The sequence below is a fragment of the Sarcophilus harrisii genome, chromosome 2 (genome assembly GCF_902635505.1).
Source record: "Sarcophilus harrisii chromosome 2, mSarHar1.11, whole genome shotgun sequence".
Classification (NCBI taxonomy): Eukaryota; Metazoa; Chordata; class Mammalia; order Dasyuromorphia; family Dasyuridae; genus Sarcophilus; species Sarcophilus harrisii.
Window position 1 is genome coordinate 278,305,533 of NC_045427.1, and position 72,089 is coordinate 278,377,621.

Below are 72,089 nucleotides of genomic sequence, written 5' to 3' on the forward strand. Positions count from 1 at the left end.
TTAAGACAACTCTGGCATACCACTACCAACCTGTCAGATTGGCTAAAATGACAGGGAAAAATAATGACAAATACTGGAGGGGATGTGGGAAAACTGGGACATTGATGCATTGTTAGTGGAATTGTGAACAAATTCAACCATTCTGGAGACCAATCTGGAATTATGCCCCAAAAGTTATCAAACTGTGCATACTCTTTGATCCAGCAGTGCTACTACTGGGCTTATACCCCAAAGAGATATTAAAGAAGAGAAAGGGACCTTTTTGTGCCAAAATGTTTGTGGCAACCCTGTTTGTAGTGGCTAGAAACTGGAAAATGAATGGATGCCCATCAATTGGAGAATGGTTGGGTAAATTGTGGTATATGAACATTATGGAATATTATTATTCAATAAGAAATGACCAGCAGGATGAATACAGAGACGCTTGGAGAGACTTACATGAACTGATGCTAAGTGAAATGAGCAGAACCAGGAGATCATTATATACTTCAACAACGATACTGTATGAGGATGTATTGTGATAGAAGTGGATTTCTTTGACAAAGAGAAGATATAACTTAGTTTCAATTGATGAAAGATGGACAGAAGCTCCCAAACCCAAAGAAAGAACACCAGGAAATGAATGTAAACTGTTTGCATTCTGGTTTTTCTTCCCAAGTTATTTTTACCTTCTGAATCCAATCTTCCTGTGCAACAAGAGAACTGTTTGGTTCTGCATACATATATTGTATCTAGCATATACAGTGACATACTTAACATGTATAGGACTACTTGCCATCTGGGAGAGGGGGTGGAGGGAGGGAGGGTAAAAGTTGGTACAGAAATGAATGCAAGGGATACTGTTGTAAAAAATACTCAGGCATGGGTTCTGTCAATAAAAAGTTATAATATATATAAAAAAATTGTTGGACTTGAAAACCCTCAGGAATCATTGGATTCTCTGAAACATGATAAGACTGTTGCAGGACTTGAAAACCCTCAGGAATCCTTGGATTCTCTGAGAAATGATAAGACTGTTGCAGGACTTCAAAATCTGCAGAAATCATTGGATTCCTTAACATATAAAAAGACTGTTGCAAGACTTCAAAAATGTGCAGGGATCATTGGATTCCCTGATACATGAAGCAATGGACAATAGATTGATTTTGGACTATCTCTTGGCTGCTGAAGAAGGCATATGTGTGACTGTTATTTACATACCCTCCTTCTAGGACTTCTGGAAATCTTTTCCAACACCATGTTGATTTATATTGTTTGTTATACCAATACTTCAATGTACATTTCATGTCTGTTATACCACACTGAGCCTGCACTGGCTGTAAAGAGAGTCATCACTGATAGCCTGTGCGTTATTTCTATGTGATTGTGTAATACCTCTCATGCTGATGGGTTTGTGCATACCTGTTTCTAATAAGACCCTTCAGCCCAGAAACCCACTAGCAATCCCCACTCTTCTTTGGTGCTTTTCATCTCCCTTCCTGAGATATCAGGGAGGGCTTGGTCATCTCCTTTTTAATGTTTACACCTCCCTTCCTGAGAAATCAGGGGGTGTATGATCACCTCCTTTTTGGTGTTTTTACCTCCTTTCCTCAGAAGTCAGGAAGAGCATGATCACCTCCTTTTTTGGATTCTCACCTCCTTGAGAAGTCAGGGATGGCATGATCACCTGTGTTCTAAAACAAAAGAAAGAAGAAGATGTAAAAGGCTGAAACTCTGAGCAGATGCACTTGGACAACTGAGCACTTAAGACTAATTACTTATTGGACAATACTCTATTAGCATATGCTTGGAAAATGGCCTGCCCCACTATTCTGTGCTAGCTCGATCTGTTGGTGTATACAGAGAATTGGAGGAGGGATTATAGGGTGGAGTAAGACAAGTCAGAGTTACTTTTTGAAGGAGAAGAGAAAGAAGGTTTGTAGATTGCTGTGTCCATTCCCTTCAATTCTACCCCTAAGACCAAGAATAAAGACCAAGGACTTTTGCTTATCCTGACTCTAGCTGATTCTAAGGCATCCACGGTGCTAACTCGGTCTTCACAATTGGGTTCCCTGACACGTGAAGTAATGGACAACAGATTGGTTTTGGACTATCTCTTAGTTGCAGAAGGAAGCATATGTGTGATTGTTATTTACATACCCTCCTAGGATTTCTGGAAATCTTTTACACCACCATGTTGATTCATATTGTTTATTCTATCACTATTTGAATGTATAATTCATGTTTGTTATACCACATTAAGTCTTCACTGACTATGGGGAGAATCATCACTGCTAGTCTGTGCTTTATTGCTATGTGCTTGTGTAATACCTCCCATGCTTATGGGTTTGTGTATACCTGTTTCTAATAAGACCCTTCAGCCCAGAAACCCACTAACAATATCTGGTTTTACTCCCCACTTCTCTTTGGTGTTTTTCATCTCTCTTCCTGAGAAGCTCTGCAGATCCCAGGTGGGATGTGGTCTCCTCGGGGTAGTGCAGACTCTGAACTGCAGAGAATCTACAGGGAGGAGTCTATCATTGTGTTGACTATCCTGCCCTGGCTGCAGGCCAGTAGATCAGCAGAGAAGTTATAAAACATGCAACACAAACACAAAAGGTAAACAGTGAACCCCAAATCATGGAGTCTCATGGATTCTCATGGGACCTGGTGACATACACCCAGCACTGGGAGTGACTCAGCACAATCCCATCACAGATACTGTCACTTCCTGATGCCTGTAGAAGAAGCTTGAAAAGCCTCCCATGACCTAAAAGTAAATCCCAACTTTTAATAAAAAATGAGTAAAAAAGCAAAGTGAACTCTAACTAGCTTCTATGGTGAAAGAGAAAAACAGATTTCAAAACCTGAGGAGACTAAAAGCAGATTGTCTCCATACCAAGCCCAAAGGGTGATATAACCTAGTGCCTACCACACAAAGCTCTTCTAGAAGAAATTAAAAAGGATCTTAAAAGAGAGCTAGATAAGGGGCGGAGCCAAGATGGCAGAGAAGGCACATGTGACTTTCTAAGCTCCTCTCATTCCCCTTATAACCAACTATTTTATCCAGCCTCAGAAATAGCTCTTCACTGCTTAAATTCATGAAGATCAGAAGCATACAACTTACCAGCTGAAGTCAATCTGGAAGATCACCAGGAAAGGTTTGTCCTGAGTGGGCAGGAACAGACTAGCAAAGGCAGTGAGAGACTAGCATCCTGAGCAGACCAGGGGCGGGGGTGATCTCTGTGTCTCGAGAAGTTATAGAGATGACTCGGCTATAGGCTAACTGCTCTGCCTTGATTACAAAGCAGTAAACTGGCAGAGAAATTAAAGCCTAAATCAGAGGGTACTCTAAAAAAGGCCAGAACCTAACAAGATCTGGCTGTAACTACTCAAACCCAGAAGTGACTCAGGCAGACTGAAACACAGCCAGGCAGCCACATCCTGCAGTTCAGGGCTTTTGTCGGGGCAGTTACAAACGCACACGGCACGGGGGCATAGCCTGGGCAGTCTCTAATCAACACAGTGGGGGGCTCGACCTGGGGCAATAGAACTTCCCCAACAGCACTGTGCTTCCCGGGGGCAGAGACACTTCCAGTCCCTGCAAATCCATTTACTGCTCAACTGCTAATACCCACAGTCCCAGGGTGGGATTTCGCTCGGACAGTGAAACTCTCACTGCTCAGCATCTAGCCCCAGGGCAATCATTATCTCACACAGCACGGGTTCTTTGCAGGGTACTTTCCCAGCTCTGCCCTGCAGGCCTGAGTTACTTCTGGGTGGGGTACTCTTTCCCAGTGCACTTCAGTACCTCTCTGCTTTTTGCAGCCGGCTGGCAGGACAGCTACCGGTCCATACACCTTTCACTGTTCTGCAGAAGAAGCTGGTAACCTCCTGGCCTTAAAGGCAGACCCTACAGAATTTAAAAAATTGAGTAAGAAAATCAAAAGGACAATTGATAGTTTCTATTCAGAAAGAGAACAGCTTTTCATCCCTGAAGAGACTAATAGCAGACAGTGTCCAGACAATTGTTGGTCCCCAATACAAAAGGCTCTCCTAGAAGAGACTATTAACAACCTTAAAAGAGAACTAGAAGAAAAATGAGGAAAGAAAAGAGAAGGTATGCAAGAGAGTACAGAAAAGACATATAACTCACTAAAAGAAAAATTTGATAAAGTGGAAAAAGAAAATAACTTCCTGAAATGTGAATTGGAAAAGGTAAAAAAACTCCCAAGAAGGGCAGGGAAACAGAATTTGTGAATTGGAGAAAGAAAATAACTCACTAAAAAAAAAAAATTTAGTGAAATGGAAAAAAATTCCATAGAGCAAAACGACTCATTTAAAAACTCAATTGGACATATACTAAAAAAAGTAAAAAAAAAAGCTAATGAAGAAAATAACTCACTAAAAATCAGAACTGAACAAATAGAAATGACTGATTCATTGAGACAAGAAGAATCAGTCAAGCAAAACCAAAAAAATGAAAGATTGGAAAAAATGTAAAATATTTACTTGGAAAAACAACAGACCTGGAAAATAGATCTAGGAGAGATAACCTAAGGATCATCGGACTACCCGAAAATTATGATGAAAAAAAGAGCCTAGATACTATTTTACGGGAAATCATTAAAGAGAACTGCCCAGAAGTAATAGAACTGGAAGGTAAAAATAGGCATTGAAAGAATCCATCAAACACTTCTGAAAAAGACCCTAAAATAAAGACTCCGAGGAATATTGTGGCCAAACTTCAGAATTTTCAGACTAAAGAAAAAATTCTACAAGCAGCCAGGAAAAAACAGTTCAAATACCAAGGTGCCACAATAAGGGTCATACAAGATCTGGCTGCTTCAACATGGAAGGATCAAAGGGCCTGGAATCCTCCTTCCCATTTCCCTGAGTCAATCTACATTCTGATGCCCAATGGAAGCCTTTGTTGAACTTTGGACATAGGGTTTTGGGTCTTGTCCTCCCACCCTGTTTTTAAAATGTTAACATTGAACTTTCAGATGCCCTACTTTACCACATTGAAAGCATTGATGAGTTTCTCTGCAAGTCCCTTGTCAAAAGGGACCCTGTCTTCCCATGTTCAGATCTTGAACAGTCTGCAGCATAGCCTGGGTATAAAAGGTATTTGTACCCATTGTGGCACAGCGTCTTATGATCTCCTCCAAAGGAACATTCTTGTGTAGTCCTAGTATAATTCTTCTACAAACCTCATTAGCATTTTCTCTAGGAAGTTGTCTTATCATAATTTCTGTTGCTAAATTTTTACCAATAATTCATATGACAGCTGTCTGCAGATGTCACACAAAAGCAGCAAAAGGTTCATTTGTACCTTGGGCTATTTTTGTGAAGGCTTACTCTCTATCTTGTCTTCCTGTGAGGGTGCCACATGCTTTGATAGCAACAGAAGCAATTTGCTCATATGCTGCTATAGAGTAACTAATCTGCTCTAGAGTGTCTGCATCAGGACCTAAACCTCTTAATTGATCAAAGGTGATTGGTATATTAACTCTGGATTGCCTATGTTGTTGGGCTTGTATTCTACAGAGTCCACTATTCTCAGAAAGCCACAACAAGTTTTGTCCACGCTCTATGTCTTTGCTATAGATTTCCAATCACTAGGGGTTAAAGTTTCATAAGCCAAATTCTCTAATACCATTTTAACACAAGACAATGTACACCCATAAAGAGTGCAAGTCCTTTTCAGATCTTTGATTATTTCCAAACTAAAAGGAGTGTATCTTCTTCTGGCTTGATCTAAAGAGTCAAACACTTCAAGCACAGAATATGCTTCTATTCTCAAATCAGATGTACCCTCTCCTTTCACTTTAGCTTTAACTAATGCCTTTTGTAATTGTGTCATAGTGGGTGGACAAAACTGCTGCATGGGTGATGCTGATGGTGTCACATTCCCTCCCATTTCTCCTCCCTCCACCCATGAAGGCAAAATTTAGGCAGGAAGGTCACGAGATGTGGAACTCCCTAAGGGATGCCTTCTCAGGTATAGGCAGAAGTGAAATGGAGCTATGAGAGTAGTAGCACCACACTCTTTAAACTTATCACCATTGTACTTAACTTCTTTCTTGTCCAGTTCTCCATGTCTTTCAGCTGCTTTGTGAATACTTCCCCCTTCTGCTCTTTCTCCTCACAGTCTACAATTTTAAATGGAATTTCTCCTTGTATCTCCTGCTCCTACACTGTTGTTAATATATAAAAATACTAATGGTTTTTGTGGATTTATTTTGTATCCTGCAACATTGCTAAAGTTATGAATAGTTTCCTAATTATTGCTCTAATTTCCTCTTTATTTGTGAAGAGTTTTTCCTTTTTTATTTTTGATGCTAACAAATTGATTTTCTTTTTTCCTTTTTCTAATCGAATTAACTAAAGGTTTATCTATTTTGTTATTTTTCATGAAACCAACTCTTAGCTTTGTTTATTAATTCAATAGTTGTTTTTTTACTTTCAATTTTATTAATCTCTCCTTTTATCTTCAGAATTTCAAATTTGGCATTTAATTGGGTGTTTTTAATCTGTTCTTTTTCTAAGTTTTTTAGTTGCAAGTCCAATTCATTGATCTTCTCTTTCTCTATTTTATGCAAATAAGCATCTAGAGATATAAAATTTCCCCTAATAAATGTTTTGACTGCATTCCATAAATTTTGGTATGTTATTTCATTATTATCATTGTTTTGGGTGAGATAATTGATTACGTCAATGATTCTTGTTTCACCCACTCCTTCTTTAGGATAAGATTATTTAGTTTCCAATAAATTTTTGATTTATTTTCCCCTGGATTTTTATTGCATGTGATTTTTATTGCATCATGATCTAAAAAAATTCATTTGCTGTTTCTGCCTTTCTGCATTTAATTTTGAGGGTTTTATACCTAATACAAGTCAATATTTGTGTAGCTTCCATGGACCACCAAATGTCTCCATTCTATTTCTCCAAAGGTTTATAATACCTAACTTTTCTAGAATTCTATTTGCCTCCTTAACTTCTTTCTTATTTATTTTGTAGTTTGATTTATCTGGTTCTGAGAGAAAAAAGTCAAGATCCCCTACCAGTATAGTTTTCTATTGAATTGTTCTTGCAGCTCTCTTAACTTCTCCTCTAGGAATTTTGATGCTATATGACTTGGTGCATACATGTTTAATAGTGATAATACTTCATTATCTATATACCTTTTAGTAAGATGTAGTTCCCTTTTTATCTCTTTTAATTATTTAATTAAGATCTATTTTTCCTTTTGTATGATCTAAAATCAGGATCCTTACCCCTACTTTTTTTTTTTTTTACTTCACCTGAAACATATTAGATTTGATCCAGCCTTTTACCTTTACTCTGAATGTATCACTCTGCTTTAAATGTGTTTCTTATAAACAACAAATCATAGGATTCTGACTTTTAATCCATTCTTCTATCTTCTTTCATTTTATGTGAGAATTCATCCCATTCACATTCACAGTTAAAATGACTAACTCCTGCTATCTTGTTTTCCCCTAGTTATGCTTTTTCTCTTTCCTTTCCTCATTTTCCTCCCTGATACTTTACTTATTACCATTCCCTCCTTCAAACATCCTTCTCCTTTATCAATCCCTCCCCTTTTCTAATATCTTTTCCATTCTACTTCTGCTCTCCCTTCTTTTAACCTCCTCCTTTCATTTTCTCTTTCCTCTCCTTCTTCCCCATAGGGTGAGACAAACTTCTCCGTGAAGATAAATGTGTTTGACATTCTCTCTTTGAGCTAAATGTGATGAGAGTAAGATTCACACAATGTTCATCCCTCTTTTTTCTTTCCTTCAAGAGTAATTGGTCTTTTTTGCCTCTTCATTATATGTAATTTACTTCATTTTAACTCCATTTTCCTCTTTTTCAAATAGCATTACCTTTTCTCTTCTATTTTATTTTTTATGTCATCACACTAAATCAAACTATACGTTTATGTTCTAAGTATTCCCATAACAGATATACATATCTCAAGAATTAAATATATCATTTTCGAGTGTAGGGTTATAAGCATTTTAACTTTTAAAATAAAATTATTTTTCTTTCCTTTTTACCATTTTATGTTTTTCTTAAGTTTTGTATTTGAAGATCAAATTTTCTATTTAGCTCTGGTTTTTTCATCAGGAATAAATGAAATTTACCTATTCATTAAATGTCCATCTTATTTCCTGAAAGCTGATGCTCAGTTTTGCTGGATAGTTGATTTTGGCCGTGATTCAAGTTCCTTTGTCTTTTGGGATAGCAGATTCTATGCTGTTTGATCCTTTAAAGTAGAAGATGCTAGGTCCTGGAAAATCCTTATTGTGACTCCTCAATATTTGAATTGTCTCCTTCTGGCTGCTTGCAATATTTTCTCGTTGCTTTGATTCTGAAATTTAGCTACAATGTTCTTGGGAGTTTTCATTTTGGGATACATTTCAGGAGGTGATGGGTGAATTCTTTCAATGTCTATTTGACCTTCGGTTCTAGGACATCAGGGCAGTTTTACTTCATGATTAACTGAAAGATGATGTCTAGATTATTTTTTTTTCATCAAGTTTTTCAGGAAATAGAATAATTTTTAGACTGCCTCTCCTAGATCTGTTTTCCAGGTCAGTTGTTTTTTCCAATGAGATATGTTTATGTTTTCTCCTGTTTTTAATTTTTTTTTGTTTTCTTCAAATGAATTTTGAAATCTCATTGAGTTATTCACTTCCATTTCTTCAATTCTAATTTTTAGTAAATTATTTTCTCCAGTTAGGTTTTTATCTCTTTTTGCATTTGGCCATTTGAACTTTTAAATGAGGTGTTTTGTTTATTGCATTTTTTTTTTCCATTTTACAAATTCTCTTTTTCAATGAATTGGTTTCTTTTTTTCATGTCTATTTTGTAACATGTTATATGCTTTTTCCATTTCATCAAATCTATTTTAAGGAGTTTTCTCCAGATAATTTCTGTTTTTCCTATTCCAAACTCTCTTACAAAGTTGTCATTTCATTTTCTTACTTTTCTTCTAGCTCTTTTTTAAGATCCTTTTTTAATTCTTCCAACAGAGCCTTATGAGATGGGGACCAACTTTTGTTATTCTTTGGAGCTTCATCATCATTTCCCATACTGGTTAGGCATGGCTAGTTCCTGAGTTTTTCTGAGGTTCAGTCCTTCACTATTTGCCTTTTGTATTTGTGTTGGATGTCTCACAGCTAATCTGCTGATCCACTGACTTGTTATCAGGACAAAGTAGCCAGTAAAGCTGTATTTTGCCTAAGAGACTCCGAGTAGATTCCCCGGCACAATACCATGGCTCCCTGCACTGTGTTTGAGCTCAGCTACCTCCTCATTGTTCAATTGAGATGGACTTTTTTCTGAAGTTCTTCCAAAGTATCTTCTGTAGGAAATTTGTTACACTCCTGATATTTATAGGTTCTGTCTCTTCAAAACCAGTTCAAGAGCTTGATCTGGAGTTGTTCTGAGATATACTAGGAGTGCTAAAATATAGATATGCCTACTCTCTGCCATCTTGACTCCACCCCTTAACAATGATTTTTAAAAGATTTTGAGTTTCATTTTTTTTCTCTCTCCCTCTCTTACTCCCTTACCTTCCCCCTCCCCAATACAGCAAGTAATCTGATTTTGGTTATACATGTACAACCATTTTAAGCATATTTTAATATTAATCATAATTATCTATTATGTTTACACACATGAGTAAAGCATCAAACTATACTAGCTAAAAGCCTACTATGAAGTCAGAAAAGCCAAAAGTACCATATTCAATCTGAAATTATTATGTCACCCTGAGAAAGTTATTTGGAATAATTTTAGTTTCTAGCCAATTCAAAGTCATAATAGCAATCATTCAGCAATAAGTGATCCACATATTAATTGAGTGACAAGTCTGTGATTATGAATATATTGATAGACTAGCACTTCAAAATATCACCTAATCAATAAAGGACATTGCATAATTACAGACTATAGTCAGTAGAATACAGGTAGCCTTGACTCTATAGGCTTCTGCTTCCAGTTTTTAAGTCTTGGGTTTCAGATTTAAGGTAACATTTCAAGGAAAATATAGGTAATTATTTTAGATTCTTTCTCAGTGCTTACTTTAAGCTAACATTCAAGCTTTTAGGAGACATTTAGATATCTTAGTGAATGCAGTGTTGGGTCTGGAGTAAGTAAGAGCTGAGTTAAAAATCCAGCCTCAAACATTTACAAGTCACTTGAACTCTATTTGCCTCTGGAGAAAGAAATGACAAATCACTCTAGTACCCTTGCCAAGAAAACCCCATGGAAAGTATGATCCACAAAATCATAAAGAATTGGACAACATTGAATGACTGAAGAACAATAGATCAATTTCTTACTTCAATTCCAGATTCAGAGAAGATGAGTAGACCCCTGATCACTGGGTTTAGTTGAACAGAAGGGTAAAATCTCGATTCATAGAAATTAGGAAAGTTATTGAGATGTCTTCTATTCCCAAAATATAAAAATATTACAAAAATAACACCAGATTGGTAGTGTGCCTATGTCAGTAGACCATGCAGGAAGTATGGTGCGATGAAACCACCATAACCCTTTCCTTCTCCTTCTATTGTTTCATTACATATAATTTAGATTATCAAAACAAATATCTAAAAACCTTTTCTGACTTATTGAATCTCAAACGACTGATCCTCCTTGCTTTTGTACATGAAACCACTAATTCCTGACTCTTAGTTCAGTGTTGGGTTATGTCTGAGTTTTTTCTAGGCTATGATAAAACCTGTGGAAAGATTTTTTTTTCTTTCTTTTTTTTTTGGTTGTTGTTGTTGGTCATTACTTATCTCTGATCAGGAGTCAATCTGACAACAATATGCTTATTTACAAATGCCTTTAGTGATTTAAGATAAGAAAGCTTTGAGAAAACCCAAGATATCATGAACATAATAGATTGGCTTATATTATTTGACTTCTCTGACTGTTCTTGATATAATACTTCCTTTGTTAATTTTTTAAAACATTGGAAGGTTTCCAATTGCATGTAAATTAGCATCACAATCTTATAAACATGTTTCTATTTATTGAATCTTAGGTCAAAGTAATTATACAACAAAGAACAGTTTTCATACTAGAAGGTCTGTGTGAATGTAAATTGGGGCTCCTTGCCAAAGATGCAATGAATACAATCTCAGGTTTCATGAGATGAATCCCAAAATGGAAAAATAAGGAGAGAAATATTCCTATTCCAGAGAATCCCTTTTTATATTTCTTTTGCCTTTCCTCTTCTTTTTCTGCATTATGTTATTTTGTGATGATACATTAAAACAAAGAAAAATCTGGTATGATAATCCCTTCCCCTGACTCCAAGCATGAGAAGAGATCATCAAATACAATACCAAAAGACTCAGAGTTATGATTGCCTCTCGCTGGGCAAGCATTTTTCAATCAATGAGACAGTAAACACTTATTAAGAATTTGTTACATACCAGGCACTGTTTGAAATACTGGATATACACATAACACATAATTGTGTGTATGTATGTATGTATGTATGTATAACATATATATGTATATATGTGCAATTTATGTTCTATTATTATTTACATATTTTTATGGTAAATAAAGTGCTGGTATGTTGCTTATTGAATGACCCCTGGAAAATTTAGCATCTTTTAGGTATATTTATTTAATCTCTAAATTGACAATAATAATTCTTCTGGTACCTATCTTATAGGGTTGTTTTAAGGATAAAGGAAAACATGCATATAAATCAAATTTTAAATAGCTGTATAAATATAAACTGTTATTATTGATGCTTACCAGTTGTTACTTTAGAGGAAGCATTTAATCCTTTGAGTCTGAATTCTCTCATTTGTAAATATGCATGCTAATCTATTTCATAAGGATTCTATGAAGAAAGTTTTTGTGATATAGGAAAAAATATATGATGCAGTTAGAGATACAGATACAGATCCATATTATTACTATTGTTCATTATTTTTATTTTTTTTCAACTTGACCTGGAATTCCCAGGAAGGAAACTTTATCTAGCAACGCATATCTGCAATTATCCCACAATTTATCATCTTACAGAGTTTTCTGAGACATCAAAAAGCTAAGTGATTTATCCAGAGTAACATAGTCTGTATGTGTCAAAGACAGGACATAAATTCACATCTTCCTGACTAAAGTCAGTTGTGTAGTTACTGTGCTTTATTGCCCTTCTCTATTATTTTATGATCATGTTATATGATATATGATACACATATAGTTTCTTCTCCTAAAGTTTCATTTCAGTGTCTTCTTGCAGCATGAAGTTGACCTAGGTCCTTGAAGATTGTATTGACAGAGAACACTGTCTCATAAGTCTAACCAATCCAAAAAGTTTTGAGTGAAAGCCTAATATAAATGCTTTATTTATGTTCCATTCTACCCAGTGTTTCAGCACCATATGATTAGTCATCAAGTAATCATTTCTTTCAGTCTTAATAATTCATGGAACAATTTTCCAAGATATGAATAAATTTTTATCTGCTAATAATAACCAGAAGTGAAATACCACATTCTTCAGGTATGGCTATATTATATTTTTCAATAGTTATAGGGGACAGATACATGATTTCATTAATGTAGGTTACATCTATTTAAGGAAATCCTACCCCTATAAGTTGCCAACTTTTCTGCATCTCACCATCTTAGAAAGTTGCCTAGGGAACTAATAAATTATGACTTGCTTAGGATCACATAGTTAGTATGTGTTAGAGACAGGACTTGAATGCAGTTTATTTTTCTGGCTCAGCTTATAGGTCAGCTTTCCATTTATTGGGACTATGCCAAATTATCTTTCATATATTATAATGCTGCTATTGTTGCCTTACCCAACAAAAACCTAGTTCAGTTACTTTATCATGTTATTAGTCAACTTTGATTTTTAAGATTGTATTAGCCACTAAAAAGGCTCAGCACAGATCCTGTAGAAGCTACAAACATATTCTCCAAGGACCAAATTAGTGAAAGACTTACTACAAGAAGACAGAAAAATTTATTATTATTATTATTATTATTATTGACACCGTGACCTGTGGAATGGATTAATATTTAAATATTCAAATTGATCTGTGTTCATATTGATGGGGGTACTCCCTCAAAAGATACAGATCACAATCTATCTAACTTATCTTCCTAGTGCAACTTTTGACAATATCCTCTCATAAATTCACCTCCAGGGGTAAACCCAGTTTTTGGTGTCCTATCATCTTTATTCCTTTTTGTTAGTGAAACAGATGAATTGTTCATTGTTAATGTTTTTTTTTTTTTTTCTGCTGCTACTGGGCTAGTCAGTCTTTTTTCCCAATCTCACATTTCTTTGCTAAAATACTTATCATCTATTGACATTTGTAATTCCTCATTTGTAATATATGAATGTTCATCAAATATTTTAAGCACTTACTGAATGAATACTACACCAAATAACCTTATCTACATAGAGTCATATGTAGTATGGATTTCTGAAAATAATTCTCCAAAATTTTAATAGGCATGGCCTCCACCACTAGCATCACAATTCTATATATTAAAGTATGAAAATACATATTTCGTCTATCACAAGATCTATGATAGAAGCCTTTTATAACCAGTGGCACAGTGGTAGTTGATACTGTTTTAAGAACAAAAGTTGATAGACAATATTATAAAGTAACTGAACTAGTTTTTTGTTCGGTATGGCAACATAGCAACCATTATAATATATATGAGGCAATATGGCAAAATGGATAAAATAACTCAACTCTGAAGCTCACATAGCCTTTCATTTGAATATCTAAGAAAATTCATATTGTTTATCCAAATCTCTAATTTTATCTTCTGTGAAAAGAAAGCAAAGAATAAATATCTATTTTAAATATAGTAAAGAACAACCACTTTAGAATCTCAGAGAAATTCTCAACAACCGATCATGTTTCACCATAGCATACCTTGTGGGGTGGCCTATCCATTCAAGAGGGGTGCTCGGTGTTGTTCCTGCTTGGATAACTAAATGAAGCAATTAGATTTGGAGAGAATTGCTCCTACCATCCAGATAATTTTAGTTCTAAAGCAAAATTTTCAAACTAGAAATCTGTCTCAATGAAGATATTGTGAATAGCTACTCTCACTTTCTAAAAAAGCTGGCAAATGTTTCTCATCACTTTTAAGTTTGAAATTTCTAGTTTTGCTAATTTGTTTCTTGTTTTCACTTTCAAATTATATGAAACTCTCTTTGCCATTTATCCAAGCTACATCTTAATCTTAAGTACACATTCTATTTTTTTTTCCCCAAGGATGGGGAGGTGAATTGAGAGGAAGAATATTAGTGGAATATTCTCCTAAATGGAGTCAGTTGTTAAAGTATTATTCAAAGACTTATACCAATGGTAGATTACCCAGAAGTCACTTGTTTCTCCCAAGTCTATTATCTGCCAACTCTTGGCATTTCTTTTTTTTGATCACGTGAAAGCCTTGTGCTAAGTGCTACATCTTTTGTGGAAGGCACCTTGCTAAAGCTGATATAGATCTGGTCTTATATTTAGAAAGACCTAGGTCAAATCCAAGACAAAATGTCTCTGTGATTCTAGGCAAGTAATCTAGTCTCTCAGGGATCTAGGCAATTCTGTGATACTTTATTATAGAAGAGAGCCAGTCTATATCGGCTGTGGGGTTTTCTCACCTGGGAATTCTTTATACCAATGAAATCAGAAGTCCAGGCTTGAACATGGACATTTTTTTGCCTTTTTTGCCTTTTGTCTAAAGCTGGAGTAAAAAACCAGAGACGATAGTACTCCTTAAAAAAGAAATGAAGGGTAGATCTTTGAGTGCAGCTAGTGGCACAGTAGATTAAAGGAAGTCAGGAAGTCTGGAAGTCAGAAAGACCTAAGTTCAAATCTTAGCTTGACTGTTATCAGTTGAATGGCCCCAGTTAAATCTGTTTCTACTTTAGTTTCCTTATCTTTCAATATATCCCACCTTCCAGGGTTGCTTTAAAGAAAAAGTAAAATAATGTTTTTAAATAATTTAACACAGCACATGTCATGTAGTAGATAATAAAATACTTCTTTCTTTCTTTCTTTCTTTCCAGATTTTCTAATATTTTTGGTGTGGTGGATAGACAGCCAGCCTTGAAGTCAGGGATACTCAGATTCAATAGCTACCTCTGACATATACTAACTGTGTGAGCATGGAGATGTCACATCTTCTCAAAGTCTGAGACTAATGATTAAGACTAAGTTACAAATGAATTCCTTATTTGCATTAGTAGATGGATACCCCCACCAGGAATTTCTTAAACTGGTGAAATCAGAGGTCCTAAACAAATGATAAGAAAAATACAAATCCCCACATAGCAAAAAAAATAGTAAAGTACTGAAGGAATGTAAGAATAAATTAGGATGAAAACTTCTCAGTTATGAAAATTATGCTGATAGGGGTGGATCGTAGTGTTGAGGTCTAGACCAAATGTTGAGTTCTAGATTTGGAGTACCTAAATGAAATTAGGATTTAGTTAAGGTCTAGTGGTAGGTTTGGGGTACAGGAAGTCACGCAAAGCTCCCCTGCAACCCCCTTAGATTCAGCGCAAGGATACAGCGGTAAATGAGGTCTAGTAGCAGCATGAGTCCCCAATAAAAGCATTTTTTAGCCCGACAGCTAGATTGATAAAAGAGGTTTGTTACTGAGTTTAGAAGTAGGAGATAGGTGAAGGTAGAGATAAGGAGGGCACTGGACAGAGGGTCCAGTGGACAGAGGGTCCTCACATGGCTGGCATGTTTGGAATCTCTGCAAAGAGGGGTTCCCAGCATGGCCCTTTTGTAATAGGAGACTTAGCTCGAGGGGCTTTTGGGTGTAGCCCCAAAGTTGGCTCAGATCTGGTGGGGCTGGGACAGGTCCAGATCTTCTATTGGAATTCAAAGGGACCAGGATTTGTGAGTAAAAGGGTAATTTACATTATTAACTAGGAGGGGGTAGGAATCTAGAAAGGAATCTTTCCCACATCAGTAAGAGGTAGGGAAGAGAGTTAAAATCAAGGGAGTCTACAATATAGATTTCAAAAAATATCTTTAGTACTCCAATTTCCCATATAGATGGCTAATAATTATATTTCCTAGATATATTTAAATGAAGAAAGGAAGTGCCATTGATAACACCTTTAAAAGACAAGGTTTATTGGTTTGTTTTTGCTTTGGAATATTTTTGTCTTTTGTTTTTGTAAGAGAAATTTCCATGTCAAGTTAGAAACATGGTGGCAAGGAGAAACCAAAAACTAGCAGCTGGAAGAATTAATATGTGAGGCATTAAGTTTTCATGAAATGTTTGGGCTTTATTTGTGGATAATTAACATGAAGTCTTCAGTGGGCATGACTCTTTTCTCAAATACCGCAAGCTTTATCACTTAATATTCATAATAAATATGCTGCAGTATGGAAATAGTCTCTCTGGAGGGCAGCAAGAAAATTAAACCACCAATCTAAGCTATCCAGGTCTGCAGCATAGCTTCTACCCTTCAGCAATCAGGGTTTAGTAAGCATGGAAACTGACACACTGAACCTCAAGTAATAACATTGGCACTCCCAGGGAGCAAATAGGTCAGGAATGCTAGCTACATCTTGGAGCCCAGCCTACACTGGGCACATAATCCTATATTCTCTCAGATCTTGCCTCAGGTTCTAACACCTGTCTTTAGACTCTAGGGTTCTTCAATAACTTTAACCTTTCCTCCTGTTCATTTTTCCTCATCTGAGGAGCTGCCCATGGCTCTATGCATATTTCCTTCTGTCATCCAGCCTGTCTCTCTTGTTGAAGCCTGTCCACAGTGAATAAGACCATGCCTATTAATAAAGCAGGTGTCTTTTATTCTCTCATTCTCAAAATTTTTGTCCTCTTTTTTTCCTGAACCAAACATTCACCAAACAAAATGGACCTTCCTATATATCTATATCTATATATTAGAACATAAAAAGCATATTTTTTTCATGAACCTGTAATTCTCTGTATAATAGAACTTGGTTTTCTTTCAAAATATATTCAACCTGTACCCTTTAAAACTATCTTAAAAGAGGTACTTTTTATTTGTTCTGTTAAATTTTTTTTCTCTTTTTTTGTTAGTTTGAATTTAATAGCACCAAATAAAGTAGATCTTTCCATTTATAGAGTAGATGAGAAAAAGCTGATTGTACATTAAACTACAAACCTCTGTTATGTAAATCTTGCCTTTCTTTTAAAGTATATAATTAAGTTCAACCTGTAGCTTTCAAAGGTATACTATCATAGATATTTTTCTTTTTTTCTTTTTTTTTATTTAATAACCTTTTATTTACAGGTTATATGTATGGGTAACTTTACAGCATTAACAATTGCCAAACCTCTTGTTCCAATTTTTCACCTCTTACCCCCCACCCCCTCCCCCAGATGGCAGGATGACCAGTAGATGTTAAATATATTAAAATATAAATTAGATACACAATAAGTATACATATCATAGGTATTTTTCATATTACTTGCTTTTGCTGGTTTCTCTGGAGAACTGGAAAAACAAGCAAGAAAATGAAATGAGTTTTCTTAAACAGAATTGGAGGGAAAGGATAGCAAGGAGAAGGAAGGAAGTGTAGGAGACTAGCTGTAACAGCAAAACAAATCCCAGGAGTTTTGTGCTTTGTGTTTTGGAACAAACTAAGGTTTAAGGAACTGATTTATTTATGTTTATTTGGTTTCTTTTCAATATAACCTAAAAGCTCTTAGTGGAGAACATTTGTCTTGGTTATGGATAGATACAGCTGTTATAATTTACAGCTGAAGCAGGAGAAGCAAAAAGAGGACTGCAAATGGAATTTTCAGTTGATGAAAATAGTAATGCACACAATAGGCTTGGAAAGAGTTTTCTTTTCCCCTATAGATTAGCTTTAAGAAAGGTCGATTAAGCCTCTAGCAGCAGATCTGGATCTAAGTGCTAAGAGGCTAGTATAAGAAGAATTAACCTAAGCGTCTGAGGTTCCCTTTTTAAGCATTTTTGCCAATTGAAATGCGTAGTTGTCTTTTATTCATAAAACAAGTCAGACTAGTGGGGAGGACAACTAATTCATTATTATGACTTTCTTAGGATTTTTAGAATTCCCAGAGCTGATGGCCCAGAAGAAGACAAAAGACCAGGGATGTGTCCTAAGGGCTAACAATTTAAGTGGTAAATGAGCACTTAGAATCATTTTTCTAGATTGGAATGGGGAAGGAGGAAAGAGTAAGAAAGAATTTTTTGACAATGAATGAGTACTCAATGAAGAGCCTGTGGTGCTCAGTATTCAGAGAAATGCTACAGGCAATATACTCCTAATTCAAGGATAACCAAATCTTTGAGCTATGAGTTATCTAGTCATTATTACTTTGATTTTGCAACAAATTTCACCTTTCTACTTTCACAATTTGTATTTTTTGTAATGTTATTTTGACAATTTTTTATTGCTATCTACCATAAATGTTGACAGTGGAAGAGAACTGTAAGGGTAAAAAGGAATAGTGATCACTTATCCTAGCAAGGGTTTTATCTTGGGGACTATAGACTTTCTTAATTTTTTAAAAATAATTGTGCTTCACTATAATTTCTTTCCTTCACAATATATATGCTATTAAAATATTCTGAAAAGGATTAGTTAAGGTTAACCAGTTTGCCAAAGGGGTGATGAAAAAATAAAGAAAAACAAAAATGAAGTTTAATAATGCCTGCACCAGTCAGGGTTCCTAGCTGGAGTGTAAATGTTCTGTTTCTTGATTTGCCCAATCAATATTTAAAAAAAAACAAAAAACACTAATCTGTAATTAACTGTAAGATAAACAGAACTTCATCAGAAATGGGTCCTTGTCTATTCCTACAAAAACTACAGCTAGAAATAAGGAAAAAAAGTTTTAAAAAGAAGCAAAAATAAGCAGGAGAGTTGTTAAAAGTAATATAGGAGGTGGAGCTAAGATGGCAGGGTAAAAGCAGGGACTGCCCTGAATTCTCTTCCAAACTGCTCAAAATACCTTTAAACAAAAACTCTCAGCACATACCAAAATGGCAGAATCCACAAAAAGATGGAGTAAAACAATTTTTCAGCCTAAGGCAATTTATAAGGTCATCAAGAAAGGTTTGTTGTACCTAGGTCAAAATGGAATCCAATCTGGACAGCACCAATTGCAGCCCAAACCCCAGCAACATTCTGATCTGGGTTATAACCCTGGGTAGTAATCCCAGGATGAAGAAGAATACTAGCACGCCAGAGTTTATGAACTCTGTGGAGCAGGGACCCTATCACAATTCCAGGACACAAAGAATGCTGACTATAGGAAATTACTACAGTGAAAAGGAAGATCAAAGCACACATTTAGAAGAGGATAAGAAAATCAAAGCTTCCATATCCAAAGCCTCCAGAAAAAAAATATGAAATAGCCTAAATTCAAGAAAGAATTCAAAAAGGATTTTGAAAATCAAGTAATAGAGGGAAAGAAAAAATTGGAAAAAAAGAAATGAGAGTGATGCAAGAAAATCATGAGTCAACACTTTGGTAAAAGTTTGGTAAAAGACAAAAATAATGCTGAAGAAAATAAAACCTTAAAAATCAGAATTGACCAAAGGGAAAAAGAAGCATGCAAGCTCACTAAAGAAAATAATATTAAAATTAGAATTTAATAAATTGAAGGTACTGAATTTTTGAAAAATCAAGAAACAATACCCAAAGAATAAAATAAATAATAGAAGAAAATGTGAAATATCTTATTGTAAAAACAATTGACCTAAAAATAAATCCTGAAGAGAAAATTATTGGACAACCTGAAAGCCATGATCAAAAAAGGAACTGAGTCTACATATCATCTTTCAAGAAATTACCAAGGAAATCTGACATTATATTCTAGAAAAGGAGGACAAAATAGAAATTGAAAAACCCCACTGATAACCTCCTGAACGAGATCCCCAAATAAAAACTCCCAGGAATGTTATACTGAAATCCAGAGTTCTCAGGTGAAAGAGAAATTATTGCATGAAGCCAGAAAGAAAAAAATTCAAATATCATTAAGCCATAGTCAGAATAATACAAGATTTAGGAGCTTGTATATTAAAGAATTGGAGGGTTTGATATTCAGGAGAGTAAATGAGTTAGGATCACAAACAAGACTGACCCAACCACAAAACTAAGCATTGCCTTCAGGGGAAAAATGGATAGTCAATGAAATAGAGAACTTTCAAGCATTTCTAATGAAAAGACCAGAGCTGAAAGATTTGACTTTTAACCACAAGGATCAAGAGAAGGATAAAAAGGTAAATGGAAAAGAAAAATCATAAGGTACTTAATATGATTAAATTGTTTACATTCCTACTTGGGAAGATGATACTTGTAACTCATAAGATCTTTCTCATTATTAGGGCAGTTGGAGGGAGTAGATATAGGCAGAGGGTACAACTATTAGCTGAAGTGGAATGGATGCTATCTAAAAATAAAAAATTAAGGGCTGAAAATGGAATGTACTAGGAGAGAGGGAAAGAGAGAAGTAGAATTGGGAAAATTATCTCAGACAAAAAAGACAAGAATTTTTTTTTTTTTTTTTAACAAGGGAAAATGAAGGAGATAAGGGGGATTAAGTGGATTTTATTCTCATAAGAATTGGCTTAGAGAAAGACAAACACACATACTCAATTAAATATAGAAATCTATTTTACCTAACAGGAAAAGATAATGATAAATGTTGGAGGGGATGTGGGAAAAATGGGACATTAATGCATTGTTGGTGGAGTTGTGAAATGATCCAACCATGCTGGAGAGCAATTTCGAACTATGCCTAAAGGGCTATCAAACTGTGTATTCTCTTTGACTCAAGGGTCCCACTATTGGGTCTGTATCCTAAGAATATCATAAAGGAAGGAAGAGGAGCATAGTCAGAAACAAAACACTCATGAAGAGGAAAAGGATGAAAGGACAGAGACAACAGAATAAAAGGACAGGGTAATATAGGTAGCAAGAATATGAAAAAAAACTGAATCATGTTTCTCTGATAAAGACTTAGAGAACTAAGTCAAATGTATAAAGATAAAAGCCATTATTCAATTGATAAATAACCAAAAGATATGAATATTTCAGATGAAGTAATGATGACCACGTATTTTAAACTCAGCCAGAGTCAGGAATTCAGGTTAAGGGAAAATCTTCAATATTTATTCTCAGTAGAGGTGAAGAAGGATCGGAGGTGAAGGGGGATCGGAAGTGAAGGGGGGATCGCGATAGCAATGTGTGCAGCTGAGTCAAGAAGCCAGCCAGATAAGAAGCCAGCCAGACAAGAAGCCAGACAGCTGTCTCTTCCACTTCTCTCTCCGCCCCTCTGCCTCCACCCACCAAAATCATCATCTCCTATACAACACATCAGGACTTGCACAAAAAGTGTGTGGGGGCCATTCTTTCTCCAAGCATATATATTAATAGAGTATGGTCCAATTACTATTTAGCCTCACATGCTTGGGACCTCAGTGCATCAACTCGAGCTTCAGCCCAATAAAAATATAGGTAGCAAGAATATAAAAAAAAAATTGAAGCATATTTCTCTGATAAAGACATAGAGAACTAAGTCAAATGTATAAAGATAAAATCCATTATTCAATCTATAAACAACCAAAAGATATGAATATTTCAGATGGAGTAATCAAATCTAGCTATAGTCATATAAAAAAAATACCCTACCTCACTATTGATTATAGAAATGCAAATTAACACTATTCCAAGATATTATATAATATCTTTTTGATTGGTTAATAGGACAGACAACAAATGACAAGTTTTGCAGGGAATATGGTCAAAATGAGACATTAATGTACTGTCCATGGAATTGTTAACTGATTCATTCTATAGACAATTTGGAACTATTCCCAAAGAATTATAAAACCATGCATATCTTTTGATCTAGCCATATAATTTCTAATTTTGCATCCCAAAAGAAATGAACAATAAAAAAGGAAAATTACATGTTTGTTGAAAAAAAAAAGATTTTATAGGAGCTATTTTCTGGTGGCAAAGAACTGGAAACTGAGGGAATGCTCTCAATTGGGGAATGGGTAAACACATTGTAGAATGTGATTATAACAGAAAACTCTGATGCTATAAGAAATGATGAGCAGATTGCTCTCAGAAAAACCTGGAAAGACTTTGATGAGCTGATGCAAAATAAATTGTACTGTGTACAAAGTAGCAACAATATCAGCTGTGAATGACTTAACTATTCTCAGCAATACAGTGATTTAAGACATTTTTGAGGGTTTTATGATAAAAGTGCTATTCATATCCAGAGAAAAAACTGACTGTATCTGAATACAGATTGAAGCATACTTTTTTAAAACTTTATTTTTCTTAAGGCTTTTTTTTAGTCTATGCCTTCTTTCACAACATGACTACTTTGGAAATGTTTTCGATAACCACACATGTTTAACTTATATAAAAATTTTTGTTATCTCAATGGTGAAGATTGATGGGGGAAAGGGAGGAAGGGAGAGAATTTGGAAATTAAAAAATTTTAAAGCAATATTAACAATGTTTTTACATGTAAGTGGGGAAAATAAAACACTTAGATTTTTTTTAAAAAAAGAAAGCAAGATGTGGAATACTTTAAAAATTATGAAATGGAGATTGACAATTTTGTACATGAAAATTTCTTTTGGTTTTGCTATTTCTATGGAAATACTCTGTTTTAAGTTCAGAATAATAATTAAAATAGCTTTAAAATATTTTCTTCTTAAAGGCAGAGAATTTTTCAAAATTTCATTTTGTTTTTGTGTTATTACCTAGCAAATGTACTTCAAATAGTAACTTAATAAATGCTTGTTGAATAAGTGAATTAATGAGTGGAATATGTGAAACTTTATTTTTTCTCAAAAGGGAGCCCTTATCCTTTCCTAATTGCAAAATAAACTGCTCTCCAGCAGAGTTGGGCTCTTTTCTTTTCTTTCAACACCTGCAGTTAGAAAGTATTAAAAAGCATATGATCAAGTGCTAAAGTGTGCATAGACTAATAATAATGAACCAGTCCAGAAGATGTTTGTGTACTCACTAAATATTCAAGTCCAAGAGACTTTTGAGAGACTGTATAAATACTCCTAGTAACTTTCAAGGCTCAATTCAAGTTCCAATTCCTCAAAATAGAATCCTTTATTATTTCCCTCTTTTGTAAAATAAGGCTTACAATATTTGCAGGGCAATAAAAAAAAGTCCTGATTATGAAGTCTGAGATCTATGACCATTTCTAATTATGTGACTTTAATCAAGCTACTTAATTTTTGGGGGGCTCAATTTCCTCATATATGGTCTGAAAGAACTAAACTCTATGGACTCTGATGTCCACTTTAGCCCAAGAAATATGGTCTTATGACCTCACAGACTTCTTAATAATGAAAGTACTTTGAAGATGTTAAAATGCTTAGAAAAGTAGACTTCTGTTTGAATGAAATGACCTATATTATAGGTCACTATGAATAATGCTATACATACATATATATAAACAGATTGAAATTTCTGAAAAGTCATACTGCTTATGCCTTCTAAATTTGAAGGGAAGAACTGAGCCGAACATAAGGAGAATTCAAAACTCTTCTTCCATATTTATGGAATCCCTTAAATCCTTAATCATAAAAAATACTGGGGTAGTGGAGGGGGCTAGTTCTAGGGGAAAGAAAACAGGAAAAGGAAAATTTCAAGGGCCTATGCTACACATACACATAAAGAAAACCCTAAACATCTATATTCACCCCACAATGGGAAATGTGCCTTAATGGTTTGGAACCACACAGAGACTTTGAAGCAATTACAGTCAGAGAAGTTTATATGCCTATGTAACACAGAGACCCAAGAGAGAAAGATGCTCCATGTTGAAAGACAAGAGTGACCATCTATCTTGTAGCTCCTAAAGGGATTCAAAGATAAGGTGCTCCAGATGGAGATGCTGAAAAGGAAATAGAACCCAATGAAGGGAATGAGACCTGAAGTCTACTCTGTCAAGAGAAAGAAGAAAGGAAGTTTAAACATCAGTAATATCAATTAAACATGGAGCTGGAGCATTCACACACACAGACACACACACACACACACACACACACACACACACACACAGACAGAGACAGAGACAGAAACACACATAAACATACATTAATGCAAAAGAAAATATTTTGACCTGATAAATAAGAAGGCACATGGTCTTGAGGAGAACAAGGAGGATGAGGATGAGGTGGAGCAGCAAATTGAAGATCTTTCCACTATTACCGAGTTATTGCTAAAGCAAGGAATTGTGTGTACCAAACAGTTACTCATATTTCTGCTTAATCCTTTACTTTATGGATCTGAGTCATGTGGAAAAATAAAAGTTAAAGATCAAAAAGATAAGTACCAAGCATTAAGTTCATTCTCCAGAGAAGAAAGAATTGTCCTAATGTTCCAGCAGCTCAGATGTCATCATTTTACTTTCTTTTTACCTTTTTTTTACAGCATTGTTTCATATGACTATAAGTTGAATAATAATGGTGATAGTGGGCAAACTTTTTAGGAAGGTTTCTTGCTTACCCCCAAGACATATAAATGCTTGCTATTGCTTTAGATAAATACTGTTTATCATTTTAAGGAAAACTCCATTTATTCTTATGCTTTCTATTGTTTTTTTTAAAATACGAATAGATGCTGTATTTTGTTAAAATGTTTTTTCTGTATCTATTGAGATAATCATATTATTTCTGTTAGCTCTATTATTGATATGGTCAATTATGCAGATAATTTTCTGATATTGAACTAGTCCTTCATGTGGCATATAAATCCCATATAGTCATAATGTATTTTCCTGGTGATAATTTATTTTATCTCCTTGCTAATGTTGTTTAACATTTTTGCACCAATATTCATTAGAGATTGGTCTATAATTTTCTTTCTCCACTTTGACTCTTCCTGGTTTAGGTAGCAGCACCATATTTGTGCCATAAAAGAAATTTAGCAGGACTCCTTCATCTCTTTTTCCAAATAGTTTATGTAGTATTGGAATTAATTTTTCTTTAAATGCTTGGCAGAATTTCATCTGACTTTACATATTTTTTTTCCTTAGGGAGTTCATTGATAGGTTGTCTTTTTTTTTTTTTTTCTAAAATAGATTATTTAAGAATTTTATTTCCTCTTTTGTCAATCTGAACAATTTATATTTTGTAAATATTTATTCATTTCAATTAGATTTACAGATTTGTTGGCATACTATTGGGCAAAATAGCTCCTAATTATTGCTTTAATTACTAATTCATTGGTATTAAAGTCACCCTTTCCTTTTTGATACTAGCAATTTGATTTTCTTTTCCTTTTCTAATAAAATTAACCAATACAATTTATTGTTGTTGTTATTCTAATAAAACCAACTCAGTTTTATTTATTAGTTAAAAGTTTTCTTGCTTTCAATTAGATTAATCACTCCTTTGATTTTCATAATTTCTTAGTTAGTATTTAATTTAGAGGTTTTAATTTGTTCTTTTTTCTAACTTTTTTTTAGTGGCATGGTAAATTCACTAATCTGTTCTTTCTCTATTTTGTTGTTGAAAGCAATTAGAGGGGGTGGAGCCAAGATGGCGGAGAAGACACACACGACTTTCTAAGCTCTTCTCTTACCCTCTTTATCAATATTATATCGAGCCTCAAAAATAGTCTTGACTGCTACAGTTCGTAAAGATAAGAAGTAGAACAACTCACCGGCCAAAGAAAATCTGCAGTCTCGCCAAAAAAGGTTGGTTCCGGGGCCAGGGGGGAGATCGGCACAGACAGGGAGAGAAATTAGGTTCCGAGGAGAGTGTCAAACCCAGGGTGAAGGCACAGATCTCAGCACAAGCGCGCAGCCCCAACTCGCAGTACGGGGCTTCTCCTTGGGGCAGTTGTGATCCTGCACGGCAGGAGGACGCAGCCCGGGTTAGCCTCCAATCTGCGCAGTGGGGAGCTCGGCTTGGGGCCATAGAGCTTTTCCAGGGCCGATTTGCATTAGGCAGAGACGCTGGGCAGAGTTTGCGGCGGTCTGCGGTCTGTGGTCAGCTGCTAATACTCACAGTCCCACAAGAGGCTCCAGCCTGGGGCAGTGACACTTTCACCCCTTAGTCTCTAGCCGAGGGCAATCACTAATCCACTCAGCCCTACTAAGCAGTTTGATAGCTCGGCCAGTGCTGAATCCACTTCCTGTTGGGGAAGGGAAAACTCTCACTCAGAGCACTCCCATACCTCGGAGCCGGAAATCGGTTTAAATCTTTCCCTGCTCTGCAGAGGAAGCTGGTAACCCCCTTGCCTAGGAGACCTACCCTAAAGGCTTTAAAACATGAATAAAAAGATGAAAAGAACAATCGACAGCTTCTATGCAGAAAAAGAGCAGGTCAGCAAACCTGAAGAGACCTCAAACAGCAAAAATGCATCAGACTGTCCTCCTTTACATGATGCTCTCATAGAAGAGACCATTAAAAGTCTCAAAAGAGAGTTAGAAGATAAATGGGGAAAGGAAAGAGAAGCCTTACAAGAGAGCAACAACTTCCTGAAATACGAATTGAAAAAATAAAGAATTCACTAGAAAGTAGGATTTGTGAATTGGAAAAGACAAAGAACACAAAGAAAGTAGGATCTGTGAATTGGAAAAAGAAAATAATTCACTAAAAAAAAAAATTAGTGAAATGGAAAAAAATTCCACAGACCAAAACAATACATTCAAAAACTCAATTGGACATATACAGAAAGAAGTAAAAAAAGCTAATGAAGAAAATAATTCTTTAAAAATTAGAACTGAACAAATAGAAACTAATGATTCATTGAGACAGCAAGAATCAGTCAAGCAAAACAAAAAATGACAAACTGAAAAACCATGAATTATCTACTTGCAAAAACGACAGACTTGGAAAAATAGATCTAGGAGAGATAATCTGAGGATTATTGGAAATTCCAAAACTATGATGAAAAAAGAGCCTAGATACTATTTTACAAGAAATCATCAAAGAGAACTGCCCAGATGTAATAGAATCAGAAGGTAAAATAGGCATTGAAAGAATTCATCGAACACCTTCTGAAAGAAACCTTAAAATAAAAACCCCAAGGAATATTGTGTCAAAATTTCAGAACTATCAGATTAAGGAAAAATTTTACAAGCAGCCAAAAAAAAAAACCATTTAAATACCGAGGTGCCACAGTAAGGATCACCCAAGACCTGGCTGCCTCTACATTAAAGGAAAGAAGGGCCTGGAATATGATATTCCGAAAGGCACAAGAACTTGGGATGCAGCCAAGAATAAACTACCCAGCTAAGCTGAGCATTTTCTTCCAGGGAAGAAGATGGACATTTAATGAAACAAATGAATTCCATTTGTTTCTGAAGAAAAAACCAGAACTAAACAAAAAATTTGATCTCCAAGCATAGAACTCAAGAGATGCAGAAAAGGTAAAAATAACTCTTGAGAATTGTATTTCTGTTGTGGATATACAAAAAGAATACATGTATAATTTGATTGTACTGATATAACATAAAAAAGGGAAGTAGATATGGAAAAGGGATGATGGCAGAATAAGGTGGGAAGGAGGGATAAAAAGAGGGAAACCACATCCCACAAAGAGGCTAAGGAAACTTATCATATCTGAGGGAATTTAGAGAGGGGAGGAACATTGTGTGAATCTTACTTTCATCAGAGTTGGCTCAAAGAAAAAATAATTGACATTTGTTTTAGAGAAAATTCTCTTGCCTCATTAAAAACGGGGAGAGAAAAGGAAAAGAAAAAGAGTAATAAGGGAAGGAAGGGGGAAAGACTCAAAGGGGAGGGAAGGATTATAAAGAGGATAAGTATCATGATACAAGAGGGGTACATAAGTTTAAAAGGGGGAAAGAGGGTTGGGGGAGGCAAGAATAAGTAAAGCACAATCTGGGGTTATTAGGATGGCAGGAAATACAGATTTAGTAATTCTAACCGTAAATGTGAATGGGATGAACTCCCCCATAAAGAGGAGGCAGATAGCAGACTGGATCAAAAGTCAGAACCCTACAATATGTTGTTTACAAGAAACACATTTAAAGCAGGGGGATACATATAGAGTAAAGGTAAAAGGCTGGAGCAAAATCTATTATGCTTCAGGTGAAGTCAAAAAAGCAGGGGTAGCCATCCTTATCTCAGATCAAGCAAAAGTAAAAATTGATCTAATTAAAAGAGATAAGGAAGGAAACTACATCCTGCTAAAGGGTAGCATAAACAACGAAGCAATATCAATATTAAACATATATGCACCAAGTGGTATGGCACTCAACTTCCTAAAGGAGAAGTTAAGAGAGTTGCAAGAAGAAATAGACAACAAAACTGTAATAGTAGGAGATCTCAACCTTGCACTCTCAGAATTAGACAAATCAAACCACAAAACAAATAAGAAAGAAATTAAAGAAGTAAATAGAATATTAGAAAAATTAGGTATGTTGGATCTTTGGAGAAAATTGAATGGAGATAGAAGGGAATATACTTTCTTCTCAGCAGTTCATGGAACCTATTCAAAAATTGACCATATATTAGGACATAAAGACCTCAAAATTAAATGCAAGAAAGCAGAAATAGTAAATGCTTTCTTTTCAGATCATGATGCAATAAAAACTACATTCAACAAAAAGTTAGGGGGAAATAGACCAAAAAGTAATTGGAAACTAAACAATCTCATCTTAAAGAATGATTGGGTGAAGCAGCAAATTATAGATACAATTAATAATTTCACTCAAGATAATGACAATGATGAGACATCATACCAAAATTTGTGGGATGCAGCCAAAGCGGTAATAAGAGGGAATTTTATATCCTTAGAGGCTTACTTGAATAAAACAGAGAAAGAAAAGATTAATGAATTGGGCTTGCAACTAAAAAAACTAAAAAAAGACCAAATTAAAAACCCCCAATCAAATACTAAATTGGAAATTCTAAAATTAAAAGGAGAAATTAAAAATATTGAAAGTAAAAAAACTATTGAACTAATTAATAAAACTAAGAGTTGGTTCTATGAAAAAGCCAATAAAATAGATAAGCCTTTGGTAAATCTGATTAGAAAAAGGAGGGAGGAAAATGAAATTAGTAGTCTTAAAAATGAAAAGGGAGAACTTTCCACCAATGAAGAGGAAATTAGAGAAATAATAAGGAGTTATTTTGCTCAACTTTATGCCAATAAATTTGATAACCTAAGTGAAATGGATGACTACCTCCAAAAATATAGACTTCCCAGACTAACAGAGGAGGAAGTAAATTGCTTGAATAGTCCCATTTCAGAAAAAGAAATAGAACAGGCAATTAAACAACTCCCTAAGAAAAAATCCCCAGGACCAGATGGATTTACATGTGAATTTTACCAAACATTTAAAGAACAATTGGCCCCAATGCTATATAAATTATTTGATAAAATAGGGAATGAAGGAGTCCTACCAAATTCCTTCTATGACACAGACATGGTACTGATACCTAAACCAGGTAGGCTGAAAACAGAGAAAGAAAATTATAGACCAATCTCCCTAATGAATATTGATGCTAAAATCTTAAATAAGATATTAGCAAAAAGACTACAGAAAATCATCTCCAAGATAATACACTATGATCAAGTAGGATTTATACCAGGAATGCAGGGCTGGTTCAATATTAGGAAAACTATCAATATAATTGGCCATGTTAATAACCAAATTAACAAAAACCATATGATCATCTCAATAGATGCAGAAAAAGCATTTGATAAAATCCAACATCCATTCCTATTAAAAACACTTGAGAGTATAGGAATAAATGGACTTTTCCTTAAAATAATCAGCAGCATCTATTTAAAACCATCAGTAAGCATCATATGTAATGGAGACAAACTGCAACCATTCCCAATAAGACCTGGAGTGAAACAAGGTTGCCCACTATCACCGTTACTATTTAATATTGTATTAAAAACACTAGCTATAGCAATAAGAGCTGAGAAAGAGATTAAAGGAATAAGAATAGGCAATGAGGAAGCCAAATTATCACTCTTTGCCGATGACATGATGGTATACTTAGAGAACCCCAGAGATTCTGCTAAAAAGTTATTAGAAATAATCCACAACTTTAGCAAAGTTGCTGGTTATAAAATAAACCCACATAAGTCATCAGCATTCTTATATATCACTAACAAAATCCAACAGTCAGAGTTACAAAGAGAAATTCCATTTAAAGTAACTACTGATAATATAAAATATTTAGGAATCTATCTGCCAAGGGAAAATCAGAAACTTTATGAGCAAAATTACAGACCACTTTTCACACAAATTAAGTCTGATCTAACCAATTGGAAAAATATTAAATGCTCTTGGATAGGGCGAGCAAATATAATAAAGATGACAATATTACCTAAACTAATCTATTTATTTAGCGCTATACCAATCAGACTCCCAAAAAACTATTTTAATGACCTAGAAAAAATAACAACAAAGTTCATATGGAAAAACAAAAGGTCAAGAATTTCAAGGGAATTAATGAAAAAAAAATCAAATGATGGTGGCTTAGCTGTACCAGATCTAAAATTATATTATAGAGCAGCAGTTACCAAAACTATTTGGTATTGGCTAAGGAATAGATTAGTTGATCAGTGGAATAGATTAGGTTCAAGGGATAAAACAGTCAACAAATATAGCAACCTAGTCTTTGACAAACCCAAAGATCCCAGCTTTTGGGATAAGAACTTACTGTTTGATAAAAATTGCTGGGAAAATTGGAAACTAATATGGCAGAAACTAGGCATTGATCCATACTTAACGCCGTACACCAAGATAAGGTCAAAATGGGTTCATGACCTAGGCATAAAGAATGAAATTATTAATAAATTAGAGGAACATAGGATAGTTTACCTCTCAGACCTGTGGAAGGGGAAGGTCTTTATGACCAAAGCAGAACTAGAGATCATTACTGATCACAAAATAGAAAATTTCGATTATACCAAACTGAAAAGTTTTTGTACAAACAAAACTAATGCAGACAAGATTAGAAGGGAAGCAATAAACTGGGAAAATATTTTTACAGTCAAAGGTTCTGATAAAGGCCTCATTTCCAAAATATATAGAGAATTAACTCTAATTTATAAAAAATCAAGCCATTCTCCAATTGAAAAATGGTCAAAGGATATGAACAGACAATTCTCAGATGAAGAAATTGAAACTATTTCTAGTCATATGAAAAGATGCTCCAAGTCATTATTAATCAGAGAAATGCAAATTAAGACAACTCTAAGATACCACTACACACCTGTCAGATTGGCTAAGATGACAGGAAAAAATAATGATGATTGTTGGAGGGGATGTGGGAAAACTGGGACATTGATTCATTGTTGGTGGAGTTGTGAACGAATCCAACCATTTTGGAGAGTAGTTTGGAACTATGCTCAAAAAGTTATCAAACTGTGCATACCCTTTGATCCAGCAGTGTTACTACTGGGATTATATCCCAAAGAGATTATAAAGAAGGGAAAGGGACCTGTATGTGCACGAATGTTTGTGGCAGCCCTTTTTGTAGTGGCTAGAAACTGGAAACTGAATGGATGTCCATCAGTTGGAGAATGGCTGAATAAATTGTGGTATATGAAAATTATGGAATATTACTGTTCTGTAAGAAATGACCAACAGGATGATTTCAGAAAGGCCTGGAGAGACTTACACGAACTGATGCTGAGTGAAATGAGCAGGACCAGGAGATCATTATATACTTCAACAACAATACTAGATGATGACCAGTTCTGATGGATCAGGCCATCCTCAGCAATGAGATCAACCAAATCATTTCTAATGGAGCAGTAATGAACTGAACTAGCTATGCCCAGAGAAATATCTCTGGGAGATGACTAAAAACCATTACATTAAATTCCCAATCCCTATATTTATGCACACATGCATTTTTGATTTCCTTCACAAGCTAATTGTACAACAATTCAGAGCCTGATTCTTTTTGTACAGCAAAATAATGTTTTGGTCATGTATACTTATTGTGTATCTAAGTTATATTTTAATATATTTAACATCTACTGGTCATCCTGCCATCTAGGGGAGGAGGTGGGGGGGGTAAGAGGTGAAAAATTGGAACAAGAGGTTTGGCAATTGTTAATGCTGTAAAGTTACCCATGTATATATCCTGTAAATAAAAGGCTATTAAAAAAAAAAAAAAAGAAAACAATTAGAGATATACAATTTTCTCTAAGAACTTTCCTAACTGTATCCCATAAAATTTAGTATATTGTCTCATTATCGTCATTCTCTTGGATGAAATCATTGATTTTTCTAATGATTTATTGTATGACACATTCATTCTTTAAGGTTATATTGTTTAATTTCTAATTATTTTAGTCTATCTTTCTCTGGTATTTTATTGAATGTAATTTTTATTGAATCATGATCTGAAAAACATGCATCTGTCTTTCTGAATTTGATTGTGAGATTTTTACATGTAAGTGCCATACACTGAAAAAAAAAGTATATTAATTTCTGTTTTTATTATATTTTCTCTAAAGGTCTGTCATATCTAAGTTTTTAAAGATTCTATTAACTCCCCTAACTTTTTTTCCTTGTTTATTTTGTGGTTACATTTATCTAACTCTTGTGAAGGAAAGTTGAGGTTCCCCCACTGGTATATTTTACTCTCTACTTCTTCCTGGTATGGTATTCACTTACCTTCTCTAAGAATTTGGCTGCTGAAACATTTGGTGCATGTATGTATAATGTTGATATTACTTCATTATTTATTGTACCTTTTGGCAAGATGTACTTTTCTTCCTTAACTCTTTTAATTAGATCTATTTTTTGCTTTTACTTTGCTTGAAATCAGGATTGCTACCCCTGCTTTTATTATTATTATTATTTTTTACTTCATCTGAAGCACAATATATTTTGCTCCAGTCTTTTATCTTTACTCTCTATGTATCTCTCTGGGTCAAATGTGTTTCTTGTAAACAACATATGATAGGATTCTGATTTTTTAATCCACTCTGCTATCTGCTTCCATTTTATGGGAGAGTTCATCACATTTATATTCAAAGTAATTATTATCCTCTGTGTATTTCCCTCCATCCTATTTTCTCCCTATTTGTATTTTTCTCTCTTTCTATCCTATCTCTTCTGGCCAAATGTTTTAGTTTCTAATCACCAATTCCCTCAATCTGCCTTCCTTTCTATCACCCCTCCTCCCTTGTCTTACCTCATTCTCCTACTGTTTCTACCTACCTTTCTATCAAGCTCCTTCCTTTTTCTTTATCTTTTCTCCTCCTTCTACTTTATAAGGTAAGATAAATTTCTATACCCAGTTGAGTGTATTTTATTTCCTCTTTGAACCAAATATGATGAAATTAAGTTTCAGACAATGCTAATACCCTCCCCTTCTTTCTCCTTACTGTACTAGAGGTTTTGTGCTTCTTCATGTGATCTAATTTATCTCATTTTACCTCTCCTTTCCCCTTCTCCCAGAACAATCCTTTTTGTCATTCATTAAGGTTTTATTTTTTTTAATTATATCATTACATCAAAGTCAACTTAAACTCACATCCTTTCTATGAGTTAACATTCTAATTGTATTAATAAAGATACAATTCTCAATATTTAGAAATATCCTTTTCCCATGTGGTTTTTTTTCTCTGTTTACCTTTTTATGCTTCTCTTGCGTTTTATATTGAAGATTAAATTTTCTGTTTATTTATGGTCTTTTCATCAAAAATGATTGAAAGCCTCCTCGTTCATTAAAGGTCCATCTCTTCCTCTGCAAAATTATTCTCTTTTCCTCCCAAATGTTTCTTTTATTTATTTTTTTATTATACATGTACACATATGTATACATGTATAATATGTATGTATACATATACATTTTTAAATACACATTTCTTTATAAATCATGTTGGGAGAGAAAAATCAGAACAAAAGGAAAAACTATGTGAGAGAAAAAAGAAACAAAAAAAGTGAACATACCATGTGTTGATTTACATTTAATTTTGATGGTTCTTTTTCTGGATGCAGATAGTGTTTTCTATCCAAAGTTTATTGGAATTGCCTTGGATAACTAAAGCTCTGAAAAGAACCAAAGGTTTCAAAGTTGATCATCACACAATCTTGCTATTACTGTGCACATTGTATTCCTGGTTCTGCTTGTTTTGTTCAGTATTGATTCATGTAAATCTTTCCAGGCCTTTCTAAAATCAGCTTGTTCTTCATTTTTATAGAATAATAATATTTCATTATCTTCCTATACCACAACTTATTCAGCCATTCCTCAATTGATGGTCACCTACTCATTTTTGACCACAAAAAAAGCTGCTACAAATATTTTTGCATATGTTGGTACTTTTCCCTCATAATATTATTTTCAATCTTGTTGGGTCCTTGACTTTTAGTTGTAATCCAACTTCTTTTGTCCTCCAGAATGTAGTATTCTAGCCTTTCTAATCCTTTATTGTAGAAGCTTCTAAGTCCTAGGTAATGGTAACAAGGGTTCCCCAGTATTTCCATAGTTTCTTTCTGGTAGAATGTAGTATTTTCTTTTTGGCTTTATTGTTCTGGAATTTAGGTACACTATTTCTTGGAATTTTCCTTGTAGGATCTCTTTTGAGGGTGATTAATGGATATTTTCAAGCAATATTTTGTCCTCTGGTTCTAGTATACCAGGAATGTTTTCTCTTATGGTTTCTTGAAAGATGCTCTTCAGGCTCTTTCTTTTAATTATGGCTTTCAGATATGTCAATAATTTTTAAAATGACTCTCCTGGATCTATTTTCCACATCAGATGTTTTTCCAATGAGATTTTTTTTTACATTTTCTTCTATTTTTTATCCTTTTTAGTTTGTCTGACTGATTTTTGATGTCTCATGGAATAACTAGTTTTCATTTGCTCAATTCTAGTTTTTAAGATATGATTTTCTTCAGTTAGTGTTTGTAATTCATTTTTCAGTTAGCTAAATCCTATTTCTGAAGGTGTTGTTTTCTTCAGTCAATTTTAGTCCTTCCTTTTTGATGCTGTTGACACTTTCTCACATCTCTCTCAATTTTTCCCAATTTTTTCTACCATTCTTATTTTACTTTCAAAATTCTTTATGAGATCTTCCAAGAAGGAACTTTGGTTTTTAGACCAATTCATATTCCCTTTGAGGTTTCTCATGTAGGGATATTGTCCTTATCTAAATTGGTTTTTGGATCTTCCCTGTTACCATAGTAACTTTTGATGGTCAAGGTTCTTTTTTGTTTCTTACTCCTCTTGTCTCCTCTCTTCTTCTCTCCTCTCCTCTCCTGTCCTCTCTTCTCTTCTCTTTGCCTTGCCTTGCCTTTTTTGTAGTAAGTTTATTTTAATACACATTGCTTTATGAATCATGTTGGGAGAGAAAAAACCAGAGCAAAAGGGGAAAAACCATGGGAGAGATTGAAAAACAGAAAAAAGAAGTGAACATAGCATGTGTTGATTTATTAACTTATAGATATTTTCTGGGGGCAGATGTTTTTTCCTATCCAAAGTTTATTGGGATAACAAAATTTATTAGATAACAGAAGCACTGAAAAGAACCAAGGGTTTCATAGCTGATTATTGCAGAATATTACTGTTACTGTATACATTGTATTCCTGGTTCTGCTTGTTTTGTTCAGTATCAGTCCATGTAAATCTTCCCATGTCTTTCTAAAATCAGTTTATTCATCATTTTTATAGAACCATAATATTCCATTATCATCATGTGCCATATCTTGTTCAGTAATTCCCCAATTAATGGGCATCCACTCCTTTTCCAATTCTTTCCTACTACAAAAAAGCTGCTACAAACATTTTTGCAAATGTGGGTCCTTTTCAAACCTTTATGATTTCCTTGGTATACAGACCCATAATTGCACTGTTATGTCAAAGTATATACACAGTTTTATAGCCCTTTGGCACAGTTCCAGATTGCTCTTCAGAATTGTTGTATCATTTCACAACTCCACCAATAATGCATCAGTGTATCAGTTTTCCTGTGTCCCCTCCAACATTTATCATTATCTTTTCCTGTAATAGCAAATCTGAGAAGTGTGAGGTGATACCTCAGAATTGTTTTAATTTGCATTTCTCTAATCAATAGTGAATTAGAACATTTTTTCATATAAGTATAAATGACTCAAATTTCATCATCTGCAAATTGTCTCTTCAGATCCTTTGACCATTTGTCAATTGGGGAATGTCTTGTATTATTATAAATTTGACAGAGTTCTTCATATATTTTAGAAATGAGACCTTTATCAGAAATACTGGCTATAAAACTTTTTTCTCAGCTTTATACTTGCATTTTCATCTTCTTTCTCTTGGCCTTTCTTTTCTTTCCAAGTAAAGCTCTGCTCTTCAACACAGAGGATACTCTCCCAGTTCTTGTGGGACTTTGAGCATTGTGATCCTTTGAGTTTTAGCTTTGAGCTCAGAGGCTCTTTATGTTTGGTAAATTTTTCACAGCACTGAGGATAACCAGGTCTATTCTCACCTATTGTTACCTAGTTTCCCAGGCTGGCAATTTGCTTTTTGCATTGAAACTGCTGGGGGGATGGAGGGGTGAGGGGGAGCGGGGATCTCCACCACTGGTCTGCTGTACTACAATTCTATTAAGGAAGAAGTGGAAGAACTGAGGGGAGGGAGTTTGGTAGTTAATCTGTGTTTTGTCTTAGACCCTCCTGCTTTCCTGGACATCATCTATGCTGGGTTGTCCTTTCACCCAAGTGACACTGACTTTTCCTGAAGCTCTCCTTAGGTATCTTGAGGTCAAAAAGTTTTATGTTCCCTCTCCATAGGTTCTGTAATTCCAGAATTGTTCAGACTTAGATCCATATTGTTTCTGAAGGAAAATAGGGAGATCTCAAGCAACTTCTCTCCCTCTCCTCTGGATCAATTACATATATATTTTAAACTATCCTATACATAATGTTTACTTTTATTTTCCCCAGGGATTATGTAATTTAAAGACACTAATGGGAGACGCAAAAAGACAAATATCAACTTTCTCAAGTAAATGTGGAAACATGTTTACCTTGAGCAGCACTAAAAGCAGGTCAATAATGTATAGAAATTTCTCCAAAACTATACTTTCTGCATTTCCCATTGCTACAAGCCTGCACATGAGGTCCTCATTCCCTCTTTCATATATTTTTGCATTAGCCACCCAATGAGACCCCTCTTCCTGCTAGAATCTATCCTTAACACCTCTAACATATTAATCTTTTAAAGAATTATATCTAGTCGGGCTATTCTCTTGCTCAAAAACTGTTCAGAATCCTATTGAAGACCTCATATGCTGATATTTAAGCACATGCATAATGTGGCTTCAATTTAAAGTATTTTTCCATTCTTCTCTTTCTCCTCTATACACTATTCTGCACTACAAGCAATGTGTATTACACATAGTTCTCCCAAAGCCCTGAATGTTTTCCCACTCTTTCCCAATTTTATAAATTAACTCACATTATCTATAAATTCTCTACCTCAGTCTCCCAATGCCCTATCCATTCTTTGAGACCCAATTAAATATTAATTTCTACATAAAGGTTTCCCTAATTATCCAAGGAAAAGTAACTTTTTTGACTTCTGTATGTATATTATCTTCATGATTGGATTGCAAACTCTTTGGGAGCTTTCAAAGATCATATCTTTTCAATGTTTGTAACCCTCAGTAGTCCTAACTTAAACATAGTAGGCTTTTAATAAATGTTTTATTTTTTGTACTGAAAAGTGAACATTCTGACCATGTGTATGATATGCCACTAACATTTCAAATGTAACACAGATACATGACATGCTTGTCATCCTAATCTTGTAAATCTCTTGGTTCTCAAAGTGATGTGTTGTAAACAGTGTTTCAGAATGAGTGCTATCCTTTGCTATTGCAAGGTCAGGGGGACAACAAAAATGTGTGTGGTTCTTACTGCTGGATAAAGTGTTCTGGCTACAAAGACTCAAAGCACTGACTTTTTTGATATGATCTTTGGCCAATAAAATACCTGGTACTGTTATATTTCTTATAAATAACTTGTAAATTTTTTTCCATTGTATTCCATGATGAAAAATTAATCCAGAGCTGAGTAAATAGGCTTCTCAGATGCCTCCTTAAATGCCACCTCCTTAAATATTTTTAAATGTGATTTTCTGTGCTTTTACTGACTCCATTTGTTTTTGTTTTCATTTTCAAATTCAGAAAATTACATTTGGAAATATTCAACAAGGTGGCATATTTGGGTTAGGGTTTAATTTTAGGTCTGAGACAATGTCTTAGGAGCATACTAACTAAACCCCACAAATACAACCTTTGCAACCCTGACCATTTTTTTATCACCATATTGTTATTTTCTTTTGAGTAAGAAAGGGAAGAGGAAGATAATGGAGAGGGAAATAGAAATGAGCAGAAAAGGAAGGGAGGAGCATTGATGTACTGGTTTGGAGGAGAGGATAGAAACAAAAGATAAAAAAAAAAAAACTGTCACTTTCTATTACCACTTTCTTTTTTAATTTTTTTTTTATTTAGTAACTTTTTATTGACAGAACCCATGCCAGGGTAATTTTTTACAACATTATCTCTTGCACTCACTTCTGTTCTGATTTTTCCCCTCCCTCCCTCCCCCCCCCCCCGTCCCCCAGATGTCAAGCAGTCCTATACATGTTAAATAGGTTACAGTATATCCTAGATAAATATATGTGTGCAGGACCAAACAGTGCTCTTGTTGCACAGGGAGAATTGGATTCAGAAGATATAAATAACCTGGTAAGAAAAACAAAAATGCAAGCAATTTTTATTCATTTCCCAGTGTTCTTTCTTTGGGTGTAGCTGCTTCTGTCTATCCTTGATTAATTGAAACTGAATTAGATCTCTTTGTCGAAGAAAATTCTTCCATCAGAATAAGTCCTCATACAGTATCGTTGTTGAGGTATATAATGATCTCCTGGTTCTGCTCATTTTACTTAGCATCAGTACATGTAAGTCTCACCAATCCTCTCTGTATTCATCCTGCTGGTCATTTCTTACAGAACAATAATATTCCATAACATTCATATACCACAATTTACTCAACCATTCTCCAATTGATGGGCATCCATTCATTTTCCAGCTTCTAGCCACTATAAACAGGGCTGCCACAAACATTTTGGCACATACAGGTCCCTTTCCCTTTTTTAGTATCTCTTTGGGGTATAAGCCCAGTAGAAACTGCTGGATCAAGGGTATGCACAGTTTGATTACTTTTTGAGCATAGTTCCAAATTGTTCTCCAGAATGGCTGGATGTGTTCACAATTCCACCAACAATGTATCACTGTCCCTGTTTTCCCACATCCCCTCCAACATTCTGCATTATCTTTCCCTGTCATTCTAGCCAATCTTACAGGTGTGTAATGGTATCTCAGAGTTGTCTTAATTTGCATTTCTCTGATTAATAATGATTTGGAGCATATTTTCATATGGTTAGAAATAATTTCAATTTCTTCATCTGAGAATTGTCTGTTCACATCCTTTGATCATTTATCAATTGGAGAATGGCTTGATTTCTTATAAATTAGAGTCAAATCTCTATATATTTTGGAAATGAGGCCTTTATCAGAACTTTGACTATTGCCACTTTCTAGGACTAAAAAAACCTATTCCAGCAAGTTTCAGCCTAGGAATTTGCTCCTTCCTTCTTTCTTTACTCTCTCCCTTTTATTTCTTCCTTCCTATTTTCCTTTCTTTCCTTACTTCTTTTCATAGAAATTCCTCCAAAGGTATTCGATCATCAGAGATTTCAATTCCAGAATGATTTGCTCTGGGCAAATGAATTCCTAAGCTTTTGATAGCCATTATAGACTTGGTAACATTTAATGATTCTTCCCTCCCTAGTTGTCTTAGCCTCTCCAATAAAATGAATTGTGTGGTTTTGCTACTCCTTTAGAATAAGTAATTTTTCTTGGACTAGTGAGTGACTACTTTCAAGTCTGTTTCATCATTAGGTATACATACACAAAAGTTATAAATATATCAAAGAACTGAGGGATATTTTTCATTGTTATGGGGGAAATGGCCTGAATATTCCCATAGGACAATACACAGAGAACTTGAAAAGTATCTTTGAAAAGTAGATTTCAAAGATATTTTATAACAGATATGAAATTGAGGGTCACCTAAAGGGCACAGGAGAAGTACAGGGTGTCTGAGAAGAGGATACAACATACTATAAACAAGGAACTATGTAGGAGCAATAGGGAAAAGGATATTAACAGTAAAATTTGTGACTGGAAAAAAATCAGCAGGCTATATAATGAGAGAAAAAAAACTAAATTAGCAATCTATGTATTCTACTCACAGTGGTGTATGTCAAGAGATCTAGAGAATGTCCCACTTTTCCTTGCCACATTTATTGTACCCTCTGTGGAGGATTATATAGGAGAGCACACAAAGGCCTCACAGAATGAGAAAGTTTTGGGTTGTAATGTGAACAAGTATCCATTTGGAGGATATGAAGGATACAATGGAACATTGTTATATTATCACATCAGTAGTAGACCATCCCAGACATAACACAAGATAAATTGGTGAGCAGAGGTGGCTAGTCATATGAAGATATTAACCGGCAATGGGTGGCTCCCATCAAATTGACTGCTGCAGGCAAATAAATAGATGCTATTTCTCTTTTTCCTAAGGTGATTTTAAAAAAATACTTTGTAACATGTGGAATCACATAGGAGAGCTAATATTACAAGACCATTAGAAACTGTTTTCCATGAATTCAAGAAGATGAAAGAATAAATGACAGCTATATACAACTACATCTGAGGAATACAATTTAAAAACACAAAAATTATTCAAATCATACAATGGGTTGATGATATAATTCTATCTTCTTATTTTAGCAGCTGCATTTGTAAAGAGCAACACTATGTATAACTGGTATGTAATTTTATGGTGTCTTATATAAATGGTCATATTTTGTGAGGAGGAAATGCCAATGAAGCATAGTTAAAGGTCACTTATTTTAATGAACTGGTTTCTGAATCATGTTTCATCTTATTTCTTTCTTTTTGAAACATTATGCTTTGATTAGCACAATTTTTCTTCCACATTAGGTAGTGTTTCAAATTCAAATTACTACTTTGTTAAAATAGGTAAGTCTCAAGATTGAAAGTAGATCTGTCAAAAGAATGCAAATATCCTTCCCCTCCCTTCCCTTTCCTTTTTTCCCCTTGTTTTCCCTTTCTTTCCCTTCTCTTTTCTTCCCTTTTTCTTTCTTTTTTCCCCCCTCTCCACAGATGGATTAACAGAGATGAATAAACTTTGGCATAAGGGCAAAAAGATTCTCTGGGAAATGCATATATTCTTTTGTGGGATACCAATGATCCTATGCCCTAGATTCAGATACTAAAGTTCATATTTTAGCCTAGAAGCAAGAAACAGATTAATCATAAAGTTTGAAAGTTCATATTAAATAAGCTGAAACTGATACTGAATAGTTAACCAACATATCTAAGGAACAATATTATTGTATTGAAGATTAGAGTAGAACACAGGAGCTCTAATGGCTAGTCAAGTGGTCTTTCTTTCTTTTTTCTTCAATCATTTTTGTTATTTTTAGCTCTAAATTGTCTTTCTCCTCCTGCCCTCTCCTCCAACCATTAAGACGGCAAAAAATAGAAAATTCATTGCAAATTTTGTATAACATACTTATGCCACAAAATTCTATGCTGGCTATGTTCCAGATGTTTTGGGAAGGACAAGAAAAAAGAAAGTTACAGAAAAAAAATATACTTCAAACTGGATTCGGAGTTCATCAGTTCTATGTTTAAAGGTGGATAGTTTTGTCATCATTTAGTCCTTTGAAGTTATAGTTGATCATTGTATTAATGAATGTTCTTTTCACATTCATTCTCTACAGTAGTGTTACTGTGTAAATTTCTGTCTCAGTTCTGTAAACTTCATGATGTCTTTTTTACAGAACAATAATATATGATATTCATATCCCACAACTTGTTTAGTCATTATAAATATATTTGTACATATGGTTTTTTTTTCTCTTCCTTTGATTGATTTGGAATATAGAATTTGAAGTGTTATTTCTAAGTCAACTAGTATGCACAAGTTTAATAGTTTTTGTGAGGCATACTTTCAAATTGCTATCTGGAATCCATGAACTAATTTATAGTTTCATAAAAACAATTATTTGTGTACCTGTTTTCCCACAATTGGGGAATGGCTTTTATGCTTATATATTTGAGAAATGAAAACTTTATTAGAGAAACTTGTTAGAAAATTTTCCCCACTCTCTCATCTCAATAATGAGATGACTGAGGCCAGTTCCAATAATTTTATGATGAAGAGAACCAGTTCATTAACCCTAAATGCAGCATAATAATTATATAAATATGTATACATATATTGAATTTAATTACATTTTAACATGTTTAACACATATTGCCATGTAGAGGAAGGGGTGGGGAGAAGGGAAGGAAAAATTTGGAAGACAAAGTTTTGCAAGACTCAATGTTGAAAAATTATCCATGCATATGTTTTGAAAATAAAAAGCCATAATAAAAGTTTCCTCACTTCCTGCTTTTCTACTAAATTCAGCTTCATTGGTTTTGTTTCTGAAAACTATTTTTTAATTTTGTGTAGTAAAAATTATCCATTTTACCTTCCATGAATCTTTCTATCTCTTGTTTTATCAAAAACTTTTTCCTTAGTCATAAAACTGAAATGTATTTTTTCCCGTGGTCTCTAATTTGATTATAATACCTTTTATTTTCAAATCATGTAACAAATTTTGAGCCTCTCTTGGTATAAGGCATGAGATTTTGGTTCATATCAAGTTTCTACCAGACTATTTTCCAATTTTCTTAGCAGTTTTTGTCAAATAGTGAGTTTGTGCCCCAGTTGATGTGATCTTTGATTTTATTAGAAATTAAATTACTGTGCTCATTTGTTTCAGTACATTTGGCACTTTATCTGTTCCAGTGATCAACTATTAAATTTCTTATCCAGTACTAAGTTTGTAGCATAATTTGATATTTGATACTTCTATCAATTTTTTTCATTTATTTCCTTTATATTCTTGACTTTTTATCATAATTTTTTAAAAATAAATTTTGTTATCTTTTCTATCTCTACAAAGTAATACATAAAAGTAAGTGTTATAGCCATTTTATTATATGGGTTCAGCCTATTCATGAACAATTAGAATTCATCATTATTTAGATTTGCCTTTATTTGTATAAAGAGTATTTTTAATTGTTTTCATAGAGTTCCTGTGTGTCTTGGCTAGTAGACTTTCAAGTATTTGTATACTTTATTTATTTATAATACTTTATACTTGGGAACATAGTGAAATGATAGTTAGAATGAACTCAATAGAATAGAGTTCAAATTTCCCCACGTATTAATTGTGTTACTTCAGTTTATTCAACCTTACCCCCTCTGAAACTAATTCTTTTGATCAAAAAACTGAGTATAATAATATATACATTAACTATATATACATACACTATATACATATACATTAACAAAGAGTACTTGTAATGAGTTTTATATATAAAAAATTAGCTGTTCTACAAATATGGTCAGTTTGTGCCTGACATGTGATAAAGCATTCTGAATTCATACTGGTCTGATCTGCCATAGTTAGGCATACTGTACCTTGACTCAAGCATAGTGATATCCTTGAGTTCTCTTTGAGAAAGAAGAACAATAATCAAAGAAGTTAATAAATATTTAATGAATTAAATGTATTGCAAACATATATCCAAGCTTTGTATATGACTGCTCTTCCACTAAACACCTTTGTGGAATATGCTCTAATGATTAACAAATAATGATTAAATTTGACATTACAGTCATTTAGACTACTCACTGAGACTGAATGTCTAAGCCATATTAACAATAGAAGAAGATCCTCACCTTAATATTAGATCCAACTCTGATCACTCTCTGAGTTATAGTTCCAAATTCCTAAGCTAGAATTCCTGTGCTGTCTCATTTTCAGAGCTTTTGATCTAGCTGTCTCATGCATCTCAGGATCAGCACATTAAAAGACAAACTCTTACCCAAATCTTCCTATTGACTTCCCTATTTCTGTTAAAGGTACTGTCACTCTCTTATTCATCTCAATTGGAAGTGTTCAAGTTTGAATAGAAAGAAAACTTAATAACACAACACTTGGAGCTATACTTTACTTCTCTCTCTCCTTAATTCCTTAAAATGACTTAGCCACCAAATTCAACCAACTTCCCTCATTCTTAACAATTATTTCACCACCTCCATCTTTTCCATTCCAAAGACCTGCTTGAGACTCTTGTAAATGCCTGAACTTTTGTTATAGTCTTTATCTAATGTATTACTTTAGCCGCCTATATGCACAGATCAATCCTAAAAATAACTGTCAGAATTATTTCTAAAGTACATTTTAAAAAATAAGTTAGTCATCTGCTAATACTGTTGTTTCTATATACAAACTGTCCCAAAGATCTTAATGTAATATTAAGCTAGTCAAATCTTAATGCATCTTTTCCTCTCTCCAGCGATTCCTTCAACACTTGAACAATAGAATTCTATTAAATAATCTCTAAATACATTTTATGCTCTGAAATATTATGAGACACGATATACGATGAAAAACAGAAAAAGAACATTGAATATGAAACTACACATCTCCATTACATAAAGCTTGGTGTATGTTTTCATTAAGAGCAAATATTTAATTCAATAAAGCAATTTCATCACTAATGTGCTTATCTAGTTCCCTTCCTAAGTTTTCTTTTGATCTCTTTGTTATATTTTAAAAATATTTCATTGATGCCTTTTTCTTTATTTTTTTGAATGCTTAGATTCACACACACACATGCATACACAGAGTTTCCAATTTTTCCTTATTGTTTTACAAATTAAACATATCATTGATGACCTTTTATTGTTTGCCTTTTCCTCTTTTTTCACAGTACCATTCTCTACTAGTTCCTTGCACATTGAACATATTCAAAATAATTATTCAACATTCCTCAAATATACCCTACAACTCCTGCTTCTTGCTCCTTGCTCATTCTTCTCCTTCAGAATCCTTTATTGTTCTTTATTTTCATTTCTAAAAATCCTATTAAACTATCAAAGCCTGATGACCTTCTTATGGTGACTTCCTATATTGTCAATCAAGTCAAATATTATTTCTTCTTATTTTGAACTTCAATTTCGCCTTACTGGTTCATTGTTAGACTATTTATAAAATGTGTGAGAGATACATAATGAGAGTCTGGTCTTGGAGTCAGGAAGAACAGGATACATATGGACTCTTAACAGTCCAAACTATAATTTGCAGAGAAAATGTTCTGTTACATCTGTAGTGGGAGTTTCCTTGCTAGTAGTTCTCCAGACTTGAAAATTCACATGGTCAGCCAAAGAGGGGAAAATAACACAAAACAAAAGGCTCTTCTTTTATTTTTGTGTGTGTGTGTGTGTGTGTGTGTGTGTGTGTGTATGATAGAGATAAATATAGATATGTTATACCCTACTAGATTTCAAAAGCCTTGAGGTCAGAGACTCTGTATTCTCTATGATCATAATATCTCTACTACTTGGAACAATTCTAACATTTAAATATTCTTCAATAAATAAGAAAACAAAGTTTCTTATTGAACTGACAATTCACTAAAGACAATGCCCTTCTCAGATTAACTTCATTCATGGAAGGAAAGCAAAAAAAAAAAATTAAATAAAATAAAAAAGTAGCACCCAAATGGTCATAGAATCACAAAAGCATATCAATTCAGAGTGGGAAACTTCCTTTGAGATAATCTAGAATAATCCTATATTTTAAGGGATGAAGGAATAGCAGACCAAAGAATAGAGAAATCAGACATTCAGAATCACAGAGCAGTTAGTTAAAGGGTTGCTCATGGAATCTGGGTGCTATGATTTCTATTTAATGTTTCCTTCCCACTTAAGATTCCCTCTCTATAGTCATCTTGAGTTTCTTTTTCATCACTAGACCTTAAGATTCTATTCACTTTTCAGGATATTCAGTGTAATAGGGACTATACTTTTCTATCCAAGTTTTTTTTTTTTTTTTTGCTTTCAGCCATCCTCAGGGTTGCTCTTATTTTAGGTTTGCCTGACAAATACCATTATGGGGATATATAACATCTCCAAGAAAACTTCTCTGAACCCATCTTGTTCTTTGTCTACTGGCCTCTTGGCATTATTCAGAGTAACAGTTTTTTATGGGTACAAGCAGAGCTGTATTTGAACTGGCTGAGGTTTATAATGTAGGCCACCTGATCTATTTCCCTCATTGCAGAGACATGGAACTGAAGTCCATGGAAGGTAAGTAAGTTTTTAAAGTAATTGATCCACATGATTGTATGTGATTAGTGTAAATGTTTATTTCTGCCTTTTATATATACTTGTATATATATCAAAATAAACATATACACATATACTTTATAGTTTTCTATGTATGCACACCCAAATAGGCTCTGTGTGTATATATTCACACATATGTGCATGCACATACACAAACATATATTAGTTCCTTAGTTAGTGTCAATACCTCAAGGGAAAGAACTGTTTTTACCTTTGTCTTTGAATCAGTATTTACAACAGAACTTGATAATTAATAGATGCATAAATGACTACTTGTTTTCTTGATTAATTAACCTTATAATATTTTTGAATTCATGTTTATTGATGCTTTTTACTTTTTGAAGCACACATACACAGTGTCTAGAGATATTAACCCAATTCCTACTCATATTGTAGAGTGGGTCCTCAGAGAAAGACTACTACATCTCTGTTCAGACTTGTAGAATAGCCCTTAAGAGTGGGAATACTATTCTAATGTTGTTAACGTATGAACTATTCCTGGTATGCTTCTCCCCATTATTACATGAATTAGTAAGTCAGAGTTGATTGGTTTTTAGAAATGAATATTTAACATGGTATATATGTTGATGTAAAACAACTCCCCAAAAGTAAGACACCCTGTCTCATCAATACATGGCAGAATAGATGTATTGTGTGATAGTTACCGTATTACATCATTCCAGTTCATTTTCTGACTTTCAAAGACATTTTAATTAATCAAGGACTTTTTATACTTGATCTATAGACAATGATTGATTAATTGCTACTTTCAACATCAATGTCCAGACCTTGTTCATATATTGTGAATATTTGTTGTATTTTCACTAGTTGAGACATCTTGCAGTTTGTGATGAGGTAATTTAGAAAACTAGCCACCCCCTTCACTCATATATAAAACAGATATACAAACATATATATATATATATGTATATATATATATATACACACACACACACATATATATATAACATACATTTTATACATGTTTTCTGTTAATTTCCCCCTGCCTCTAGAGACCTATCTTTTGATTTTAAATGAGCACAATGAAATTAAACCGATTGGTTAGGTAAAAATGTCTGAAAATATGTACCTCATTCAAAAACTATAGTCTACCACCTCTATGCTGAGAGGTAGGAGATATATATATATATATATATATATATATATATATATATATATATTTAATATTTTTCTGAAATTTTGATTGGCCAGTGCATTGATTAGAATTTTGAAGTCTTTCAATTATGTTTTTCTTTACATAATTGTAATCATCTGCTAATTTTCCCTTCCTAGTTCTGCTTATTTCATTCAAAATAACTTTAGACAAGTCTTCCCAAGAAGACTTATTCATATTTATTTCATATTTATCATTTCTCATGAAGTATACAATAATTTATTTAGTCACTATCCAATTTTAGGTAGTCAGTTTATTTCTAATATAATTAGTACAATGTCTGGTACACAGTTATAACTATATAAAAGTTTTAAAAAGTGACAGTATAATTCTTGTATGGGACCTTTTCTTTATGTGAAGCAAGAGTTCTTAACCTGGGGGAAGTGGTTGTCGTTGTTCAGTCATTTTCAGTCATGTCTGACTCTTTCTTACCCTTTTTGAAGGCTTTTTTTTTTTTTGGAAAAGACACGGGAATGATTTGCCACATCCTTCTCCAAGGGGAACATGGTATGTATACTTAAAAAATACATTAATAACTTTATTTTGATATAATTGGTGATAAAAATTATGCATGTAAGATTTTCATTCAGAGAAAGGGTGTGAAGGTTTCAACAGACTGATGAAATAAAAGTATTTAAGAACATCAGACTTGGAGACTTTTTGCATGAGCCTTCTTTTCTATTTCAGGTGTGAAATGGGCTTGATCATGTACACATCCCTAAGCCAAAGAGGAACTGGAACATTTCCAAACTGTCTTTCATAAAGGACATGTGTTTTCCTAACTTTTAGGAAAACCAAAATTCTTTCTTATTGATTTTTCTATGATTTCAAAATTTCTAAGCACTTGTCAAAGATGGATGAGAGACCTAGAAATATCAGAATCCCCACAGAATTTCCAGCAGCAGATCTCTTTCCACCTGCCTCAGCAACATAGTTGTACCTCCTCTCTCGCTATAGGAACAGCCAAGGCACCGCAGAGTTAATATCTCCCTACTGTTTCTCATTTACTCAGACTATTATCCTCTGCTGTTATTGTATAGCGACATTTGGCACACACCTTGGACACCTGGCTCCTTAAACACCTTCTTGATAGAAAGCTATAACTACTGTGCCATTACTTTCCCTTACTACAGCCTGGATGAAGTTACTATTGGTGCACCCTAATAGAAAAGGTACCATATAAAAACATAAAAGACCTTAGCCAATTCACCAATGGCCTAATCATTAAGCAAAATTGCCATGTCTTACAATTACCACTATTACAAAATATCCATTAAGAAGCAGCCTCTGCCTCTCTTGACTCTTTCATTAGCACGATACTCCCACATTAGCACCCAATTATAAACAAGCCCTATCCAAATTTACATTACTCTCCAAATTACATACACAGACTGATTACTGTTTCTTAAAAGAGAAAAATCTATGTTAGCAGTAAATTCTCCCTTCCTTTCAGCATGTAGTAGTTTAAAAGACTCTTCTGAATACATCTGGCAACAGTCTTCAAACACTATTTGCTAGAAACGTACATGATAATTGGTGGTAATAGACACATACATACATAAACACATATACATACACACACACAAAACACTAATATTAAGAAATTTTAGTGCAAATAATGTTCAGAGATATATTTAGTCCTCTTTCCTGGGTGGATGTGAGTAAATCACTTCACCTTAGGGGATCTCATTGTTCTTACTTTCAAAATGGAGGGTTGATCTAGGTCATCTCTAAAGTTCCTTCTAGCCCATTTCTCAATGAATTCTTCAATCATCAGTGGATGCGAGTGATCTTTTAAAATGGGATGAAGTGTTCCTTTCAACAAAAAATAAAATAAAATCTTTCAATCATACTTGCTGGTCCTTTTCTCTTTTTCTCTATTTCGAATAAGAGTTAATTCTTCTTGAGAACAACAGCCATGGCGACTAATTATTTATCTATCTGATATAAGTTCTGGATTCTTAAAAATATTAAAGTTTCAAGTTATCCCAAGGGAAATGGAGAGACTACAGTGGGGCATAAATAGGCTGCCAAATATTGACACTGAAAACTTATTCTTGGAAAGCAGCATAAAATATGTAAAGCAGCTATATAATCAAAAAAAGATGTAGACATGTTAAGAGTGAAAGATAATGGATAGACTTTTTAAATTGGTACCCACATTTAATCCCTATGTATTTGTGATAGCCATTCACTGTGGGGTGCTTATTCTTAAAACATTGTTAAGAGTATAGATTATTTTCTTTCTTCTTCCTTCCTCTTCATTAAATCATACATGTCTTCAATGGATGTTATAGTTAGCCAGTAAGTTTAACCAATAAGGATTTGTGGACTATAAATATCCTATTTTTAAAGGATATATCCTATATATCCTTAAGGATATATTTGTGGACATAGTCATTGTGGACATTTTTTTAAAAACTTGTCCAGCATTTTGCCAGTGAAGGCTAAGTAACAAATGACATGTATAAAGACAAGATTTTTATTTACTATGACAGCATTGCCATGGAGGTTTGGGATCCATAAATGCCTTAAGTTTCCTGTGTGCCACCTGTCAGATTGGCTAAGATGACAGGAAAAAATAATGATGATTGTTGGAGGGGACGTGGGAAAACTGGGACATTGATGCATTGTTGGTGGAGTTGTGAATGAATCCAACCATTCTGGAGAGTAGTTTGGAACTATGCTCAAAAAGTTATCAAACTGTGCATACCCTTTGATCCAGCAGTGTTACTACTGGGCTTATATCCCAAAGAGATCATAAAAAAGGGAAAGGGACCTGTATGTGCATGAATGTTTGTGGCAGCCCTCTTTGTAGTGGCTAGAAACTGGAAAGTATGCCCATCAATTGGAGAATGGCTGAATAAATTGTGGTATATGAATATGATGGAATATTATTGTTCTGTAAGAAATGACCAACAGGATGATTTCAGAAAGGCCTGGAGAGACTTACACGAACTGATGCTGAGTGAAATGAGCAGGACCAGGAGATCATTATATACTTCAACAACAATACTATATGATGACCAGTTCTGATGGACCTGGCCATCCTCAGCAATGAAATCAACCAAATCATTTCCAGTGGAACAGTAATGAACTGAACCAGCTACGCCCAGAGAAAGAACTCTGGGAGATGACTAAAAACAATTACATTGAATTCCCAATCCCTATATTTATGCCCACCTGCATTTTTGATTTCCTTCACAAACTAATTGTACAATATTTCAGAGTCTGATTCTTTTTGTACAGCAAAATAACGGTTTGGTCATGTATACTTATTGTGTATCTAATTTATATTTTAAAATATTTAACATCTACTGGTCATCCTGCCATCTGGGGGAGGGGGTGGGAGGTAAGAGGTGAAAAATTGGAACAAGAGGTTTGGCAATTGTTAATGCTGTAAAGTTACCCATACATATAACCTGTAAATAAAAGGCTATTAAATAAAAAAAAAATGCATACAAGAAAAAAAAGTTTCCTGTGTGCCTTTTTACTCTCTTGGTTTTCCTCCCATCTGGGAAAGGAAACTAGTATGGTATGCCTTACAGTACTTCTCCATCTTGGGAGCTGATGGCACACTGATAAACTTTCTGGAACTTAATCAACTTAGAATACAAACAGAAAATAGATTCTACCATATGCCTTGTCTAAGCAATTTATACATGTCTTGTATGTTCTTCTGAAGCCATTCCTTTAGTGTTACAGTGTTTTCAAGGCAGAGGTTTACCTTGATATGAGATGCAAGGAAAAATTTAATTGATAAAATTTTAAATGTTCTTCCCTCTCATAAACATAAATAAACTTTTAGAGTTTCATAGAAAGTAAGTGTCATTATTGTTTTTTGATTTTTGTTGTTGTTGTTGTTTTTTGGTGGTAGGGATCAGCATGATAGAAATGATTCCTTTCAGTCCTTTCCAACTCTAAGCCTTTACCCTGTTTCAAAAACAACAACTTATAACTAGCATGGAGTACTTATTAGGTGTCAGGCAATATATTAAGCTCTTTATAATTATTACCTCATTTGTTGCCCTATACAACTTTTGGAGATATAAGCTATTATTATCTTTATTTTTTTCTGATCAGAAAACTGAACCAGAGGTAATTTAAGTAACTTACCCAGAATCACAGAGTGAGTAAATGTCTAAGGTCAAATTTGAGCTCAGGTCTTAATTGACTCTTGGCCTGGTCTTTTATCCACTGTGACACTTAGCTTCTCCATGACCAATGTAATATTTGTCACTATACAAATATTATATTTGTATAATATAACATTATATTACATTCAGCATATATAATCCTTCATTATATGCTTATTTACATATAAGCATGTAAATGCTTCAACAACTGATACCACATATCAATTTGGTTCTATCATTCCAAGTGCCCAGGGTACAAAACAGCCTTATCAAAGGTGCTTAGAGGAGAAAATCTTACATATAATATTTAAAAAGTGGTTGAACCAGATTTTCATACTGTGGTATTAAATCTAATAAGATTTCCCTTCAAAGACTTTGGCTACTTCAGCTTTGTATCCACAAAAGAGAATTGAGATAATGCAAATTCCTCCAAGCTCAAAAGAATTTGAGTTGTGATATCAGAAGAATCATTAAAAAATGAGGTCATTTCTCTCCTTATTGTCATGGGCTAATTTTGCCATCTAACCCTCAAATTGCACTGGCCCTTTCTTTCTTCTTTCTTGTCAACAGCTATTTTTGCAAGGTTTTCATTACTTCTTAATTGTTCAAATTTCCTATTTTCATTTTTCTTGTTAAAGACCGATTTTACAAATGAGTTCATTATCTCTACCATTTTAGACTCATCATTAATTTCATGCTCTTCATTTGTTAGTGGACCTATTTTCTCCCTACTATTTCTTTCTTTACTGCTGTATCTGTAAACATCCTTGCTGTTTTCTTTCAGTCACTTTTATTTTCTTTAGCTCATTCTGTTTCTGCTTCTATTCACTGTTCCTTATAATCTTTAACTAAAGTTGAAAAAAGCTTTGGTCAAGCCTTTCCTCTGATATCTCTACAGAAGGTAGTTTTTCTTTCTCTACTGACCTTTAAGAAATTCACACAGTAGTCCTATAATTACATTTCAGTTTTACATTTTTCTCTTCTTCACATAGACCTTATATTGAAACATATACACACATACATATGTTCTTATATAGATATGCATGTCTGTGTGAATGTGTGCACATATGTATGCATGTGTATATGTATATGTGTGTGTATATATATATATATATGTGTGTGTGTGTGTGTGTGTGTGTGTATGTATGTATATAAAATCTCAATAGAAGGAAAACTAATGTTTAGGAAACAGAACACCACCAGAACAGCATCATGAGATTTTGATACTTCTTGGATCTATAGTTTTGTCAAACTAAGTACTCCCTCCATGTAGGGGAGCAGATCAAAATTCCTCAGTGCCCTTAATAAATGACTATTAAGTGTGTTGGTGGAGTTTACAAAAAGTCAGTAATAAGCCTCCATAAATATTATCTAGTCCTCAAGTAACAAACACTTCATCACTAAGATTTCCCTTGAAGCAAGATTTTGTGCCTGACATATTTGAATTATCCATTCTTTAGAACACAATGTCACCTCTATGATATGATAAGAGCTATTAAAACTAAGCTATAAGTAGAAATGTTTGAGCCTTGGTTGAGTATCACAAACCTACAAGTGGATACATTTGGGATACAAGTGGAAAGGAACAGAAACCTTGAAATAATGTCACAAGGATGCTGATGAGTAAATTGTCACAGTTGGGATAAGAAAGTAGAGTGTAAGAACAAAATGCTAGCCCAATACTTAAATGGCAGCTTAAATTTTTGTTTTTAAAAGAAATGACTTGATCAATGTATCTATCAATATGCTTTTATTTAGCACCTACTGCTGATTTTTAGATGCTGGGATACATAGAGAAAAATGATATATACCTTGACTACTAGAAACTTACATTCTATCAGGGGAACAAACATGCACATATAATTATATGCAAAATAGAGACAAGATACATACACATACACACACATATATATAAATGGAAAGTATACTAGAAACTGGGGAGGGGTGTGATGGGAGATCAATAAAGGCTTCATGTACATAGAAAATTGATTCTGACCTGTCTTGAAGGAAACTAATGATTCTAAGAGACAAGGATTGAAGAATTGTTGTATTCTAGGCATAAGGGACAACCAGTGTAGAGTCATGGAAATTAGCAACTGATTCAAAGATTTCTACCCAACAACTGTTCTGCTTATATTCTTAGAGATTTTTCTGAGGACACTAAGAATAGATAACTAGTCCATTGGACCATATATGACAAAGGCAGTACAGTATTTGAACCTAAGACTACAGATTCCAAGATACACCTTTTTTCAGTTTCCTATTTTAACTAATTTGTAGAAGGAAATGGGAAACCACTTCAGTATCTATGCCAACAAAATCTCCAATGGAGAATTATTTCTTCTAATTCATCTGCTTACCTACCCTCCCATGTTAAGCTCAACAACACTAATCACAGTTCAGTCTGTTTGAGTTTTTTCTGACCCTATAGAACATACTGTCTAAGGAGTTTTCTTGTGGTATCCCATATCCTTTTCCATTGGATTAAAGCAAAAATAGGTGAAGTGACTTGCCTGGGGTCATGCAGCTAGTTAGTGTCTGAGGCTACATTTGAATTCAGTTTTTCCTGAATCCAGGCTCAGTGTTCTACCTACTATTTTACCAAACTGTCTCCTCTAATTACTATGTTGCTTATTGGGGCCTTGATTAACATCTCCTAATTCAGCTTCTCCTATAAAATTGGAAGCTGAAAAGTAGAGAACCACTCTTCCCAATGCCTTACTTTATATAGTACAGAAATTGGACTCTCAGATCATTTGATTCTGTACATGCTGCCCTTCTTGGTTTCAACTCCAAGGAACAAGATGCCCTGATGGACTAATCCTAGATCACTTTTCCTTCCTTCTTTTGGGAGTTGTATCCTCCTATTACATTTTAAGCTCCTTGAGGACAGATACATTTTTTGTTTAATTAAGCTCCCCCTTTGGTTTTAGCCTAGAGGGCATTTAATAAATGTTTATTGAATGGAATTAGGTTAGTGATAAGCTTTCTTGGTTGTTAAAGGACTGTCAGTGATATTAGTACCGATAAAATTGAGTTCACTTAGTTACTTGTTCTTAGTTACAATTTCAGTAACAAGCAATAGGGAAAAGGAAAAAAAATCCTTTATATTTAAACTAAGAATTATATATGTTACATTCACTAAATTGGAGATTAAAATGTACAGTAGAACAAAATACTTCTCAAAACTTCAATCCTAGCAACTATTATTAAGGTTGAATTCATAATAATGACTTTGAACTAAAGATTAATTGTGATATTTGATGATGATATAAAAAAAGGTAAGAGGTAATGCCTCATATATATGTGTGTGTATAGTGGAATAGTGGACTAATTATAGAATAAGGTAGAAATGGTTTCAAGTCCTGACTCTGGGATACACCAGATGTGTCTATGGGCAAGTTATTTAACCTCCTAGTTTTCTAGGCAACTATTTAAAATTGAAGACAATTTGCTAATCTGAGGTAATAGAAATATTTTTACATACAGGTATTTCTTCACACAGATCAATTCACCAATCTAGACAAACAATAAGAATTATTTTTCCTTGTAGAAGTATTATTTATTGACATCTTTTAAAAAAATTATACCTTTGTATTTACAAAACATATGCATGGGTCCAACACTGACCTTTGCAAAACCTTCTGTTCCAAATTTTTCCCTCTTTCCCCCTACCCCCTCCCTTTGATGGTAGGTAATCCAATATATGTTAAATATGTGAAAATATATATTAAATCATATATATATATATATATATATATATATATACATGTTGATACAATTAACTTTCTGCACAAGAAAAATTGGATCAAGAAGAAAAAAAAAACCTGAGAAAGAAAACAAAAATGCAAACAAATAACAACAGAGAGAATAAGAATGTTATGTTGTGATCCACACTCTGTTCCCACAGTTCTCTCTCTTCATCATTGAAAAAGTGGAATTGGTTTGAATCATCTCATTGTTGAAGAGAGTCACATCTATCAGAGTTGTTCATCATATAATCTTGTTGTTGCTGTGTATAATGATGTCATGGTTCTACTTATTTCACTTAGCATCACTTCATGTAAGTTTCTCCAGACTTCTCTGAAATCATCCTGTTGATCGTTTCTTACAGAATAATAATATTCCATAACATTCATATACCATAATTTATTCAACATTCTCCAATTGATGGGCATCCATTCAGTTTTCAGTTTCTAGGCACTACAAAAAAGGCTGCCACAAATGTTTTTGCATATGTGGATTCCTTTCCCTCCTTTAAGATATCTTTGGGATATAAATGCAGTAGAAATATTGCTTGGTCAAAGGGTATGCACAGTTTGATAACTTTTTGAGCATAGTTCCAAATTGCCCTCTAGAATGGTTGAATCCATTTACAATTCCACAAACACAATGTTTCCACAATTTATCAATGTCCCAGTTTTAACACATCCCCTCCAACATTTGGCATTATCTTTTCCTGTCATCTGAACCAATCTGAAAGGTGTGTAGTGGTATCTCAGAGTTGTCTTAATTTGCATTTCTCTGTTCAATAGTGATTTGGAGAACCTTTTCATGTGATTACAAATAGTTTCAATTTATTCATCTGAAAATTGTTTGTTCATATCCTTTGACCATTTATCATTTGGAGAATGATTTGATTTCTTAAAAATCTGAGTCAATTCTCTATATATTTTAGAAATGAGGTCTTTATCAGAACCTTTTATTGCTTCCCTTCTGATATTGTCAACACTAGTTTTGTTTATACAAAAATCTTTTTAACTTAATATAATCAAAATTATCTATTTTGTGAAAAATTTAAAACCATGACTCTACACTGGTTTTTCTTTAGTCACAAATTCCTTCCTCCTCCACAGATCTGAGAGGTAAATTATCTTATGTTCTTCTAATTTGTTTATAATATAATTCTTTATGTCTAGATTATGACCCTGTTCAATCTTATCTTGGTATAGAGTGTTAGGGGTCGGTCAATGCATAATTTCTGTCATACTAGTTTCTAATTTTCCCAGAACTTTTTGTCAAATAGTGAATTTTTATGTCAAAAGCTGGGGTCTTTGGGTTTGTCAAACACTAGATTGCTATAGTCATTGACTATTTTGTTCTGTGAACCTAACATATTCCACTGACCAACTTCTCTATTTCTTAGCCAGTACCAAATGGTCTTGATAACCGCTGGTGTATAACATAATTTTAGATATGGTACAGCTAGGCCACCTTCATTTGGTTTTCTCTTCATTAATTCCTTTGGAATTCTTGACCATTTGTTCTTCCAGATTAATTTTGTGCTTATTTTTCTAGGTTAGTAAAATAGTTTTTCAGGAGTTTGATTGGTATAGCACTAAATAAATAGATTAGTTTAGGGAGTATTGTCATCTTTATTATGTTTGCTCAACCTATGCAAAAGCACTTGATATTTTTCCAGTTGTTTAGATCTGAATTTATTTGTGTGGAAAGTGTTTTGTAGTTTTATTCATATAGTTCCTCACTTTCCCTTGGCAGATAGATTCCCAAATATTTTATATTATCGACAGTTATTATAAATGGAATTTCTCTTTGTGTCTCTTCCTGTTAGATTTTGTTAGTGATGTATAAAAATGCTGATGATTTATGGGATTTATTTTGAATCCTGCAACTTTGTTAAAGTGGTAGATTACTTCTAATAGTTTTTTAGTAGATTCTCTAAATATCTCTGAGAGTATACCATCATATCATCTGCAAAGAGCAATAATTTGGTCCTCACTAATAACTCTAATCCCTATAATCTCCTTTTCTTCTCTTATTACCAAAGCTAGCATTTCTAACACAATATTGAATAGTAATAGTGATAGTGGGCAACATTGTTTCATCCTTGATCTTATTGGGAACAGTTTCAGTTTATCCCCATTACATATGATGCTTGCTGATGGTTTTAAGTAGATACTACTGACTATCTGTTCCTATACTCTCTAGTGTTTTTAACAAGAATGGATGTTGGATTTTATCAAATGCTTTTTTCTGCATCTATTGAGATAATCATATGGCATTTGTTAATTTGGTTATTGATATAGTTAATTATGCTAATAGTTTTCCTAATATTGAACCAGCCTTGCATTCCTGGTATAAATCATACTTGTTCATAATATATTATCCAGGGGATGATTTTCTGTAATATCTTTGTTGATATTTTACTTAATATTTTGCATCAATTATTATAGACTAATCTATAATTTTCTTTCTCTGTTTTCAACCTACCTGGTTTAGGTATCAGTATCATGTCTGTGTCATAAAAGGAATTTGGTAGGATCCTTTGTTCCCTATTTTTTCAAATAGTTTACATAGTATTGGAGTTAATTGTTCTTTAAATGTTTTGAAGAATTCACATGTAAACCCATCTGGTCCTGGGGATTTTTTCTTAGGGTATTGATTAATAGCTTGTTCTATTTCTTTTTCTAAAATGGGACTATTTAAGTAATTTATTTTCTCTTCTTTTAATATAGGAATTCTATATTTTATAGATATTTCTCCATTTCATTTATGTTAACAAATTTATTGGCATAAAGTTGGAAAAAGTAATTCCCAATTATTGCTCTAATTTCTCTTCGTTGTTGGACAGTTCTCCCTTTACATTTTTTTTTTTTAATTTTTTTTTTAATTTTTTTTTTATTTTTATTTAATAGCCTTTAATTTACAGGATATATACATGGGTAACTTTACAGCATTAACAATTGCCAAACCTCCCGTTCCAATTTTTCACCTCTTACCCCCCCACCCACTCCCCTAAATGGCAGGATGACCAGTAGATGTTAAATATATTAAAATATAACTTAGATACACAATAAGTATACATGACCAAAACATTATTTTGCTGTACAAAAAGAATCAGACTCTGAATTATTGTACAATTAGCTTGTGAAGGAAATCAAAGATGCAGGTGTGCATAAATATAGGGATTGGGAATTCAATGTAATGGTTTTTAGTCATCTCCCAGAGTTCTTTTTCTGGGTATAGCTAGTTCAGTTCATTACTGCTCCATTAGAAATGATTTGGTTGATCTCGTTGCTGATGATGGCCTGATCCATCAGGACTGGTCATCATCTAGTATTGTTGTTGAAGTATATAATGATCTCCTGGTCCTGCTCATTTCACTTAGCATCAGTTCGTGTAAGTCTCTCCAGGCCTTTCTGAAATCATCCTGTTGGTCATTTCTTACAGAACAGTAATATTCCATAATTTTCATATACCACAATTTATTCAGCCATTCTCCAACTGATGGACATCCATTCAGTTTCCAGTTTCTAGCCACTACAAAAAGGGCTGCCACAAACATTCGTGCACATACAGGTCCCTTTCCCTTCTTTATAATCTCTTTGGGATATAATCCCAGTAGTAACACTGCTGGATCAAAGGGTATGCACAGTTTGATAACTTTTTGAGCATAGTTCCAAACTACTCTCCAAAATGGTTGGATTCGTTCACAACTCCACCAACAATGAATCAATGTCCCAGTTTTCCCACATCCCCTCCAACAATCATCATTATTTTTTCCTGTCATCTTAGCCAATCTGACAGGTGTGTAGTGGTATCTTAGAGTTGTCTTAATTTGCATTTCTCTGATTAATAATGACTTGGAGCATCTTTTCATATGACTAGAAATAGTTTCAATTTCTTCATCTGAGAATTGTCTGTTCATATCCTTTGACCATTTTTCAATTGGAGAATGGCTTGATTTTTTATAAATTAGAGTTAATTCTCTATATATTTTGGAAATGAGGCCTTTATCAGAACCTTTGACTGTAAAAATATTTTCCCAGTTTATTGCTTCCCTTCTAATCTTGTCTGCATTAGTTTTGTTTGTACAAAAACTTTTCAGTTTGGTATAATCGAAATTTTCTATTTTGTGATCAGTAATGATCTCTAGTTCTTCTTTGGTCATAAAGACCTTCCCCTTCCACAGGTCTGAGAGGTAAACTATCCTGTGTTCCTCTAATTTATTAATAATTTCATTCTTTATGCCTAGGTCATGAACCCATTTTGACCTTATCTTGGTGTACGGCGTTAAGTATGGATCAATGCCTAGTTTCTGCCATATTAGTTTCCAATTTTCCCAGCAATTTTTATCAAACAGTAAGTTCTTATCCCAAAAGCTGGGATCTTTGGGTTTGTCAAAGACTAGGTTGCTATATTTGTTGACTGTTTTATCCCTTGAACCTAATCTATTCCACTGATCAACTAATCTATTCCTTAGCCAATACCAAATAGTTTTGGTAACTGCTGCTCTATAATATAATTTTAGATCTGGTACAGCTAAGCCACCTTCATTTGATTTTTTTTTCATTAATTCCCTTGAAATTCTTGACCTTTTGTTTTTCCATATGAACTTTGTTGTTATTTTTTCTAGGTCATTAAAATAGTTTTTTGGGAGTCTGATTGGTATAGCGCTAAATAAATAGATTAGTTTAGGTAATATTGTCAATCTTTATTATATTTGCTCGCCCTATCCAAGAGCATTTAATATTTTTCCAATTGGTTAGATCAGACTTAATTTGTGTGAAAAGTGGTCTGTAATTTTGCTCATAAAGTTTCTGATTTTCCCTTGGCAGATAGATTCCTAAATATTTTATATTATCAGTAGTTACTTTAAATGGAATTTCTCTTTGTAACTCTGACTGTTGGATTTTGTTAGTGATATATAAGAATGCTGATGACTTATGTGGGTTTATTTTATAACCAGCAACTTTGCTAAAGTTGTGGATTATTTCTAATAACTTTTTAGCAGAATCTCTGGGGTTCTCTAAGTATACCATCATGTCATCGGCAAAGAGTGATAATTTGGCTTCCTCATTGCCTATTCTTATTCCTTTAATCTCTTTCTCAGCTCTTATTGCTATAGCTAGCGTTTCTAATACAATATTAAATAGTAACGGTGATAGTGGGCAACCTTGTTTCACTCCAGATCTTATTGGGAATGGTTGCAGTTTGTCTCCATTACATATGATGCTTACTGATGGTTTTAAATAGATGCTGCTGATTATTTTAAGGAAAAGTCCATTTATTCCTATACTCTCAAGTGTTTTTAATAGGAATGGATGTTGGATTTTATCAAATGCTTTTTCTGCATCTATTGAGATGATCATATGGTTTTTGTTAATTTGGTTATTAACATGGCCAATTATATTGATAGTTTTCCTAATATTGAACCAGCCCTGCATTCCTGGTATAAATCCTACTTGATCATAGTGTATTATCTTGGAGATGATTTTCTGTAGTCTTTTTGCTAATATCTTATTTAAGATTTTAGCATCAATATTCATTAGGGAGATTGGTCTATAATTTTCTTTCTCTGTTTTCAGCCTACCTGGTTTAGGTATCAGTACCATGTCTGTGTCATAGAAGGAATTTGGTAGGACTCCTTCATTCCCTATTTTATCAAATAATTTATATAGCATTGGGGCCAATTGTTCTTTAAATGTTTGGTAAAATTCACATGTAAATCCATCTGGTCCTGGGGATTTTTTCTTAGGGAGTTGTTTAATTGCCTGTTCTATTTCTTTTTCTGAAATGGGACTATTCAAGCAATTTACTTCTTCCTCTGTTAGTCTGGGAAGTCTGTATTTTTGGAGGTAGTCATCCATTTCACTTAGGTTATCAAATTTATTGGCATAAAGTTGAGCAAAATAACTCCTTATTATTTCTCTAATTTCCTCTTCATTGGTGGAAAGTTCTCCCTTTTCATTTTTAAGACTACTAATTTCATTTTCCTCCCTCCTTTTTCTAATCAGATTTACCAAAGGCTTATCTATTTTATTGGCTTTTTCATAGAACCAACTCTTAGTTTTATTAATTAGTTCAATAGTTTTTTTACTTTCAATATTTTTAATTTCTCCTTTTAATTTTAGAATTTCCAATTTAGTATTTGATTGGGGGTTTTTAATTTGGTCTTTTTTTAGTTTTTTTAGTTGCAAGCCCAATTCATTAATCTTTTCTTTCTCTGTTTTATTCAAGTAAGCCTCTAAGGATATAAAATTCCCTCTTATTACCGCTTTGGCTGCATCCCACAAATTTTGGTATGATGTCTCATCATTGTCATTATCTTGAGTGAAATTATTAATTGTATCTATAATTTGCTGCTTCACCCAATCATTCTTTAAGATGAGATTGTTTAGTTTCCAATTACTTTTTGGTCTATTTCCCCCTAACTTTTTGTTGAATGTAGTTTTTATTGCATCATGATCTGAAAAGAAAGCATTTACTATTTCTGCTTTCTTGCATTTAATTTTGAGGTCTTTATGTCCTAATATATGGTCAATTTTTGAATAGGTTCCATGAACTGCTGAGAAGAAAGTATATTCCCTTCTATCTCCATTCAATTTTCTCCAAAGATCCAACATACCTAATTTTTCTAATATTCTATTTACTTCTTTAATTTCTTTCTTATTTGTTTTGTGGTTTGATTTGTCTAATTCTGAGAGTGCAAGGTTGAGATCTCCTACTATTACAGTTTTGTTGTCTATTTCTTCTTGCAACTCTCTTAACTTCTCCTTTAGGAAGTTGAGTGCCATACCACTTGGTGCATATATGTTTAATATTGATATTGCTTCGTTGTTTATGCTACCCTTTAGCAGGATGTAGTTTCCTTCCTTATCTCTTTTAATTAGATCAATTTTTACTTTTGCTTGATCTGAGATAAGGATGGCTACCCCTGCTTTTTTGACTTCACCTGAAGCATAATAGATTTTGCTCCAGCCTTTTACCTTTACTCTATATGTATCCCCCTGCTTTAAATGTGTTTCTTGTAAACAACATATTGTAGGGTTCTGACTTTTGATCCAGTCTGCTATCTGCCTCCTCTTTATGGGGGAGTTCATCCCATTCACATTTACGGTTAGAATTACTAAATCTGTATTTCCTGCCATCCTAATAACCCCAGATTGTGCTTTACTTATTCTTGCCTCCCCCAACCCTCTTTCCCCCTTTTAAACTTATGTACCCCTCTTGTATCACGATACTTATCCTCTTTATAATCCCTCCCTCCCCCCCTTTGAGTCTTTCCCCCTTCCTTCCCTTATTACTCTTTTTCTTTTCCCTTTTCCTCTCCCCCGTTTTTAATGAGGCGAGAGAGAATTTTCTCTAAAACAAATGTCAATTATTTTTTCTTTGAGCCAACTCTGATGAGAGTAAGATTCACACAATGTTCCTCCCCCTCTCTAAATTCCCTCAGATATGATAAGTTTCCTTAGCCTCTTTGTGGGATGTGGTTTCCCTCTTTTTATCCCTCCTTCCCACCTTATTCTGCCATCATCCCTTTTCCATATCTACTTCCCTTTTTTATGTTATATCAGTACAATCAAATTATACATGTATTCTTTTTGTATATCCACAACAGAAATACAATTCTCAAGAGTTATTTTTACCTTTTCTGCATCTCTTGAGTTCTATTCTTGGAGATCAAATTTTTTGTTTAGTTCTGGTTTTTTCTTCAGAAACAAATGGAATTCATTTGTTTCATTAAATGTCCATCTTCTTCCCTGGAAGAAAATGCTCAGCTTAGCTGGGTAGTTTATTCTTGGCTGCATCCAGTTCTTGTGCCTTTCGGAATATCATATTCCAGGCCCTTCTTTCCTTTAATGTAGAGGCAGCCAGATCTTGGGTGATCCTTATTGTGGCACCTCGGTATTTAAATGGGTTTTTTTTGGCTGCTTGTAAAATTTTTTCCTTAATCTTATAGTTCTGAAATTTTGCCACAATATTCCTTGGGGTTTTTATTTTAGGGTTTCTTTCAGAAGGTGTTCGATGAATTCTTTCAATGCCTATTTTACCTTCTGATTCTATTACATCTGGGCAGTTCTCTTTGATGATTTCTTGTAAAATAGTATCTAGGCTCTTTTTTTCATCATAGTTTTCAGAAAGTCCAATAATCCTCAGATTATCTCTCCTAGATCTATTTTCCAAGTCTGTCGTTTTTGCAAGTAGATAATTCATGGTTTTTTCCAGTTTGTCATTTTTTTGTTTTTGCTTGACTGATTCTTGCTGTCTCAATGAATCATTAGTTTCTATTTGTTCAGTTCTAATTTTTAAAGAATTATTTTCTTCATTAGCTTTTTTTACTTCTTTCTGTATATGTCCAATTGAGTTTTTGAATGTATTGTTTTGGTCTGTGGAATTTTTTTCCATTTCACTAATTTTTTTTTTTAGTGAATTATTTTCTTTTTCCAATTCACAGATCCTACTTTCTTGCGTGTTCTTTGTCTTTTCCAATTCACGGATCCTACTTTCTTGCGAGTTCTTTGTCTTTTCCAATTCACAAATCCTACTTTCTAGTGAATTCTTTATTTTTTCCAATTCACAATTCTTACTTTCCTGAGATTTTTTTACTTTTTCCAATTCGTATTTCAGGAAGTTGTTGCTCTCTTGTAAGGCTTCTCTTTCCTTTCCCCATTTATCTTCTAACTCTCTTTTGAGACTTTTAATGGTCTCTTCTATGAGAGCATCATGTAAAGGAGGACAGTCTGATGCATTTTTGCTGTTTGAGGTCTCTTCAGGTTTGCTGACCTGCTCTTTTTCTGCATAGAAGCTGTCGATTGTTCTTTTCATCTTTTTATTCATGTTTTACAGCGTTTAGGGTAGTTCTCCTAGGCAAGGGGGTTACCAGCTTCCTCTGCAGAGCAGGGAAAGATGTAAACCGATTTCCGGCTCCGAGGTATGGGAGTGCTCTGAGTGAGAGTTTTCCCTTCCCCCAACAGGAAGTGGATTCAGCACTGGCCGAGCTATCAAACTGCTTAGTAGGGCTGAGTGGATTATCGATTGCCCTCGGCTAGAGACTAAGTGGTGAAAGTGTCACCGCCCAGGCCGGAGCCTCTTGTGGGACTGTGAGTATTAGCAGCTGAGAGCAGACTGCAGAATGCAGACAGCCATAAACTCTGCCCAGTGTCTCTGCCTGATGCAAATCGGCCCTGGAAAAGCTCTATGGCCCCAAGCCGAGCTCCCCCCTTCGCAGATTGGAGGCTAACCCGGGCTGAGTCCTCCTGCCATGCAGGATCACAACTGCCCCAAGGAAAAGCTCCTTACTGCGGGTTGGGGCTGCGCGCTTGTGCTGAGATCTGTGCCTTCACCCTCGGTTTGAGACTCTCCTTGGAACCTAATTTCTCTCCCAGTCTGCGCCGATCTCCCCCCTGGCCCCGGAACCAACCTTTTTTGGCGAGACTGCAGATTTTTTTCGGCTGGTGAGTTGTTCTACTTCTTATCTTTACGAATTGTAGCAGTCAAGACTATTTTTGAGGCTCGATATAATATTGATAAAGAGGGTAAGAGAAGAGCTTAGAAAGATGCGTGTGTCTTCTCTGCCATCTTGGCTCCGCCCCTACATTTTTGTAAAAATGTAAAATTTTTGTAAAAACTTTTAGTTTTATTTATTAATTTAATAGTTTTTTTTAACTTTTAATTCTATTAATCCCTTCTTTTATTTTTAGAATTTCAAGTTTGATATTTGATTGGGGGGTTATAATTTGCTCTTTTTCTAACTTTTATAGTTACAAATCCAATTCATTGATCTTCTCTTTCTCTATTTTATACAACTAAACATCTAGAGTTAAAAAAAATTTCCCTTTATTACTGCTTTGGCTGCATCCCACAAATTTTAGTATGTTGTCTCATTATTGTCATTCTCTTGGATGAAATTCTTAATTGTATCTATGATTTGCTATTTCAATCATTCATTCTTTTTTTTTTATTTAAAGCTTTTTATTTACAAAACACAATCATGGGCAATTATTCAACATGAAACCTTGAAAAACTTTTTGTTTCACATTTTTCCCTCCTTCCCCTCACCTCGTCCCCTAGATGGCAGGTAGTCCAATACATATTAATTTGTTAAAATATAGGTTAATTCCAATATATGTATACATATTTATACAGTTATCATATTGAACAAGAAAAATGTATCTAGAAAAAAAACAAAAATCTGAGAAGAAAAACAAAATGCAAGCAAACATCAACAGAAAGCATGAAAATACTATATTGTGTCCACACTCAATATCTTTGACTAATGTAGAACTCATGTGTTTTTCCAGTGCTGTTCTCTGCTCCTTTTGTTCTAGGCAGTTTCCCTTCATATTTGTTTTATTTCAATACAAAATCTTCCATTATGTTTTTCATAGTATCTACAATTTTAGAAAACTTGTCTATGTTCTTATTTGGTTTATATATTTTTAACTATTCTGATTTCTCTCTTCCTTCCAAGTTTACTTGTATTTTTAATTCTCTTCAAAAGAATATTGAGCCTCTTGTCATTGTTCTTTTATTTCAAATAGTCACAGAATTTACCTTGTTTTTTTTTTTTTTTTTTTGGTAAAGGGTCATTCCACCATGAATAATATTTATTTATTATGTGATATCCTTCTTAGTTTATGTATTTTTTTATGAGACTTGCTATTTAGGGGCTAAGCATATCTCTAACCTTTCTCTTTTATGCTTCTAGCACTCTGCAAATTTCTTCTAATTAGAGTTTTATCAGCATTTCATATTTTTTGGTTTCTTCTATAGCTTCTGCTCTTCTGCCTTACCAAATTTTGGAAGCTTCAAAGTCCTTCTTATATTGTAAAGTACAGGGATAGGTATCCAGATGACTCTCTGACAAATGGAAACTCCAAGGAGTTCATCTCAAGATTTCTGCTTTACTCTCCTATTTCATAGCATTAATGGAATCTTCATACACACACACACACACACACACACACACACACACGATGTTGAAGGAAGAGATGGAAGGAGGGAAGGAGAGAGAGAGAAAGAAAGAGACACAGACAGAGACAGAGAGACAGAGAAAGTTTATTCAACTATCTGAAATCCCTGATCAAAAAGAAAAGCTTCAACAGAATATTTCAAAATATAATAAAGGAAAACTACTCCAATATATTAAAATCAGAACATAGAACATAGAGGGCAAAGGAAAAATTAAAGCATCCCCCATATACCTCCTAAAATTCTCCAACTCCCAGGAATATTATAGCCAACATGCAGAACTTCCATGGCAAGGAAAAATATTATAAGCAACTATTAAACAACAATTAAAATAGCATAGAGCCACAATCACAATTGCTAAAGATTTAGCAGCTACCACTAGGATGGAGTAAAAGGCTTCTGGAAGAGGAAAGATCTATGATTGCAACCAAAAAATACTCTACCCAGTAAAACTGATTATAATCTCCAAGAAGAAAATGGCTAGTTAATGAACTAAAGAACTATCAGACACTGCTGATGAAAAGACCAGAGTTGAATAAAGCATTAAGACACTCAAGAATAAAACTTAAGAAAGAGAGATATACAAAGATCTCATGAATGTAAATTTATAAGGTATCTAAAAAGTTTAAACTGTTTACATTCATAGTTGGGAAGATGATACATGAACCCTTTAAGAACTTTATCATTACTTGAGCATTTAGAGGAGTCCACTTAGACAGAGAGCATTAGTGTGCCTATTATTTTGAAATGATATCAAAAGAATGGAAATGTGAAAAAAGAAATGTACCAAGAAAAGGAAGGAGAGGAAGAATGAGAAAAATTATTTCACAATTTTCCCCATGGAGGGGGATAATGGTGGAGTGGGAGTGACCAATGATTGAATCTCACTCTCATCTAAACAGGATCAAGGAGGGAAGGATATGTGTGTATACACACATGTATTTATATATGTAGATGTATATATGTACACACTTATGTATGATATATATATATATATATATATATATATATATATATATATGTATATGTATGTACAGTGGTATAAAAACAGCTTATTCAATAGGAAAATTAAAAAGGAAGCGTTAGCTATTAGAAAGCAAAAAAGCAGGAGAATAGATTAAATTAGATAATAGAAGCATTTTTAAAAGGGAAAAGGCAGGGTTATAAAAAAGGATAAATAGAAGACAGATGGAATGAAGAATCATTAGCAATAAGAATTATGGATATAAATTAGATAAATTCACCCATAAAATGGAAGCCCATAGAAGAATGGATTAGAAACCAGAATCCAACAATATATTGTTTATAATAGGCACACTTGAAACAGAATAATACACAGAATTAAAATAAGGGGTTGAAGAAGAATTTATTAAGTTTCAGCTGAATTTTTTTTCCTTAAAGGCAGAGATAGCAAACATAATTTAAGAAAAATAGATATAATGAGAAGAGATAATCAGGGAAACTACATTCCATAGACAATGAATTAATTTCCATATTGAATATATGTGTACCAACTAACTTAAAAACCAAATTCTTAAAAGAAAGAAAAGTTAAATGTGTTACTGGAAGAAATAGACACAAACTCTACTAATTTGGGAACCTCAATTTATCCCTCTCAGATAGAGACAAATCTGATCATAAAATAAATAAGAAAGATGTTAAGGAGATAAATAGAGTATCAGAAAAGTTAATTATGATAAATCTTTGGAGAATGCTGAATGGGAATAAAAATTATATATCTGTTTCTTAGCTATTCTTGGCAACTCCATAATAATTGACCATGTAGCAAGACATAAATCTTCAAACAAATGCAAAAAAAAAGCAGAAATATTAAATAAATAATTTTTGGACAATAATGATATATAAATTAGATTCAATAAAGTGTTGAAAGGAAATTAATGAAAAATTAATGTAAAACTAAATTATCTAATCCTAAAAAACGAATGGGTAAAAGAACAAATCATAAAGGATAATATATAATTCTGTGAAAGATGATGAAATTATCAGATATCACATCAAAGTTTGTGGGATAAAACCAAAGTGATACTTAGGGAAAATTTATATCTCTATTTGTTTACATCAGTTTAAAAAAAAGAGAGAGAAAGAACAGATCAGTGATTTGGCCATACAACTAAAACTGGGAAAAGAACAATTAAAAAATTCAAATTAAACATCAATATAGAAATTCTGAAAATCAAAAGAGAGGTTAATATAATTCAAAGAAAAAAATTACCTAAAAAATAAAAGTAGCAGCTATCTTAAATATATATAAAATAGATAAATTATTGGATAATTTAATTTTAAAAGAAAAATAAAATCAAATTAGCACTATCAAAAATTATGTTGAAATCAAAACACCTAGAAGATATTTTGCCCAACTATATGGCAATAAAACTTATTGTCTAAACAAAATGAATGTTTTCAGGAAATAAATTGTCCAGATTAACACATGGGAAAAAATTCTATAACCCTATCTTAGAAAAAGAAATTAAGCATGTCATCAATGAATTCCCAGCCCAGAGCAAGGAGCTAAAGGGAGCTCACGACCAGATAGATTTACAAGTGAATTCTACCAAACATATAAGGAATAATTCCAATATTATATAACCTTTTTGAAAAATAGATTTAAAAGCAGTCTGAATTCCTTCAATGACACAAAAATGGTTTATATGCCTGAAATAGACACACTCAAGAGAAAGAAAAATAAAACAAAACTCTAAGTCAATCTTCCTAATGAGTATGAATGCAATTTTTTTGAATGAAATACCAGCAAGGATATTACAGAAATTTATCACAAAGAACACACAATGTGACCAAGTTTGCTTTATACCAAAAATGCAACAAGACTGGTTCAATATTAGAAAAACTATAGGCACAACTGATTGTATCAACAATTCATATGAAACTGCAATTTTATTGATAAATGAAGAAAAGATGTTTTTGAAGTACAGTAGCCATTCCTATTAAAAAACATGAGGTGAGAAGGAGAAAAGAATAAACATAGGCAAAGAGAAAATAAAAAACATCACTTTTTGTAGATATCCTAATTTTATACTTAAAAAATCTTATAGAGTCAACTAAAAAAACCTAGTCAAAACAATTAACAACTTTAGCAAAGATGTAAGATGTAAAATACATTTTAGAAATCATAAATATCTCTACATATTACTTAGAAAACTACCAGGAAGAAATAAAGAAAGAAATTTATTTTAAAGTAAAATGCAGACAGTATAAAAATCTATCTGAGAAGACTTACTTGCTAATCTATCTATGGAAGTTTACCCACCAAAATGCACATGGAAACTTTATTAACATAATCACAATACACTCTCTACACAAGGAGAAGTTTGAATGACTGAAGAAATATTAATTGTTCTTGGATGGGCCAAATTAACATCATAAAAATGACAATAATACTTAAATAAGTTACTTATTCAGTGTGATACCAGTCAATAATCAAATAATTTTTATAGTGCTAGAAAAAATAATAACACATTTCAATAAATGGTCAAGAATATCAAGGGAATCAATAGGGGAAAATAAGGAAGGAGAACTAGTAGAATCAGATCTCAAATGATACTACAAAATAACAATGATAAAATAACACTTGGTAGTAGACAAGAAATAGAGTGGTAGATTAATGGAACAGGTTAGAACACTTGGTAGTAGACAAGAAATAGAGTGGTAGATTAATGGAACAGGTTAGATACAATATATAGAAGCAAATGAGAACAATAACAGTGTTTGATCAATACAAAGATCAAACTTATTAAGGCAAAATCTCACTATTCGACTGAAACTTCTGGGAAAATTAGAAAGTATTCTAACAAAAACTAGGCATAGATCAGCATTTCCCACCGTATACCAGATTACATTCAAAATGATTACACTACATAGACATAAAAGGTAATACTATAAGCACATTAATAAATTATGGAGAAAATTACATTTCAAATATTTGGATAGGTGAAGGTTTCTTCACTAAATAAGAGATATAGAAGTTCATGAGATTAAATGTATATTTTTATCATATAAAATTAATAAAAGTTTTTGCACAAATAAAACCAATACATCCAAAGTTAGAAGGGAAAAAAAAGGCAGAAAACTGGAAGGGCAGAAATCATATCAAGTGACCCTGATAAAGAGCTCATTTCTCAAGTCAGGAGGATCTGGGTTCAAATCTGACCTCAGATACACACATGTCCAAGCTGTGTGATCCTAAGCAAGTCACTTAACTCCAATTGCCTTGCAAAACAAACTCACAGACACAAAAAGCTCTCGTTTTTCAAAAACATAGGGAACCAAGATAAATTTATAAAAGTTAGAATCAATTCCTTATTAAAAAAAAAAACAAATGGTCAAAAATATGATTAGGCAGTGGAATGAAAGAAAGCTAACAATATATAAAATGATTTAAATTACTAATAATTGGAGTAATGCAAAATGAAACAAATTTTAGATAATACCTCACATCTATCATACTCCTAAGATGAAAGAAAAGGGAAATGAAAAATAATGGAGGGAATGTGGGCAAATAGGCACGTTAATGAGCTATTAGTAGTTCTTGTCCAAACATTCTAGAGAACAATTTGGAACTATGCCCCCAAGACTATAAAACTATGTATCCTCTCTGACCTAACAATATTATTAATACCCAAATAAATGAATCATCAATTCATTATTAGGAATGCCTTTCAACCTCTACCAATTTTCAGCTTATATGTGCTAGCATCCTTGGTATGAACTTTCTCCTTGCCTCTAGTGGCTTTTAGTAATTTTTGAAAAACTTTTCTTGACTGGGTGGAGAAATTTAATTTCTGTTTCTCTTTGGTTTTGTTTATTATAGCTCAATCTGGGTTTTCTTTTGGCTTTTTCCTAGAATATGTGTGGGGTTATCTGATCTCATTTACAATTTTTCATTTCACCATTTTAGTTGAAAGTGCCCAATACCTCTTAACTAATCGATCTCATAAAAATTTATTCAGTCTGCATTCACCACACGATACAGGATTTTTGACTGTTGGCCTCTTCTTGAATATTCTCTCCTTATTCAATCTGCATGATTCTTTCCCCTCCTGAATCTCCTCCTACTTATCTAAATAATCTTCTTTTGCTTTATTGAATCATTGCCAATATTTTGGCCCTTAAGTGTAGGTGGCTGACAGGCTCTATCCTTGTCTGTCTTCTTTGTTCTCTACACACCCTTTCTCTTAGTAATAAATATAGTAATATAGTCAATATTATGTTTACCATATTTATTATATATACTATAAAATACTAAATTATAGTAATAAATTGCTATGTGTAAATCTATCATCTTTTTATGGATAACAACAAGAGCTGTATATTTGGCTAAATTTTTTCTCTTAAGATCTAGTTTCAGTTAAATGTTTGAAATCTCCATTTGAAGGTGCAATAGCATCTCAAAGTTTACAAATAAAAAAGAATACAAGTATTGATGTTGAAGATATTACCATCCTTCTAACAAAAAGTTTTGCAAACTTGTCACAATTATTGACTCACCTCTTCCTTGTGTAATATATCCAATCAGGTGCCAATTCTTGTTTTTTCTACTTCCACAAATCTTTCACATGATTTATATTTTCCCAACTTACACTGCCCCTACCTTGATATCTTCATCTCACATTAGGACTATTGTAATAACTTCCTAATTGTATTCCAAGATTTGAATTTCTCCTCTCTCTGATATCTACTCCACAAGTCACCAAAAT